Below are 72,089 nucleotides of genomic sequence, written 5' to 3'. Positions count from 1 at the left end.
TTCGAAATGTCTGATCAAGGTCTGTTTGTCTGTGGTTGTTATCTACACAAGTATTCCACTTATTGAACTATCAGTTGATGTCGATTTTGGTCGTTTCATTCATGACCGAGTTTTTTTTTGGCCACACGCTCTATAACAAATGATGCCGTTTTTCCAAAGGCTTTCAATCAAGTACTGACGGTTCTTTACAAAACCATTTCGGTGGCTATGTCAATGTAGTTGTAATTTTAATTACCCAAAAAACGAAAAAAGGGACATTCACGAGCATGTCTGACTGAGAGGTTTGCTATTTTGTGATCTACTTCAGTGGCTAGGATCGACAGCATTTAGTTGCTTGATTGGCAAATTGATGTTTGGGTTTTCGAACTTCTTCGAATAGACTTTTTTAATAGGTATAAAAATTTAAATTTCTATATTCGATTGCTTGAAAACAAGTGGTAAATAAATACGAAAGGGAAGTTATATTTGTAATCGTAATAACTATTACACTGAGAATATAATTTCGTATTTTTTTAGAAAAAATAATCGTAAAACTATATTCGAGGCTGATCAAAATAAATTCATACCACTTAAAAACATTCGTTGGCATTTTTTCTACCGCAAATGATGTTATTACGATTGACTCGATTTGGCTCGCAGAACGAAGATTGTGTATAGGTAAGTGAAAACATACTATAAAATTGCAATTATGACCTGCTTAACAAGCAGTCGTTGTGGTTCCATGGCTGATGGCGTCGCACAGTGGGGCAGATTGACCCGGTGCACGGACAAAACCTCATAACTTTTTGGATATGCTTCGTAGAGGTTTGTTGTCTTCGACCATATTGTTTGTCATAAAATTTCGCACCTTTTTGTAAATTCTAAGTAGTGGTATTTTTATTCCTATAGATGGCGTTGAAGTCTAACTTTTTAAATAATGACTTTAGAAATCTTGTGTCTTCAAAAAAGTTATTTGTCTTATAAAGTTACGTAAAGTTACAGAAGACACCAAAGTTGTAGAACTTACGGGAATTAAGTTATAAACATTTTAAATAGTCAAATACATTTTTTTCAGAATTATAGTCGAATTTGGTAGACGGACGACCTAAATAAATTATCACAATCTGTACCCAAAGAGTAAGTTAATATTATTATTCGGGTATAGGGTAAACAACCACCGGACAAACTGACGCGACTGATCAGAGCTACATTGGATCGAGTGATGTGTTTCGTACGCATCTCTGGGACACTCTCGAGTCCCTTCGAGACGGGACGAGGGTTGAGACAAGGTGACGGTCTATCCTGCATGCTGTTCAACATCGCTCTTGAGGGGGTGATCCGACGAGCGGGCATCGAAACGAGAGGCACGATTTTTACCAAGAGTAGCCAACTTCTAGGCTTTGCAGATGATATCATTGCCAGGAACTTTGCGACGGCGGAGGCAATCTACGCCAGACTGAAAGCTGAGTCTAGGAGAATTGGGCTAAAAATAAATGCGTCGAAGACCAGATACATGAAAGGAAGAGGCTCAAAGGAAACAAACGCGCGCCTCCCACGGACGGTAACCGTTGACGGCGACGAACTAGAAGTGGTAGAAGAGTTCGTGTATTTGGGATCGCTGGTGACCGCGGACAACAACACTAGTAAGGAGATCCAGCGGCGCATCCAAGCGGGAAATCGGGCCTACTTTGCCCTTCGTAAAACGCTACGATCAGGAAGCATACGCCGCCGCACGAAGCTAACAATGTACAAAACCATTATTAGACCTGTAGTTCTTTATGGACTTGAAGCCGTGACGCTGTTTACGGAGGACATTCGCGCCCTTGCCGTGTTTGAGCGGAAAGTGCTGCGGACGATTTTTGGCGGAGTACAAACTGAAAGCGGTGAGTGGCGGAGGCGTATGAATCACGAGCTACAGGCACTGCTTGGGGAGACTCCCATCGTACATCTAGCGAAAGTTAGCAGGCTACGGTGGGCCGGACACGTCGTAAGGATGCCGGACGACACTGCGACGAAAATAGTTCTCTTCAACAACCCCACCGGAACCAGGAACAGGGGGGGGGGGGCAACGTGCACGATGGCTCGACCAGGTCGAAAGCGATTTGCGACTTCTGAGACGACTAGGAAATTGGCGACGAGTGGCCCTAGACCGAGTTGAATGGAGACGAGTGCTTGAAACAGCACGAGCCACCCCGGCTCTATGCTGCTGAAGAAGAAGAAGAAGCAGCAGAAGAAGAAGAAGAAGAAGAAGAAGAAGAAGAAGAAGAAGAAGAAGAAGAAGAAGAAGAAGAAGAAGAAGAAGAAGAAGAAGAAGAAGAAGAAGAAGGGTAAACAACCATTAGTGGGCCTTTCTATGAATTATTTTGAACTGGTAACACTAAACACCCAACCGTTGGCGCTTACAATATTAGTTACTTTCGAATAAGCCAAAATAATATCAATTTAAGATGCTCTATCTTTAACATATTTTTCAAAACAGAGTGACCATTGTCTAAACGGAAATCTCTATATTTTACATATTTTTCAAAACAGTTTGGAATGTCGATTTTCCTTTTATGGAAAACGAACGGGTCCATTGTAGGAATGCTAGTGTATTTTGCATGAAGAGGGTGCAGGCGACATTTTTTGCATTGTCAGCCGTATAATGGACCCTCACTTGTTGAAAATATCGTCCTTAAGGCATTAATAATGAAATGCAGCTAAAATTTTATAAACCAAAATGTGTGGTATGTTTAGTATATTCTGTGTCATGTCATATATCCTCAGAAATAAGAAGTACAAGAAGTAAATACCGAAATTTTATCCGAGGGTTCATTACAGGTAGAGGGTTCACTGTATAGGTTAACTTACCTTACTATCTACTTTAGTACATTCACGTGTTTTTGATGGATTAACAATTTTAACCGATTTTGGAAACTATGAACATGAAAGATGAAAGTGTTTCATTTTTTTTTGCTCTGTTACCATTTCCTTTGAATTTTAAAGAATAAATTACGGATATATTTTATGTTATGCCTATCGATCATTTATGACATGTTTCAACATGTTCGACTCTAAATAAACAAAATGGAGGTTCGTTCAGTCGCGCTGAATGTCCAACCGAACATATTCTATTGCCAATTTAACTTGAATCAAAGCTAATTAGGCAAATCTATTAAGGGGAGAGGGGAGTGGTCGCTTTTACAATGCCCCAAATTATCCTTATCTACTCCAATGTATCTCATAGCGATAATAACGTCGTGTCTTACATACACAAGCATGACTATAAAATTTTAAACAATATGTTAGCTAGATACTTAAAGATTGAAAGATATTTATTTTTTCACTAGCTGACCCGACAAACTTCGTATTGCCACAAATTAAACTGTGTTGTACATAAATCGTGACTCTCGGATGACCTTTGTCACAATCTCGAGTTTTGCAAGTTTCTGGGGAGTTCATGGGTGTTTTAATATACAAATTTTCTTCACAGTAAAGTAGAATACAACTCCCCCCCATTGCTTAGCTTGATAAAGCGCGGATAGCATTTAAATATTCGCCATCATTACAAACCATTCCGCCGAATACCATTTTGCGGAACACCAATTCTCGGTTGACCATAACGCGGAATATACAGTTTCGCAGAATACCATTTCGCCAAAAACCTTACGCGGGATGTACCATTTCACGGAAAATCTTTTCGTAGAAAGTACCCAACTGAAGGAAAGTAATAGAGGTCAGCAGATCTAGGAAAATAAATAAACCTAGATAGAGGTGATCTCTACGGGGTAATAGAGTTCTTATCCCTCTACCACAGGGGTGAGGGGTCTCAACTATCATAAAAAAAATTCCTGGTTCCAAACCCCCCCCCCCATGCCAAATTTGGTTCCATTTGCTTAATTAGTTCTCTTGTTATGAGAATATTTGTATTTCATTTGTATAGGAGTCCCACCCCCACTATTAAAGGGGGAGGGGTCTCAATTCACCATAGAAAAAATTCATACCTCCAAAAACACCCGCATGCCAAATTTGGTTCCATTTGATTAATTAGTTCTCGAGTTATGAGGAAATTTGTATTTCATTTGTATGGGAGCCCCCCCTCCTAAAAAGGTAAGGGGTCTCAATTCATCATAGAAAAAATTCTTGTCTCCAAAAACACCAACATGTAAATTGTTTTTCCCTTTGCTTGATTAATTCTCGAGTTATGCACAAATTTGTGTTTCATTTGTATGGGAGCCCTCCCTTTTAGTGGGAGCAGGGGTCTCTAACCATCATAAGAACCTTCCCTGGCCCCAAAAACCTCAATATGCAAATTTTCACGCCGATCGGTTCAGTAGTTTTCGATTCTATAAAGAACATTCGGGCAGACAGACAGAAATCCATTTTATAGGTATAGATTTGTATGGGAACCCCCCCTCTTGGCGGGGGGAGGGATCTCTAACCATCCTAAGATCCTTCCCTGGCACCAAAAACCCCTACATGCAAATTTTCACGCCGATCGGTTCAATAGTTTTCGGTTCTATAAGGAACATAAAGCAGACAGAAATCCATTTTTTTAGGAATAGATTTGTATGGGAGCCCCCCCCCCCCTTAGTGGGGGAGGGGTCTCTAACCATCATAAGAACCTTCTCTGGGCCCAAAAACCCCTATATTCATGCCGATCGGTTCAGTAGTTTTAGTAGTAGACAGACAGACAGAAATCCATTTTTATAGGTATAGATTTTTCATATTTGTGTAAGTGTAACAGTGTAAGTGTTTCACCTTCTATAATTCCTATTGAAAAAACACCTTTTAAAACAATGTATGCTTATTTCTTGTAGATTACAATGTTATGTCTACTATACATCATGTCTACTATACGTAGAGTAATAAGTTTGGCATAATATCTCAAATAAAAATTTTATGGTTTTGTCCGACCTTTTTCGGGTTCTGCCCCATAGTGCGTTGTCGACTGTTCTTACGGTAGTATAACAAAAGATCGACGATCGAAGTTAAGGATTCTCGATCATTTAAGCTTTTTTTGGGAGAAGAAAGCGATATTGCTACTTTCCGATAAATGTCGGTATTATACTATTTTTATCCTGAACTTTAATAACATTCGTATAATGCTCCAAATATTTTTGTAAAATATAATGATTCTAACGAATACATTTTTGTTTACTCGTACAAGACATACAGGATTGATCTTACTGATGCTTCGTAGTGAAAAACAACAAAAGAATTCGTGGAACAAACGTTCGTTTTCCCCTTTTCGTGCTATTCTTATCATCTTTATGAAGAAAATAAAGCCAATAAATTCTATATTCTTAGCAGCGAGCAAGTACCATTGCTTGCACTTATCATGTCTTCAGTGAAGACTGTGTGAAGAATCTTCACTCACATTTACAAAGCTACGATTTTGCACTGCTAATCTACTTTTTGTTTTTGAAATACGTCTGTGTCGTTGCCGGAATTTTACCTTGGAGGCGTGATATAAAGCACAAAACCGATTATTTGAGAAAAGTATTTGAATGTTCAGTTACAGAACTCTTATTTTTTCATAGCGTTGCATGCTTTTTTACCTATTTGACTCAAACGCACTTACCGTCCGATCCGTGCCCTTTGAATTCACTATAAAGCGATTATTAAAGCATTTTATTGAAATTACGCACCTGACTTTATATCTTAAATTCGTCGTACCATTTTGAAATCCGTCCATCCAAATTTTTCATCGTCTGAATTAAAAATCACAATAATGTCTACGAAGCTAGCGCGCATGTATTTGTGTAGGACAGCATGACAAATGTTATTCTGCAAAATTTCTGAAGGTCATGCAAGTTTTCCTGGCTGCAGAATAACAACAATGCGTTGCGTGAGTTATTTTCATTTTATGAATGACGGAAATTGAAACGATTAGTCGACATTTTCTTCTTTGTCGCACGAAAAAACGTAGGAAATTTGGCTGCTAGGAATTCTTTAATGAAAAAAAAAGAGCATTTAAATAGATCTCAACTCAATTTGATTGCTCGCGTATGAGAGGCCACAAACTAAAATATTAGAGAATAACTAATTTTGCATTGTGTGTCATAAAAATCGATGATATTTTTAATAATTTGTGTAGCATACGACGGGAATAGGCTATTACGATGAAGCAGCAACATGCCATATGCATCATAAAATAAAAAGCAAAAATCTCAGTCGCTATATAAAATTATCTATTGGGTATTTTCTCTTGAAAATTTAGGTAGAAGTACTCAGCTAGCACCAACTCGTATATCAATATAGGAAAACTATCGTAAATCTCCTAACAAACTCGAAATCGTAACTAAAACTGAATAAAGTGGGATCAAGTTGATTTTTTGTCGTATATAATGATAATGACTGACATACATACGATTTTCAGCACAAAATCATAAAGTAGTACGGAGCGACTCGCGCTTAATCGGATATTATCATATATAAATACTTATATAGTCGTAACATTCAAAATTATTCGTAATCACGTATATCGCCTCCGAAATAGTACGGATACGCCAATTTTGCTCATGAAATACGATTTATCATGTATATCTGTACGTAATGCTGATTTTTACCTTTTTTATACATATGAAAATGCTAGCTGGGTAGCTTAAAGTGTATTGTTTACACGTATTTCTATCGCTGTCAGTTTTTCGAAAATGGGCAAAAATGGCGAAAATCCTCAACTCTCTCAGCGGGACATCGGAAAACAACTCGGAATCGTGCAGTCAACGGTGAGCGGTGTGATTAAACTTTACTACGAAACTCTGAGCTTCGCACGGAAAAAGAAATGCGGTCAGAATGGATGTACTATTGGTGATCAGGATCACAAGCGTGTCGTGAAAGCGTTTAAGCGCAATCCCAATGCTTCGGACAGGAATGCGGCCAAAAAGTTGAATCTGGCCAAGTCGTTCGTTCAGAGAGTCAAGACCCGGGAGGGACTGCATACGTACAAAGTGCAGAAGGCTCTAAATCATGACGAACGGCCAAATAGGGTAGAAAAGCACGGAACCGGAAACTGTACACCCAGATGATGACGAAGCCTCATTGTTTCATCATGGATGATGAGACTTACACACTTAAAAAACTCAGCAAAATTTGCCGAGATTTGGACAGCCGAGCGTTCGGTAAAAATTTCAGTTTTGCAAATCGACGTTTACGGATCTTTACTAACGTTTGGCATCATAAAAAATGTTACCGAAAATTTTGCTGACTTCGGCACTTTTTTTTAAGTGTGTACGTCAAGGCAGACTTCCGGCAGCTTCCGGGGCTACTGTACTTCACCGTCCAGCACAAGTTTGTTGTTCCGGAGGAAGTAAGGAAGCAAAAACATTCAAAGTTTGCTAAGAAATATATGATTTGGCAAGCGATCTGCACATGTGGCAAAACGGAGTTCGTCGTTTGTGACTACCGGGACTGTAAACGGGCAGACCTACCTCAAGGACTGTCTACAGAAACTTCTGTTGAAGCAACCCAAGGGCCCTAGGATCTTTTGGCCGGATTTAGTTTCATACCATGGATGGCTGTCCTGTAGTGATACGAAGCCAACGGGATCACTTTCGTACCCAAGGACATGAACCCCCGCAACGCTCCGAAACTATGGCTATCGAAAAATACTGGGCTTTTATGAAGCAGGCACTACGGAAGCATCCCAAGGAGGTCAAATCTGAGGAAGACATAAAGAAAACATGGATTTCCGTACAGAAGAAGCTTCATCCATATGTTACATATGCAGAACCCTATAAGTGGAGTTAAGCGTAAGGTGCGAGCATACGGTTATGGTATTAAAGTGGAGTGAAATAAACATGCCGAAAGCTGTTAAGGGTTAATTTTATTGTTTGAAAGTTTTGAAAAGGATCGGTCTACTAAGTAATTTTCTGCAGCGTTCCTTGTTCCTACACAGTTTTCCTCGATGCAATTTGATGTGGGATACTTTTTATCGAGCCGTCATTGACTAGCTTGATATATACATATATATTTTGTTAAAATGAGCAGTTTTCTAAAATTTCATAATTTCGATAGCGCGTTGATTTTATCCATAAAATTTAATGCGCACATGCTGCAAACCAATGTAAACTGCTAAAATTTATTAATTATTCTATGTGATATTTTATTATGGTTGCTGCAAACCAAATCGATTAGGATGATCTGACAGTAAAACTTTAACTTTTCTGCTCACGGATATTTTCAAGTTAATAAAGTTGGCGAACGGATTTAGCTTTTCACTAGAGCAAGCTGTAGGGTTTACAGCTTTGTAGCAAAAAGCTTCATTAAATTATGGCGCTAGCTGTCAAGCAGCAAAAAGCACAATCGGTTTTATTACTACTTTCAGCAGAGCGTGATAAGACTGCTTCAGACTATGACCTGATTCTTATAGGGGTTCTGAAGAGTGGGCCACTTGGTCGGAACGCAGTTTTATAGCGGTCATCAAAAACTTCTGGTAGAGCTCATAGTTTTATTGGCGGTTTTATGGAATTGGTCTTGAAAACCACTAGTGGATCGTAATCCCAAGTAACAATTTTAAAGTTACTTGGTTACTTGAATTTTATAAAGGTTTTATTGCAGTATTAATTATTACCTATGGCTTTATTGTGGTATTGCGCAATACCGAAAGGATACGAGTCCAAACGCACTTGTAACTAGCTAGTAAACCATAATAAAACTCGTAATAAAACAAATTTATTGTGTTTTTGCCTATATTACCACGTTAGAACTTGTTGGCTGCACCACCTCTATTATAAACTTACCTCTTATAAGTGTGGCGTATCAACACAAAATGGCGCACCAATCAAAATTGATCTTATCGCGGTTGATTGTCAAACCGCAATAAATCTGTTAGTTTTATCGAGCTGTGTAATCGGTAGCATCCTGGCCAAACAGTTTTTTTGCTGCAGTTCAACACCAAAATCATTTTTGTGCGAGTCCATATTGCCATATTCTAGTATTTTGTTTTAGCTCGCAAACAAAAATTCATCAAAGCAAAGTGTTTTGCAGAAAGAAAGTTATTATCAATCGGTTTTCCAGCCACAGAAAGACCCTGAAATGGTTTTGCTAGAAATTAAGATTGACAAACTGAATATATTTATTTTGTTCAAACAACCAGTTTTCGAAAATTGCAAAATTTTAGAGGCGCGTTGATTTTATCCACCTATCATAACAATATGCATGATAAAATTAAATGCGCACATGCTGCAAAGCAACGAAATCAACAAAAGTAACACTCTGACAATACAACATTACATACCTAAAATCCACGGAATTAGTTGTAATGTGAACTTCACATATACTTTTTTACATAAGGCCATTACAAATCATCTTAAAAATTTTTGTCAACCCCCCACTTGGAAATTGACTTGAAAAATCGGGGGGCAAAAAAATAATTTGTAGGATATGAGTTAATTTTTTTTATAAAATCAATTGTCTGTGGGCTCTACAGCTTGAAAAACTCGAAATATGAGTACGAGTTGAGTTAACACTTCTAGCACGAAATAGAAATGGAGGTTCAAACAGTGGAATTTCCGAAACTCGGCCAAAAAAATTTTCTTTCGTTTGTGTCTTTTTATTCGTAGATTTTTGCATGAAAAATAACAACGTATTTATTAAAAGCAAGAATAGATTTGGTTTTCACGTTTAAACTTTAAGTAAAAATGCCTAAAATCCATATTTTTTTGCTCGATTAAAATATTTTCTTTGTTTTATTTTCGCCCCCCCCCTTCAGTGACCCAACGCCGGAGGGACAAAAACTTTTTTAAATATTTGTAATGGCCTAATTTCCCAACAATAAAAACAATACAAATTAGTATTCTGGCTGCAAATCAGAAGTTATTAGATGGTGGAACAAAAATCATTCCCAGCGTCAGGCGGATTAAAATTAGATACATTTTCATAAAATATAGATTTAAAAAATAGTCCATTAACATCAATCGACAAGTTGGATCAACTGTTGCCGTAATTGCATTACCTACATGTTTGCCTCGAGTGCCAAACGAAGCATAACCTAAGGTACTACATTCCCACTGGGAACTTGACCTTCGGTTTGGACTTTTGCCAATAACAATTCTTCTCAGTCAGACTTCAAAAGGCTGGTATTAAGCGCCTCGACTAGCAATTATGCTTCGACCGTGAGTCGAAACTGTTTGTTTCGGTTGCAAAACAAACCGTAATTAGACGCTCTCGCATTATCAGATTAGCCGCTAAACGACCGTGCTAATAGGTCTATCCGGAAAACTCTTTGTGGTTGATGCAATTAAACTCGACCCTCCGGTTGCGGCCGGTTACTAATCTGATGCAATTAAGGTTATCTTCGGAATAATTAATAAACCACGTTAGAAATTGTACAGAGAAACGCTGAATGATCCGCAGGCAATTAGGGAAAACTTGAAACATTAAACGGCCGTTATGTGCTATTTTTTCTAAATTTACACCTGAGCGAATAGAAACGAAAACCAGCGCGCAATTCCCAAAGGAAATTTTCCACAATTCCATCGCTGAGCCGTGACACACACACAGTCAGTTACCGATACAATTCAATTTAGAACGATAAATTATCACACTTTCCACTTTGCTCAGCCATTTCCGATGACAAACGGCACCGCACATGGCGACAGTGAGGATGCTGTGAAGAATCTCCTGAGAAGCCAGTTTCGAAAGTGCCTGTCTCCTTCACAGTCGGGCACGCTGATCCAATTGTATCGGAAGGCCGGGCTGGGCTGAGGCTCCATTCGGCCAAGTTAGGCTGATAGGTTCCCGCACGGGGACGGAATTCAAATTGCTCACATCCGCTTTCTTTCGGGCCGGTTTGCTTCGAAACTAAGTGACACACGCTAACACGGTAACCGGCACCGGCACCGGTAGGTGTGCCAGCTTATGGACCTTACGGATTGTGGGCATACATATGTGGAGCTGGTGCTGGGCCAGTACCGGCTGCAGTAATCGAAATTGAATAATCCGATTTCGAAGCTCCGTTGTATTCGCTTTGTGATTCGGTTGAACGCTTGTAGACGCGATACAAAGCCCCAATAAAGTGGATAATCTGTTCATATGGCCACTCGGTAGGTTTGAGGATTATGGCATTCGGGTGGGATATTAAAATTAGAGCGACTCGTGCAGCAGGTGTTTGTTGATTGTTTGTTGTAACCTAGGAATTATGCATCAATAAATCTGGTAAACTAGACAGTATAATTGAACACTACGTTTTGTAATAGAGCCCTAAACAAAATTCTGGTAAAAGTTATTATTTTTAAAAAATTTAAAGATTTGATTCATCACAAAACCTTCCACTGTGTTGCTTGAATAATAACCATATCCAGATCGATCACTTCATAGCATGCGCCTGTTATGAGCTAATAATTCATCCGGTATCCAGAGTTCGCACAAGCATCATAAAATAATTCAATTGCGCAAAATATCATCGTTCACTTTCGGTAAATCTTTGTTTCACGAAGAAACAATGATAGTAGTAAACACACGTACATCCGTACATCGTTCGGAAGCGATTTACACCAGCTTCCGAGTAAAGTTCATAAATTTATGCACACAGCTTGGATGAGATTTATGCCATGCGATAGCATTATCCCACAGCAATTTCAGGCGCGAGATCCATCACTGAGCGTGAATAATGGGTGTGTGCGTGTGAAGACGTATTATACCTACCACCCAACGGTGACCGTGTTGTCGTCGTTTCTTTCCTGTTGCCTGTTGAGAGGAGCGGAATGTTGAATTAGGATAGCTACGATAAATGGCAGTAATCGCTCTTTGACTGCCAAGATGATATCCATGAAATATCCACCGCGCGCTTAAATCCAGCACGCAGTCGTTTTTCCCGAAGTTTCGAAATTAATTTCTAAAAATGTTTAATCCGATTGAGAAGTGCGGGGCGTTCTGAGAAGTATATCATCGCAATAACTGATGTCAATCAACTGTACGAAATATTTTTTTTTTTTTCAATATCCTTGATAGAGCTTTCGAAACATTATACATCAATCTTGATGTCCCAATAATATTGATTTCCCGATAATGTTGATGTCTCGACAATTTTGGTGTCCCGACAATCTTGATGTCCCGACAGTTTTGATGTCCCGATAGCGTTGATGTCAACACAATTTTGTTGTCCCGACAATCTTGATGTCCCAATAATTTTAATGTCCCGACAATCTTCATGTCCAGGCCAGACAAGCTTGATGTCCTGAAAATCTTTGCTTCGACATTAGGCATGGCCGGGTATGAAAATTTGAATACCCGAACCCGACCCGTACCCGACCCGAATCCGCAAGTTTATTTTTTTTTTGATTCCCGAACCTGACCGGGACCCATCGGGTACGGGTACGGGCCCGGGAACCCGACCATCTTTAGTGTTAAATGTGGTCAATAGAGATGTCCGACCCGACCCGTATTAGGTTTCAAAAACAAAAAAATCAAAGGGGTTGTGTACAAGACACGACCGCATATGTCGGTGACGCAGGACTACGTAATTCTCTTTGTAGTGATAGTAGCATGTATCCATGCATGCAATCATTCGATTTTTTTGGTGTACTTCCCAAGCAAGGACATCAAAATGGCCTAGGTTTACATCCCTATTGTGTATTTCGAACGAGTTTTTTTTCGTTCGAAAAAACAGCGGCACGAACAAAAGATTTCCATATGAAAAAACAACTCGAACAAAATATTTGCCAAGTCGATCGAAATATTTCAACTCGTTAGAAATACTGAATATGGGTGTTAATCTCTGTATTAAGAAATCTTGTTAAGACGAGGAAACTGCCACTTGTTTTGGCTTACTTCCCAAGCACAGATATTATATGGGGTATAAGCTTGGACCATCGTGAAGAATCTTCCAAACAATCACGAAGCGAGGATTTCCAGTTGGACAATGCTTCATTATTTTTAATTTTTCAATAGCACGTACTTTGCAATCAATAGATTTCATTATTGGTATGGGTGCGTAGAAGATTAACCGATCGATTGGCGCACACATATTTAAAATCGATCTGGAAACCGCTAAGTTATTAGCGCTCAAAATCATTCATTTTTCGTGACGCTCGCATTTTTCGATTTTTTGGAATGACCCCCTATACCAGCTACCTTCCTTAAAGACGTAGTCCTACGTCAAAATTAAGAACCCGTACCCGACCCGAACCCGAAAGTTATTTTTTTTAATACGGGTAAATTTTCCGCTACCCGACCATCTCTACTCGACATGCTACATGCTTCGACAAGCTTGTTGTTTCGGCAAGCTTGATGTCCCAACAATCTTAATGTTCCGACAAACTTGGTGTCCCGACAAGCTTGATGTCCCGACAATCTTGATGTCCCGACAATCTTAATGTTTCGACAATCTTGATGGCCCTACAATTTTGATGCTCTCTACAGTTTTGATGTCACGACAATCTTGATATTCCGACAATCTTGTTGTACCGAGAAGCTTGATGTCTCGACAATTTTGATGTCCAGACATCCTTGATGGGCCGTTAATCGAGATGAACACTCAAGTTGCTTTTTACGCCAAGGATACGTTCCGCGCAAATCAAAACCGTGTAAATTCCGAAATTCGCGTAAAAAAACAAAATTTCTTGGTGTCCCGATACTCTTGATTTCCGACAATCTTCATGTCCCGATGCGAAAAAATAGACTAATTTAGCACATCCCCGTAAATTCCGAAAACCGCCTAAAAAACCGCGTAAATTCGAAATTCGCGTAAAAAAACCGCTTAAATTCCGAAATTCGCGCAAAAATAGTCGCGTAAAAAACAAACCGCGTAAAGAGCGACTTCAGTGTACTAACAATCTCGATGTACCAACAATCGTGATGTCCCGAGAATCTTAATCTCCTGACAACCTTGATGTCTCGACAAGCTTATTCTCCCGACAATCTTTATATCCCGACACTTTTGATGTCCTGACAGTCTTAATATTCCGTCAATCTTGATGGCCCTACAATTTTGATGTCCCTACAATATCGATGTCCCGACAGTCTTGATGTCCCGACCAGCTTGATGTCCCGACAAGTTTGATGTCCCGACCAGCTTGATGTCCCGATACTCTTAATGTTCAGTCAATCTAGATATCCCTACAATTTTGATGTGCCGACAATATCGATGTACCGACAGTCTTGATGTCCCGACCAGCTTGACGTCCCGAACAGCTTGATGTCCCGACAGTATCGATGTCCCGATGTCTTGATGTCCCGACCAGCTTGATGTCCCGACAAGCTTGGTGTCCCGATAAGCATGATGTCCCGACAATCTTGATGTCCCAACCAGCATAGCTTAGATTTATCAGATCCAGCGCAGTTGCTCACCAAGTGGCCAAAGCCCATGCATTTGAAGCATCTCTCCGTTTCTTTACTCGTGCGAGGAATGGCTTTGAGTGGCTACACAGACCACCTTATTTTCACTTTGCCCAGCTTCAGAACCCTTTCAGCTGCCGTTCCCGAGAGTCATATCGTTGCCGTCTGCGTGCAGCCATACGTTTCCTTTAACCGGGTTGCCATCGGTACGCCCTGTAGGTCGTATTTTTCGAACAGCGCCTTCTTTAGCTCTTCTTCTGTTGTGACTTCGTTTAGGTTTCTACATTAGACCACCGACTCCTGAGACAAGTCTGTCACGTTCGCCTCTTCGCCGAGAGCTTTTTGAATAAGATCCTTAAGAGCTGTGCGCCTAGCCTTCAACATCTTCTCCCCTAGCTCCTTCAGGTCAGGGTCGGCTCTCACTTTCCGGAGGATGTCGGCATATATCATTTTACCCGTTGCAGCAACGATCAAGACATCGCCTCTTTTTTTTTGACGTAGGACTACATCTTACGGCAAGTTTTGAGATAGAATGTCATTCCAAAAAATCGAAAAATGCGAGCGTCACGAAAAATGATAGGTTTTGAGCGCTAATAGCTCAGCGGTTTTCCGATAGATTTTCAATATTCTTACACCAATCGATCGGAAAATCTTCTAAGGATTGACCCAAATGAAGAAAAATATGGATTCTTGATGTTGAACTATTGAAAAATTGAAATTAATGAACCTATGTTTTATCAGAATTCTCGCTTCGTGATTGGTTGTTGGAAATGACGTCATCAAAGCGCGTTTTCACGCTTCGGCTTATAATTCAGTCAATTTTCAATAGATTTTCAAGATATTTACACCATTTGATCGGAAAATCGATTTGGAAAATATTGAATATATAGAAAACTATTAATTTTCAATGCGCGTCATTCAAAAATTGAAAATAACTTGGAATAATTCCAATTATTATTGGAATAATTTCCAATTATTATTGAACAAGTCTTGGTACAATTCAGGATGCACCGAGAAAGTTGATGAAAAGTTCCATTAATTCTACTATAACAAAGTTACAAGAGAATTAAATGGAATCCTATCCTTTCTCGTTGATTGCTATTTGGCTTGAAAATTCCTTATTGAGATGTACCACCAACGGCAACACGAGCGGTGACACAGTCGTGCACATCTGCAGTTCCCGGTCGGTCGTATTTATCAGCTGCTGAGGAAAGGAAAGTATGCTGAGCGTGTGTTGGAGCTGGAGCACTCGTTTCGCTGCCGTGTTGAAATATCTGGCTGCTGAAGTTCTGGAATTGGCAGGCAATATGCTGCTCGCGACAACAAAATGACCAGAATCATCCCACGTCACTTGCAGCTGGCCACTTGGAGTTGGATTTCATCGTGACTCAGGACCATACACGAATGGCTTCGTCGATCGCATAGCTGCTGGGGGTTTCCGGTTGGTCCGTTGCAACAAACCGGTTATCGGTACTCCAATTTACCGAACAGAGAATTACGTTAAGTGCGTTAGTGCAAGTTTATTACAAGCTGGAGTTATGATAATCAAACAATCGGTTCTTTTAAGGGCCACACAACGATTGAAGAGTTTATTATATTTTCTTGTCCAGTTAATACCATAATTAACACAGTCAACGAGGAAAAAGTTGAATTTTTCGCCATTGCGGACGACCAACAAATGACGGAAATAAGTTCTCTGGTCACGGGCGACATTTTCTATGACTTCCAAAACGTCTGCAGGTTGTAAATGCTTTATCAGTGTTCTTTTGTAAGCCGCAGAAAAGTTGCGCAAAATTTTCAACTTTTTGAAAACTCGCGCGTACCGTCTACCGATTACCAGAGGAAAAGCACTATTCAACGTAGAAACATATCATAAAAATTTATTTACTGTTTAATTTAGTTACTGACTTGGTTTCGTTTTAATAAAATAGATTCAATCAATTCATAGATATAACTCCAAAATCGGTTGAGGATTGAATGGAAACAATGTTACTACTTTGATAAGGATTGATACGTATGTAGCTTGTATACATGAAGAATCGTATTATTACATACATGGATACATCCTACTATCGCTACAAAGAGACTTACATAGTCCTACGTCACCTATGCGGTCGTGTCTTGTGCACAACCTCTCTGATTTTTTCTCCCGACGCTTCTCACTTTCCTTTTTCTTTCACTTTTTTTCTCCATCTCTTTCTTTTTTCTCTCCTGGACGGTCTGCCAGTCGCTGTCCACCCTCTCCCGCGGGGCTGTCGAGTTCGTCAATGTCTTCCTATTCGTTATCTCCCTCCTGGTCGTTCTTAAGTTTTTTTTGACTAGTAGGGATTCCTTGTCCCCTGATGAGTCAAGATCTCGTTTCTCGTTGCGAAGATTATGAAATGCCGGCAGTGTAACCTGTACTCCGACCTCTACCTTCTCAGCTTGTTCTGACAGCGCTAATTCAGCAGTTGCGGCTCTGTTCATCAGCGCTAAGTACTCCCTATTGGCGGCACTCAGTACAGTTTGAATACCTATCACTTGCTGCTTAATCTCATTGTGGACGTTGCTTCTCACTTTAACGAACTCGTAGAGGTTAGTGACTCTATCCATAGCCAGTGCCAACCTTGTGTTTGTGAAATCATCTCCTAGAATTCCTCTACTAGACTTCGGTATAAGCATCGCGGTATGGTCGCGACCGTTTATGTGTACTTCTTACTGCTGTTACACTTACTTACTATTGTTGACGATTGTTGAGACCGCACGTTCCAATTTTACAGTTTTTCCGTTCGTTTTTTGCAAACACATTTGCATCGCTGTCAGTCGTGTCCATCGCCCCTTCGTCGTCATCTCTCCGATAGTTTCCGTTGTTTTCCATACTGTTGGGTCCCCCTTTCGGACTGCTATCTCACTCGTTGTACATGGTCGCCTGAATTTGATCATATGGTTGTCTATGTAAGCAGGGAGGTCATCCCAAGCAACCAAAAGTTTCGATAAAAGTAGATTTTTTAACTTAATCAGCTACCCAAATAATTATGAATAGAACTCTATTCAGCTTAATTTTTAAGCAACTAACCGTGCTTTCAAGTTTCAAGTAGGAATGCTAAGCAACTTTCAAACAGAACTAGAAAGTTCGCAAAAAGTTTGCTTAGGTCGCTGTATAGAACGCTGTTCAGCTCGAAAAGAAAACTTCAATAATCTCAATATTAAAAAGTAATTTTCCACTTTCCCATGTTTTTTCCTTAACTAAACCATTTGTTTTGGTTATTAATGATAAGCTTAGATCGAAAACCTAGATCAGAAGAATAATGATTGTTTATTAATATTAATTCATTTTCATAACTTGCCTCGAGTTTCGAACTCGAGTACTCCTCTTGGTAACCTAGACACATACCACTGCTTCATTGCTGAAGTATCCTGTCCCTGCTGATCTTCGCATTTACCTCTCTATTCAACAGTGTCTGGAAGTGCTCCTTCCACCTGGCTTCTACCGCCGTTTTGTTGGTAAGCAGATTGCCAGCGCTATCATTGCACATCACAGGCATGGCAAAATTCCTGCATCTCACCGTTTTATAGAAACTCCGTGTGTCGTAGCTGGCGTATCGCTCCTCTGCGCCGGCGATCACGTGCTCCTCGTTTCGCGTTTCTATAGACGATGGATTCTTTTTTTCGCAGCTCTAGTCTCACTGTCTCTGTTTTGACGCGTTGCCGCAGTGAGCATGCGACTCCTGGCCTGATTCTTTTCATCTGTCACTCTCTGGCATTCGGCATCAAACCAACTGTTACGCTGTCTTCCACGCGTCGTGCCTACCACCTCTCCCGCAGCTGTTTCGATGTCACCATGGATGTTCCTCCACAGCCCATTTATATCTTCTCCTTTTACCTACTGTTCTGCGATTCGTTGATCAAGCTTCTTGGAGTACTCCTCTGCTACGCCGTCAGCCGTTAACCGCTGGATGCTGAAACGCAGCGTCCTCTCAGTGCGAGTTTTCGCCGTGTTCGACAGCCTTGCACGAATCTTACTCACTACGAGATAGTAGTCAGAGTCGATATTTGGTCCCCGAAAAGACCGTACTTCGATAACATCCGAACAGTGTCGACTTAATCCTCAACACGCATATACGGTCATCTACGGGCCTCCACCGGATAACTCGTTGCTTTTGTTTCCCCAACACTACGAAACCGACTCCATGTTCTGCTTTTTTACCGCCACTGTAGTAGATGTGGTACTTGAAAGAAGTGCCTGCAATAGGGTCTACTACACGGAACTCCCTTTTTCTGGAATTTGGCCACCGAACTTCCCGAATAACAGCGATGTTCACTCCAAGTTGATGCAGCTCTCGACCAAGCAAGCCAGCCCGTGCTGGTTCATGGAGAGTTCGGACATTCCAGGTACCAAGTTTCCAATCATTATCCCTTAATCGTTTCCTTGTCCCTTGCCGTATCCTATACCGATTGTTCCGTCCTGAATTTTTTTCTTCGTTATGCGTGGTAATTGAGTTTTTCGGTATACTACCTCACCGGGGTCGTGATACCTACATCCCGCTGATGGGTCGGCCATCTTCGGTATAGCTTGCGGGATACAGCATTTCATATTCAGCCACCCGTTTCGAGACAGACGCTGTGTGAGCCGCCCCTCGTCTGGAGAACAGGCGCTCTAGTTCGCACCTCCTAGCTTAGCTGCTTCAGTAAGTACATGAAGCATTTTCGGGTAAGGCCATCGACCGTCATCATTTGACTTAGATCTGCGTGGAGGCGCTAGGTGGGAGCTTGAGAGAACCAGAGGTATGTTTGACGCTCCTTCCAGGTAACTCTCTCCATTTCATACCAACACCAGGAATCCAGGATTAACACCAGTAAGATCCTAATTATGGCATGCTGGTCACTGGAATGCACGATTGGATTTGACGCTAAGAAGCTGGCTTCTGAGTCATTCTACTCTCTGAGTAAGGAAGGGTGATACCTCCCTGAAATGGCGAGTGTGTTAATGACTTGGTTGCCCCCATCCCGGTAAAACTTTGGCAGGCCTTCGTTCAAAATTCGTTTCCAAAGTGGTGTTTTGGTAGTACTAGGATCAGTTGAAACATTCCTGATTGCACCGATCTGGCTCTGAGCATGGTTTCCCATAAAGGACCCTGTCAACCCTAGCATTACCATTAACACCGCCAAAACGAAGTACAGGGTTGCTGGTAGGGAATGTGGGAGCCCAAGTGGTGTTGGTGCCGAGGTGGAGTTAGATGGGGAACGATATGAAGTAGTGGAGGCATTTATGGTATTTATGGTACACTCGTGAAATGACGAGTTGCACCCGAGAATCGGGCTTTCTACGGATTACGTGGCCAGCTGAAGTCCCGTAGTTTGCAAATTCACACAAAACTGGCGCTCTACAGAACACTAATTCTCCCGGTGGCCCTTTCCGGACTCGAATCATGGACGCTACAGGAAGCTGATCGGCGAGTGCTTGGGGTTTTTGAGCGTAAAATTCTGCGATCCATACTTGGTGGCAAAATGGAAAATGGAGTGTGGCGCAGACGCATGAATCACGAGCTGTACCAAGTATACAAATATGCGGATATAGTGAAGGTAGTGCAATGTGGCAGGCTGCGGTGGGCTGGACACGTGGCCAGAATGCCCGATGAAAGAGTAGCCAAAACTATTTTCAGCGGAGAACCAGGAAGAGGCCGTAGATTCCGAGGTAGACCCCGCGTCCGGTGGGTGTGTGCCGTCAAAAACGATGCACATTCAGCTGGTGTTGGTGGGGATTGGAGAACGGTAGCCCAGGACCGACGGTACTGGAGGACCATAATTCGTTCGGCGCAGGATCGGTAATGGACCGTTGCCACTAAAGTAAAGTAACCCTAGTAGCTAACTTTTGTCATTTCTGGTTGCCGCAACCTATTTATGACTGAAATTAGTCATTAATCGGTTACCACAACTAGTTTATAACAGCTGTGCTACTAGGGAAGTAGGTGTTAATCCTAATGTGCTCACCGTACGTAATTGAGCACCTTCAGGACGGGGCAGGACACTTATAGCGGTGTCAGATCGCATTGACGACCTGATTTCGAAGTTCTGTGGCGTTTTTTAGGAGACTCGCCCCACCACACCTATCCAACTCTATCTATGTATCTATTTGTTTCTAGTTCCCTGCACATTGTGTTCCTGCTTGCTTAAACCAACTTTCTTCAGATGACCAATCTTTTGTTTGCTCTGCATCACTTATGTAAGCTGTGTCCTGTGTGAGTCATTGCACAAACCAGATCAATAAAATTTAAGTCTCTGATTGTGCTTTTCTCACTGACACAAACGGTACGGTACGCGAAAAAGAATAACAGCCAAAGTTTTAGTGTCGCACGTACTTCCAACGTCTTGTTATAGTGGTGCGCGTGCAAACGAATTTTCCACTGAAAAATATTTTATGTCGCTCGCCAAAAACGTAAGCAGTTTAAAAACCCAACCACATCCCGTAGAAATATTCCGATTGTACATACACATATCGTTAAAATATGATACGATCGCCGCTGGATTGAGCACATCATCCAAACATTAGCGTGTGTTTGAACGGATTTTCCTCACCCACTCACTGTTATTCGCCAGCAAAACAGATACTCCGAAATGAAGTCTCATTAGCTCATTCATGCCACCCACATCCAGGAGGAAATTTAATATTCCCCATGGTAGTAAACAACCGTTTGAAAACTTTTTTCTTTTATTGCAAGGGAAACGGCACCAACCCCCGGGGGGAAACAGAACAGTTCCGGCGTCGTCGTCGTCTCGTCGTTTCAGCAGTTGAACTCTTCTCCTACTCGCCGGTTTCGTGTTTTTATTGTTGTTAGCGGGCAAAAACCTGCTCCGCCGTATGTACGTGGCTATATTGCGAGCCGCGGAGGAACACTTCGAAATTGGGTTGTAAAAACCGCAATAAAATGCGAAAGGAAAGTAAGATAGTTTAACGGACTAAGTGCAAAAAGTAATCTTTTCGCAATTTACCACCCGTTCGGGCTCATTCGGAAGCTGACTGTCAGGTTCGGAAAATATTACTTACGGACCGGTCTAGGTGCAAGCGATCCTTTCATAGCCGTACATAGATTTCTTTATTTTTGCCCCTCTTTCTTCTTGGTGGGAGGGGGTCTGAGAAAAAGCATTATTCCTGGCACTCTGGCAGTGCTTGAAATAAGCCGCGAAGAAAGTTCTCACTGTTCCGGTTCAGTGTTGATTCAGCACGTGTTTTACAACTGTTAATTAATTAGTCTTTTAAGAGCTGCTGCAGATGGAAAACTGCGCCTAGAAATGTGTTTTAAATTGGTGGGCAGGCGGTCCTTATTCCCCACTGGTGTGCGCAGAAATAAATGAAATCACTGTTGCGCGTCGTAGTGGAAATTATTGCCGGAGAAGTGTTGTTCTTTAAATTGAATTTGTTGATGAGTTCGTTGTAAGTTGTGTTTTTTTTTGCTTTGACTAACTAACTTGAATAAGATCTGCCAGCTAGTTTTATCCGGCTATAGTAACGACATAGCAGACAGCTGCTATTGAAGAGAATATTTTATTTTAAAATATGCAGATTGTTTACAACTCATCCTGAAGTCGATATTCATGTATGACATGGTTAGCAAAGTAAAAATCCCCCGGCAGAGTCGATCGTTGATCCGACAAGCCTCAAGGCAAATTCCGGTACATGTTCCAAATCACAGATTTGCAATGCCAATTCTAACGTGTACTAAATTGCAAATGCCAATCATATTTTCCTCGGTCGGAAAAATAGTCCAAATCAATTTCTATCCTTGTTCACGTGCCATCGCCACCGCAGGCGGCACACGAGGCCGCCGAAAAAAAAAACGATATGGAAAGCCAGACCGAGTCTCGCTTCGCCGAGTCATACCATCAACCAAGCCTCGAAGCAAATCGTCCAGCACTCACTGGAAGCACCGGGAAAAGCTACGACTGCAATGCGGTTTCCACTTTGGCTGTCTGTTGACGAGTGGAGGGCCATTTGGACAAGAGCCATTCGACCGAACGGAGCGAGAGAACTCATCGCCATTCGGAAGATTTTTGTTATTTTTAGAGCAGATAATTGATATCGAAAGAAGTGTTCATGATTCCAGGTCTCATTGTCGCGATGGAATGCAAGTTTTTTTTTTGCTGGGAATTTTCCCGATGATGATGGCGTGAAATGTTTCTGTCCGAATATGTTTCATTTGTTCCACTTTTTTTTATGCTCGGTGCCTCACTTAACCGAGAATTTGATGGATATTATAACGCATATGGGGAATTGAATTCAGATTAAAGCCTAAAGTTGCTGAGCACTTGCAACTGAGAGGGAGGAACAAGAAAGTTGATTGGGTTTAGAAGTGTTATTTCTTTATTTAGTCACCATTGTACTGACCCATATCAACATTTTTGTACTAAATAATGTAGAAAAATTCGAACTGTTAAAGGTGTAAGTTGAACAAACATGTTGTTACCATCGCGGACAATCCCTCAAGTTTGTTGGCATGCATGAAAGATTATTTAGTTATTTGTATTGATATTTGCTTAAAGTATAATTGTCCATAAAATATCTGTGAAAATAACACATTATTATTTGTATTTAATGTTAACTAGTTTAGGGAAATTAATTAAAATTATCCAAAAAGACACTTCAAGCATCAGATTGAAAAATAGGTTTATAAAAAAAAAAAATAAGAGTAGAATGCTATAAACAGGCACAACCCTGCTACCACTTGAAATGCTACCAATGCTACTATCACCGCTGCTACCAGCAATAAAGAGAAACTAAAAAGGGGAAAAAGGCTAAGCTACCGGGGAAGGGAATTGCTAAAGGTCTCTTGAAATCGAACCGCAGGCTAGTGAACATCTAAACCAGCCGATGAGCTAAAAGTTTAAAAGTAAAAGCTTTCAATAGCTGATTGTTTAAAAAAAAGGAAGACCGTTGAAGTGCTTTAAATAGACCGAATCAGGTATGCTAACGCTCAGTTAATTTAAATAATTAGTAATCATCTTTCTCAAATCAACCCGGTAGCCAAAAGCTAATATTTCCCTCACTTTTCCCACATGGTCTGTAGGACCCATTAGTTAACCCCAAAAGGTGGGCGATCGATTGTAACGCCGGAAGAATCGCCACATGGAACGTACGTAGATACAGTGGCCGTCTGATCCTAAGCCACAGAAAGACGCATGAAGGAAAATTATTCCCCGCAGGCGCAAATGCAGAAGTTGGGGCTTTTGTAATCCGGGAAATACTGAAAGCATCACCTCGTGGGTCGGTTTTGTACCATTGAGTCACCGGAAGTTCACCCATTGCTGTGACTGTTGGACAGTCTATACCTGGAAATACGAACGGGGGCCAATCCCTTCCCCGCAAACACGAAAAACAGCGGAAATCGTCAAGGAGCGACAGAAACAGCGGCTCAGTAGCGTCACTGTCCGTAGCAGCATCACCAGCAGGAGCATCTCGAGTAGCAGCATAACCAGTAGCAGGAAGGCCGGCCGGCACCCGTCAATTATACGACCGAAGCACGTGTGAGTAGGTGAGGCAAATAAAAGTAGATTTAAGGAAGTGAAGATAGTTGTTCATTTAGTTAAACTTATTATCCGAAATCTTGATCGGCATTCATATGTGAGAGCCGACCCTGAGAGCAAGAACGCTACTCACGGCCGCGCTAGCCATTTCAAAAGAGGCAGGTGAAGCACACCCTCAGGATCGCCGACGGTGTTTGACCAGCGATCGAGGGCTTTGTTCTAGTTGGTCCTCTACCGACTAGTAATAATGTAAAAGCAATTTTCGGGACGTTAAATGTGCTTAGCAATCATTTTTGAATAGGTACAAACACAAGAGAAAGAGCGCGCTTTAGGATATTACTATAAATTGGCGAAAACAGCGTTTTTATGATAAAATCCAACATGGCGGCCAAAACCAAGATGGCCGCCAAAAAACTTTTTACTCCATTTGAGAGCCCTGTTCTTCTTCTTTACAGAACCGGGCCATTTGTTAGTTACTTCATGGCAAATTTATGAAATATCATATGATATAGATCTCTAGCTTTGTTCAAAACTCAACTTTTTTTTGAACCTGTTAGGTCCCTTGGCGTACGAGGCGTCCGCTATTTCGAGGTATCAAAAGTGTAATTCTTATTTTTTAACCATTTTCAACCAATTAAGCGCAAAAGACCCAATATTTGAAGTCCTCGTTTCAGCAGTGGCCCCGTTTCAGCGAGAATTACTCAGATAGTTACTATGTTCTGGTTCAGCAAAGTTGTTCACAAAGTGTGCAGGGTGCTCTACAAAGTGTACTCCATTCGACATACGGATTATAGGATTGTTGGGGCATCAAGTTTACCGGGACAAAAAACTTGTCGGGGAATTTAGCATGTCGAGTAGAGATGGTCGGGTAGCGGAAAATTTACCCGTATTGAAAAAAATAATAATTTGCGGGTTCGGGTCGGGTATGGGTTCTTAAATTTTGTTATTGAAACCGGGTACGGGTCGGGTTCGGCATCTCTATTGACCACATTTAACACTAAAGATGGTGGGGTACCCGGGCCCTTACCCGTACCCAATGGGTTCCGGTTGGGTTCGAGTATAAAAAAAATAAACTTACGGGTTCGGGTCGGGTACGGGTTTTGAATTTTTTTCTCAATCGGGTACGGGTCGGGTTCGGGTATTCAAATTTTCAAACCCAGCCATCCCTAATGTCGAGACAAAGATTTTCGGGACATCAAGCTTGTCTGGACTGGACATGAAGATTGTCGGGACATAAAAATTGTCGAAACATCAAGATTGTCGGGCAATAAAATTGTCTTGACCTTGTCTTGTCTTGATCAAAGCTATCGGGACCTCAAAAATGTTGGGACATCAAGATTATCGGAACATCAAAACTGTCGGGACATTAAGATTATCAGGACATCAACATTATCGGGACCTCAAGATTATTGGGACACCAAGATTGTCGGGACTTTAAGATTGTCGTGACGTCTAGATTTTTGGGTCATGAAGACTATCGCGACATCGAGATTGTTGGGACATCAAAACTGTCAAGACATCAAGATTATCAGAACATCAACATTATCGGGACCTCAAAATTATTGGGATATCAAGTTTGTCGGAACACCAAGATCGTGGGGACATCTAGATTGTTAGGATATCAAGATTGTCGAGACATCAAGATAGTCGAGACCTTAAGATGGTCGGGACATCAAGATTGTTGGGACATCTAGATTGTCAGGACCTTAAAATTGTCGTGACATCTAGATTGTTGAGTCATGAAGACTGTCGACACATCGAGATTTTTGGGACATCAAAACTGTCGAGACAACAAGTTTGTCGGGACATCAAAACAATTTCAACATCAAGTATATTGGGACATCAAGATTGTCGGGACCTTAAGATTGTCGTGACATCTAGATTGTTGGGTCATGAAGATTGTCGCGACCTCAAAACTGTTGGTACATCCCAGATAACACAAGATCGTAATTGAAAGTTCACATTAAATCGTTTTCATGTCAATTTTACATTGGAATTGTATAATGATTAGAGTATGTTAAAACAAAGTGAACAATAAGTTGTTTTGCAGTCGTGCGTGCCCTCATATACAACTCATGACTGTGAATTATAAAGCAGTATAGATTTGCAATCATTTAGTTATATCTCAATCATATATTCAGGAGTATTAAGTTGCGTGTTTTGAAAACCGCTGTATAAAATGCAAGATTGAATTAAAAATAATCGTCAAAGTTTTCACACGTAAATTGCCTCCACTTTGGTACATATATGCTCTTATCTGACGTGAAATATAACTTTTTCGTTCAGATATGATGTCGTATTTCACAGTTGCAATCGAGATATACAAACCAAATGGTTTACTGGGATCAAGATTGTCAAGACATCAAGATTATTGGAACATCAAGATCGTCGGAACACCAAGATCTAGATTGTTAGGATATCAAGATTGTCGGGACATCAAGATTGTAGGTACATTAAGATGGTCGGGACATCTAGAATGAAGACTGTCGCGACATCAAAATTGTCGGCACATCAAAATCGTGGGGACATCAGGATTATCGCCCGAGTAACAATTTGGGTTTTATTACACTCTTATGATAGCATTTAAGACCCAAATTGGTCTTGTAGACCACCATAAGAGTACAATAAAACTTACATTGTTGCTTGGGTGGTATCAAGATATTCGGGACATCAAGATAGTCGGGACCTTAAGATTGTCGGTACATCAAGATTGTCGGAAGATCGAGATTGCCGGGACATCAAGATTGTCATGACATCAAGATTGTCGGAACACCAAGATCGTGGGGGCATCAAGATTATCAGGACACCAAGATTATTGGGACATCAAGATTATCGGGACATCAACATTATCGGGACATCAAGATTATTGAGATATCAAGATTGTCGAGACATCAACATTATCGGGAAATCAATATTATTGAGACATCAAGATTGTCGGAACACTAAGATTGTGGGGACATCGAGATTATCGGTATCAAGATTATCGGGACATCAAGATTGTCGGGACCTTGAAATTGTCGGAACATCTAGATTGTTGGGACATCAAGACTGTCGCGACATAAAGATTGTTGGGACTTCAAAACTATCGGGATATCAGATTGTCGGAACACCAAGATCATGGAGACATTAAGATTATCGGGACATCAAGATTGTCGGGGCATTAAGATTGTTGGGACATCTAGATTGTTAGGACATCTATATTGTCGGCACATCAGGATTGTCGGGACCTTGAGATTGTCGGAACATCTAGATTGTTGGGACATCAAGACTATCGCGACATTAAGATTGTTGGGACATCAAAACTGTCGGGACATTAAGATTATCAGGACATCAATATTATTGGGACCTCAAGATTATTGGGACACCAAGTTTGTCGGGACTTTAAGATTATCGTGACGTCTAGATTATTGGGTCATGAAGACTGTCGCGATATCGAGATTGTTGGGGCATCAAAACTGTCAAGACATCAAGATTATCTGGACATCAACATTATCGGGACCTCAAAATTATTGGGACATCAAGTTTGTCGGAACACCAAGATCGTGGGGACATCTAGATTGTTAGGATATCAAGATTGTCGGGACATCAAGATAGTCGGGACCTTCAGATTGCCGGGACACATGGGCGTAGCGACGGGGGGAGGGGTGGGGGGGTTTGGGGGTTCAAACCCCCCCCCAGACGAAAATTTGTTCTATACTTTTTAGCTTGAAATTTTATAGCCAGCTGTTTAGAGCACAGGAATATTTACGGGCCATGTTGTACGATCCTCGCCGTCGTCAGCAGCAGCTTAAAGCCGGGTTAGTTCTTACTGTTTTAAGCTCTATTCAACTCGATCTTGGTTTACTCGTCGCTCATTTCCCAGGCGTCTTTGAAGTCGCAGTTTATTTTATTTAAAAAATAAAAAATGTCACTTTAGAACTGAACGAGCCATCTCGCACGTTCAGTCCCTCTGTTCTGGGTGCCGGTGGGGTTGTTGTGAAAAACTGTTTTCCTTACGACCTGTCCGGTATACCGTGGCTTACCGATTTTCGCCAAATGCACGTCTCCCCAAGCAGTATCTATTTATTTATTAACTTTGTTCAATGAGGCTTTCAACCAGTGGTTGGTTCGCCTCAAAGGCAGTATCTATTACCCTTGATTCATGCACCTCCGCTGCTCTTAGCTTTCAGCTTGTACTCCTCCAAATGTCGTCCGCAAAGGCGCGTATGCCCTGCATTAGTATTGTCAAATCTATAAAAACTATCGGTCTAGTAGGGGGTTCGTACGGCGGCTTTTTCCTTTTGATCGTAGCGTTTTGCGAAGGGCAAAGCATTTTCGATGTCCTGTTTGAATACGCCGCTTGTTTTATCTGAGATTGAGTGCGACGGAATCTATTACTGGATTCTCTGCGAGACAAATAGCTTTGTTAAATGTAAGAAGATTAGAACAATGTAACGTCCGTATAAATTAGAATACTGTTGTCCGAGATAGTTTAGTTGCGTAATATAGATGGTCAAGTACGATCATGCGGTGTTTTATTCTGCCGAAAATTTGTCCTGTTTCGCTGTCCATTGAAAGCTGATACTATTCGTCTTATGGCCCACAGGATAAGTTCAAAGATAGTGGGTATCGTACTTTTGTCTGCGGATTTGTGCTGTCCGTAATTGGTGAACAGCAACACCGCTGGATCTTCTTATTTGTGTTGTCTACGGCTATCAGCGATCCCACATATGCGAACTCATCTACCACTTTTGGTTCGTCGCCGTCAACGATTACCGTCCGCGTAAAAATCACGTTAGTTTCGTTTGAGCTTTTGACATTCATGTATTTCATCTTCGACGCGTTTATTTTTTGGCCGAATCCTCCTAGCCACTGCTTTCAGTTTAGCGCAAATGGTCTCTGCAGTGGCAAAGTTTCTGATTTTAATATCAAAGTCACCTGCGTAGCCAAGAAGTTTGCTGCTTTTTCTGAGAATCAAACCACAGGTTTCGAAATCTGCTCGTCGGATCACTTTAAGAGCGAAGTTTAAAATCTTGCAAGATAAGTTGTTAGTAGCACCTTCACTGCGTCTCGAAGAGACTCGATCCGATGGATTCTAACAGCCTCTTCCAGCCGAGATTCGAACATACGACGTATCTCAATGCCAACTGGGAGGCAAAATTTTAACATTTGGTTTCTATTATTTCAATATTATCTTTTTAGTCAAAAGAACACTCAATTTCAACCAAAATAGCTTTTAAGTGAAAATAATTCCCCATTTCCTGAATAGACTCCTTACGGTTAGGCTATGTCAGATTTTTTTTTGTAAACCCCCCCCCCCCCCAGGAAACATTTCTGGCTACGCCCATGCCGGGACATCAAGATTGTTGGGACATCTATATTGTCGGGACCTTAAAATTGTCGTGGCATCTAGATTGTTGAGTCATGAAGACTGTCGAGACATCGACATTTTTGGGACATCAAAACTGTCGGCACAACAAGTTTGTCGGGACATCAACATTATCGGGACGTCAAGATAATTGCAACATCCAGATTATTGGGACATCAAGATTGTCGGAACCTTAAGATTGTCGTGACATCTAGATTGTTGGGTCTTGAAGATTGTCGCGATATCGAGATTGTTGGGACATCAAAACTGTCGGGACATCAAGATTATTGGAACATCAAGATTGTCGGAACACCAAGATCTAGATTGTTAGGATATCAAGATTGTCTGGACACCAAGATTGTAGGTACGTTAAGATGGTCGGGACATCTAGACTGAAGACTGTCGCGACATCAAGATTGTCGGCACATCAAGATCGTGGGGACATCAAGGTTATCGGGACATCAAGATTATCGGGAAATCAACATTATCGGGACATCAAGATTATTGAGACATCAAGATTGTCGAGACATCAACATTATCGGGAAATCAATATTATTGGGACATCAAGATTTTCGGAATACTAAGATTGTGGGGACATCTAGATTATCGGTATTAAGATTTTCGGGACATCAAGATTGTCGGGACATCAAGATTATCGGGACATCAACATTATCGGGACATCAAGATTATAGGGACATCAAGATTATCGGAACATCAACATTATCGGGAAATCAATATTATTGGGACATCAAGATTGTCGGAACACTAAGATTGTGGGGACATCGAGATTAGCGGTATCAAGATTTTCGGGACATCAAGATTGTCGGGACCTTAAGATCGTTGGAACATCTAGATTGTTGGGACATCAAGACTGTCGCGACATAAAGATTGTTGGGACTTCAAAACTAGCGGGATATCAAGATTGTCGGAACACCAAGATCGTGGGGTCATCAAGATTGTCGGGGCATCAAGATTGTTGGGACATCTAGATTGTTAGGACATCTATATTGTCGGCACATCAGGATTATCGGGACCTTGAGATTGTCGTGACATCTAGATTGTTGCTTCATGAAGACTGTTGCGGCATCGAGATTGTTGGGACATCAAAACTGTCGGGACATCAAGCTTATCAGGACATCAAGATATCAAGATATCGGCATGTCAAGATTTTCGGAACATCAAAATTGTCGGAACATCGAGATTGTCGGAACACCAAGATCGAGGGGACATCGAGATTATCGGGACATCAACATTATCGGTACATCACGATTGTCGCGGCATAAAGATTATCGGAACATCAAGATTGTCCGGTCAACAAAGCAGTCGGGTTATCAAAACTGTCGGGGTATTAGGATTGTCGGGACATCTAGATTGTCTGAATCTAAAGAATGTCGGGACATCGTGATTATCGGAACATCAAGATTATCTGGACTTTAAAATTGTCAGGACATCAAGATTGTCGGAACATCAAGATTATCGGGATATCAAGATTATCAGGATATCGAGATTGTCGCAACACCTAGATCGTCGGGACATCGAGATTATCGGGACATCAAGTTTGGCAGGACATCATGATTATCGGGATATTAAGGTTGTCGGGAAATCAAGGTTATTGAAACACCCAAACTGTCTGGATTTTCGGGTCATCAAGTTTGTTGGGACATCAAGATTATCGGAACATAAGATTGACGGGACATGAAGATTGTCTGGGCGTCAAGATTGACGTGACATCAAAACTGTTGGCACCTCAAGTTTGTCGGGACACCTAGACTGTCGGAATATCTAGATTGTTGGGACATCAAGTTTGTCGGGACACCTAGACTGTCGGAATATCTAGATTGTTGGGACATCAAGTTTGTCGGGACACCTAGACTGTCGGAATATCTAGATTGTTGGGACATCAAGTTTGTCATCGGAGGCTCGAATGCCCAGATCGGCAGGGAAGCAGTGTATAGACCAGTGAGCGGGCCCTATTGCCTGCCACGAATAATAGCGGTCAGCGATGCATCAACTTTGCAGCTTCCCGAGGCTTTGTGATTAAAAGCACTTTCTTCCCCCTCAAAGATATCCATAAAGCCACCTGAAGTTCACCTGGTTAACGAACATCACCGACGTACGCTCCCTGCATGATAGGGATATCGACTCAGACCATTACCTAGTACAGTACACGTGCGCTCAAAATTCGGTAATTAGACAACCCGCGAGTTGACGAGAGCTACGCGTACCTGCTGGATGAAGCTCTACCTTTCTCTGTGGAGCTTGGTGCTTCGACCTTCGAAGAAGGACGGAGCGCGATACGCTCGGCCGTCAATAAGGCCGCAACCTCAAAGAACTCTCGAATGCTCGAAATGATTGGTTTGACGGGGAATGATAACTACAAGCGATGGAGAGAAAAAGGGCTTAGAAAAACTATCCCGCGAGAGAGAATTTGGTCAAGTATCGATGAGCGCGGAATAAGTTCACTATGGCCCCGAGGTGGAAAAGTGCCAGAAGGAGCACAGAGAACGTGAAAAGCTAGAACAACTATTCTGGACTGATGAGACGCGTAAGGTGTATGAGAAAGTGAACCAATCTCGTAAGGGATGCACACCGAGGCCTGATATCTGTGTACAGACGACAGGGAAAACCTGTTCACAAACGAGCGCCGACAGGAGGAAGCAGTTCTTCGATGAGCATGAGCAACGGTAATATAAGAGAAGGAGACGGAACGGAAGTCAATCTAGGAAGGCCTACAGACGATAATAGTGTACCGGACCGGCTGCCAATGTCAAAGAGATCCGGTGAGATATCGCTCAAAATCGGAAATATAACATAGGATTTGGTAATGAAATATTAAAAAACAAAAAGTTATAGCAATTTCCGTGATGAAAATTATGTAGCCCTTAGAGACCTCAGTGCTCCCCTTACGTGTGAACAAAAATACTAGTAATGATTTAAATCTTTAATATTAACCTTGAAAAAGACACCAACAGTATCGAAACGTCGGGAGAATTTGCATGCATTTTCATTTTAATAATTGAAAGTAGTTGTGAGTACTTTGTTACTAACCAAAAAACTTTTTGAATATCAACTGCTAATTAACATCGCTTTCGCGTAATCAATAGAAAACCATGAATCACGAAAATAAGTTGCAGATAAACAGGTTAGTGGCAATTTGGCAAAAATAACGACGTAGCTCTTCAGTTAAATCCAGCTGCGGTTCCTCTTCGCTTCAACCAATCCGTCAGTTTCAGCCACTAATGCGTAGTTAATTATTTACCCTTGAATTGAACTAATTACGACGTGTGGGTTTCCCAGGAGTGAAGCAAGTCGACGAATCCGGCCAACAAACCGCGCCACTGTGCGCGCTACCGCTGCAACACTCACCAGTACTCCGACTCCGACTCCGACACCGAACAACCGAACTCAATTACGCTAACGATGAATAATTTATTTATCCTAATGACACTTTCAATTGCTTTCACTTCTCTTTCTCTACCGGATTTTACCAACAGAATTCATAAAAATCATCCGATGGAGCCATTCATTTTCACCGCACGAAATAAAAGCGCCTACTCAACCGAAGGAACCAGCAGAGAGTTGCAAACATTTTATTCGATGGCAGGCAGATGTGTCAAGGAAAAGCCTTCGGACTTCCCGGACAGTTTTTAGGTCGTTAAATTTAACCATTTAAAATAAGCTGATCTCGAAAATCAACCGACAATCGGTTTGGCGTACTTTTCTGGGTGAAGATTGCCGTTTTATAGGCTCATCACCGCTTTTTCTAAAATATCAACCAACCGCTAAGCCAGCAGATCCGCTCCAGAGACCACACTCCGGCTTTGGTAAATGTTTCCTAGTGAAAGCCGGGCGGCCGGGACATCTTCCCCGGGTTGTAATGGCTAGAAGGGCAGGTATAGTGAATAATTATGGGCAACTTTTGCCGAGCCCAGCAGCAGCGGAGTGCGCAAAATAATGGCAAAAATTAATGCAGCCATAAATCTTGTACCGCACGAAACGCACGTCAAGTAGTAGAGCGGTAGTAGCACTAGCAGTAGCAGCAGCAGCAGCAGCCGGCCGGCGACGCGGATGGCGGGCGAATCTCCGGTAGCTCCGCGCGCGCTGTGCCGTGAAGAAAGCTATAAGCGGCGAAAAATGCGGCGGAAACCGGCTACGGATGCATTAGGAGAGCCGTAAATTTTGACCTTCTTCGGGTGGGCACCTATTAATTACCTTGTGGATGAGAAAGTTTACCTCCACGAAGGCGATTAGAATGTGATTCGTAATTAGAAAGATATTTAGGAAATGTAGAGATTTAGATTTGTTTATGTAGCAAAAAGAAAAAAGCAAGGAATTATTGAAAAATCTCAATAAATTAAAAAAAAATGAAACCTTTGATAGATACATACACAAACGAAAAGGCTTGGCAAACGTAAACCTTGAATTGATAACCATTCCTGAATTTTTAACGTTAATATAACTCTAAAAGATGCATCCCAAGTAATTCTAAAAAGGAATAAAGGAAAATTTGAACAAAATCGGAGTACTTTAAAATTTTGATACATTATTTTTCACGAAATTAGTGAGTAAATGGAAGTAAATTGTTGTTGATTTGAGAAAGTAGGGTTGCGGCATGCGTACACGCACACACAGGCACGTAAAATAGCGTTTCTGCTAATGCTACGATTGTCTCCGTCCCATTAAAACCTGGCAGGTCTCTGCGATACGTTCAAAACTGGGCATCTAAGGTGGTGGGGTAGTAGCATCAGGAGGCCTGCTTTCCTTGCATGTTGCGCCAGCTTGCCCTGCTGAGCAAGGGTCCATGTTCCGATTCGTGTACCTGTTTTCATGCTAAAGGTCGTTGTCAATAATCCAGATTGATTTCTTCTTTCATTTTCGTTAACTGTTTTGTTTTCAGGTATAGTAGGTTGTTAACCTAAAGTCCTTATCCCGCTGACGGGGCTGCCATCATAAGGTGGTCGGGAGCCACTGTGCCCTCTACTCTGTTAGCGTACGACAACCGAGGTTGCGTACCCCTGTCGATACCACGTGAAGATAGGGATAAGAGGTTATGGAAGGCACATGTTCACTCTTTGATGAATATTCCTGACTCGCGCCGATCTGGTTGCAGATGAAGGAGATAATCGATGTGATCCATGAGTTTTTCATGGACAACACTATCGTTCAAACGCAGATAAAGCAGCTAATTACAGGCTACAAATCCGCTATAATCACAGCTGAACACGTGGAGAAGCATCTGAGGGAGAGAGTTGAGACTGCTGAAACTGCATTGAGTGAAGTACCCGAGACGCCGAGAGGACGGCCATACCTCATGACACGCTCGAGTAGGGAAATCTGCTGAGCACCTTAGTAGATACGGTACTATCAGACACTTGAGAAGACAACTCAGGGAGTGGGGTTTGGTATCATGACACGCGGTTGTGTAGCTCAAGTGCAATCTGGGTAGCAGTCGCATTGACCGCTCCCCAGACGTCCGAGCTAGAACACATCCTTTGGACTAAGTTATTCGGAGTAGTGTCCTGTCCGCTCACTGCCTGCATGTTGCTTCTCGCGCTCACGAAACAAGGGCATATGAAGAAAGCATGTTCTACAGTTTCCTCAGCATCTACGCATTCGGGACACGCGGGGGACTCCGCATGCCCAAACTTGTGCAGATACTGTCTAAAACAACCATGCCCTGACAGAATTTGTGTCAGGTGGAAGTTGACTTCGCCGTGGCGCCTGTTGACCCACCCGGATAGTTCCGGGATAAGTCGATGTGTCCACCGGCCTTTTGTGGAATTAGACCATGCCCGCTGCCATGTGGTCATCGAGACCGATCTTGTGGTACTCCGTATGCCTCTAGTTCCACGTTGGTTGAAGCACTCTACGTCCTCGCTGATGATGATACCAATAGGCATCATACCCGCTAAGACGCAGATTGCGTCATGTGAAACTGTGCGATACGCACTCGCCACTCTTAAGCACATGAGACGATAGGTGCTTTCCAGCTTGGCTAGATAACTTTTGGTACCTAACGCCGATGACCACACCGGTCCGCCATACCTGAGTATGGACTGGACCACGTTAGCTAATAGACTTCGTTTGCTGCCATATACCGCAGAGCTATTAGACATCATACGAAACAATGCCGAAATACCTGTGGAAGCCTTCTTGCCTTCTGGCTCCCGAACTTGAGCTTGTCGTCGACCATGACTCCCAGGAGTTTTAAGGACCACGTTGACGAAACAGTGCAGTCCCAGACGCTAATATTTGCTTATTGCACCGACTTGCGGTTGTTCACCACGATAACCTCTGTTTTATGATGCGCTGGCTCCAGTTTCCTGGATCGCATCCAATCTTCAACAATGCTTATAGAGTGGGCAGCCGTCAGGTTGAGTTGACTGATAGATTCACCATAGACTTCCAAGGTGATATCGTCAAAGCCACAATCACAACCCCTACCGGGAACTTTAGCTTCAACACCTCGTCATACATGACGTTCCACAACACCGGGCCCAGTATGGAACCTTTCGGAACCCCTGCGGTGATTGGAACGCCCTTCTGACCCTCATCCGTCCTGTGAAATAATTTTCCAGAATCCCTTACAGCGACACCGGCACTTGGACGTTCTGAAGCGAATTGGCGCAATAGCGGATACCTGTCCTCTTGCGTTGCATTGTCACCTTGGCTTTCTTAGTGGCAGACAAGATGGCATCCACCGTGGATTTACCTTTTCGGAAGCCGAATTGGTTCCTTGACAGACTGTTTATACCCTCAATGTACTGTACGAGTCTGTTAAGGATAACCCTCTCCAGCACCTTTCCGGCAGTATCGAGCAGACCGATCGGCCTATATGATGAGGGGACACCCGGAGGTTTTCCCGGTTTCAACAATAGGACCAGGTTCTGTCGCTTCCATCTGTCCGGGAAGTGGCCATCTTTCAGGCATCTACTCATTACTAATCCAAATAATTCGGGAGCCTCTAAAATAGCCGCTTTAGACCCGGTGCCTTGCTCACCTTTAGGGATTTAGCGATCTTAATAAGTTCCTCGTTCGTAACCGTCACTTCCTCCCCGACCTCTAAACTGCCGTCGCCCACATTACTTTGGATGTTCGGCTGGGAGGCCGACCATCCTACGCTATGGTCTGAGATACTGGAACGTCGGTCGTGGGACGACTCAGCAACCTGGGGCCAGGGCCTTGGCTCGTGGCGCGGAAAGAGGCCCTCGATGATCCGCTCCAGCATCTCTGGCGATTGCTCTGAGTGATGATGGCGCCTCACGCCCTTGGTCTTTGCCATTACGACCCTGTACTTGGTACTTGTGTTGCCGACGTTGACCAGATCTACGTTGAGCTTTGCCAGAGCCTCAAGCAGAATCCGGCCCCTATGGTTCGTGTGACGAGTTCCCCACTCTACCACCCAAGTGGTTAAGTCGCCCGCCACAACCACGGGCCTTAGACCAGTCAGCACAACTGATACTCGGTCTACCATCCGCGTAAACTGCTCGATAGACCAACTCGGCGGAGCATAACAGCTGCAGTAGAACACTACACCCACTTTGGCAACCGCAAATCCCTCGTCTTCGGTTGATACAACCTCCTGAACTGGGAACCTGCTTGTCGTCCATATAACCGCCGTCCCGGACCTATCCGCGAAATGGGTTCGACATTAAGGCAATGTCCATTGCTGACTCAGAAACTGCTTGGTGTAACAGCTGCTGAGTCGTGCTGCAGTGGTTCAGGTTGACTTGTGTTACTTGCACTATGAACGTGGCTTGGCCGCCGGCACACCAGCCGGGCACCTTGAACCTCCCGTTACGTGCTTTGCGTTCTGTTTACCGGTACAGATCAGGCACTTGGGAGGCTCCACGCAGTCCCTCGCTTTATGGCCACATATCCTGCACAATTGGCTCCTATCTGATCCCTTGCAGTTCCAGGCATTATGTCCGTGCTCGAAGCACCGGAAGTAAGCTTCCGACTGCTTGAGCACGCTTACTGGGCATACCGACCACCCCACTTTTAGCCTAACAGCTTTCAGGGCTTCGTTTCCGTCCGCCAGCGAAAGTCGTATGGTGGCTACCTGGGTCCCGACCGGACCCTTGCGTAGGCGAACCGCCTCGGTTGCCACCACCACTCCACTTTGCTCTTTGAGGGCTTGTACGACCTCGCGCACTTCGGTGATATCATCCAGGTTCTTAAACTGGAGAGTCACTTCTGGTGTGAGAGCACGTGCCTGCACTCCGTCCCCGAGCACTCCTTCCGCTATGGACTTGTATGCGGAACTTTTCTTGGTGGCGTCCTTCTTTAACTCGAGGATCATATCGCCCGTGCGTGAGCGGCGGATGCTCCACACATCCGCGCCCAGATCCCTGAGTAGGGCGTCTCCTCTCATGGCCTTCAAAACCTCCGAGTATTTCGATCCGTTGGTTTTGAGGATAAGAGCGTCACCCTTCTTTGCTTGCTTCCTTGCCGGTTTAGGTGGAGCTGTTTTTTTAGTGGAGATTCCTCTGCCTTTCCTCTTGGCTTTAACCTTGGTCCATTGGCCACCCGTCTTGGCTTCCCGCTGGTTCATCGGTTAGCTCTGCCAACCCGCTAACCTGAGGGCTTTTTCCGATCAGGCGTTTATTCGATCCACCAGGGGTGCTATCCCCCGGGGACTGTCTCAGACGCTTGGCTGACGCCTTATCACTGCTGGTGGCGCTTTCTGTGGCCTCCTGGGCCGCGTTGCGACACTCCGTCAACGAGCAGGCATCCGTCTGTACCGTACTGTCTGTCTGTACCGTCTGTACTGGATGCCTCCTCTCGCGAACGGGTTTTCCACCTTATCTGCACTTGTTGTATTTTTGATTTTGTTTTCCATAAGAATCCCCCGAGTTGTGAGGAAAGAAAAGTCCACCACATCAGAGCCCCTCATGATACGGTAAAGACGGATTACTGCCCCCCGCCATTCATCCAAGCTATGATCTATTATAGCCACGGTACTGCTAGGCAGCCATGTTTATGCAGTCATTTCTAACTATTTGCATAAATGAGACAGCATGACACCGCTATACGTTCTGTTCGTTTCACTCTGCAAAGTCGGTATGCTGGCAGATGGGTATTATTTTCAAATCTTAGCCAGATTTTTGCTAATAATACCCACGCCGGCAGTAGATGATGGCTACTGTCAAACACATAGATTAAGGGTTGCCAGTCCCTTGATTATAGTTGGTTCGACCCATGCACCTTCCAGCATTGGACAAAAGGTAGGAGTCAAAACGACTACTTGTCAAGCGTAGCTACCTCCCCCCCCACCTCCTTCACCTTTCCGCTCCTTCCCTCCTTCACCAAAAAATTTTCATTTCTTTCCCTACCGTCCCTTCATCAATCGTAGAACCACCGTTTCAAACTATATTAAAGGTTTAAATGATTTCCGGAACCTCGAGAATGAGCTAACTAGGCTACAATAGACCGAAACAAAAAAAAAGTATAACTTCATTAAAACACTGAAGTGATACGACATGATATCAAAGACTCCTATTCTGGTTAGGTGGATTAAATCCAGCTATTTTTTTTATTTCGCTTCGATTCCGCTCGATGGTAGCAGGAATTCAAACATGAACTCTCCCGCGACCCGTTCGTGCAGTCCGCATTTGGAATGCATAAATTGATAATTGAGTATCAATTCGTTTTTTGTTTTATTTCACCACGGGTATTCGGTCGGAAACGTCGAATTTGCATACTTGCCTGTATCAACATCGGGAGAGTAGAAGACCGCAGTTTAGTAGAGCTGGTACTGGTACCTATGAATTTAAAATCAAAAGGAGAAGCAGATGGAACGGAGGAGCTAATATTGTACGAAGTGGTTGTTGATTTTGCACTGCATGGCAAACAGGATTTTATTTTTTTCGTGGTCCAGCTTTGTACAGTGTTATGTTTCATTGAACGCAGGAAACAAATGGTTTTGAAATCAGCTTTGACATCTTTGTCTTCAGTAATGGTAAAACATTGAAAAGGATAGAATATTACAAAATCGTTTGATGTAAAAAGAATGTAACTTGATTTTGTGGACACGACCTTTTCACCAATTGCAAAACATGTCATGCTATGATTAATCCACATTTGCCATTATGTCATTTTTTCGTGAAGTCTTCACTTTTGTATACTAAACTATGAGCACCATTAACTATGTAAAAGAATCGGTTAACAAAAGTGCAAACTAGTTTTCTCATTCACCAAACTAACTTTTTTCCTGTTTAGCCTTTTCAAGCACCGCCATTCAGTTGGCGAAATCGGATGCGGATGTAAATTTTAAATTGCATGTGGAGGAAATAGCTTTTCCGGTTTCTACTCGGTGAAAGAAACTTTCCACTTTCAAGATAGATACACTTTATAGATACATGTTATGAAATATATTTACAAAGTAAGTGTTTAAAAAACATCCTTCGAAATTTTCGGACAAAATTGAAATATATTACAAAATCGAAACAAAATTATTTATCCTAGCAAAAAGTTTGCTAACGGGGATCTCAAATGATGCAGTATATCTTCAAACGGCTCAGTAGGTTTTTAAAAAATATATCACAAATCACTGGCTTAGATTAAATTTATTGCCAGCAGAATCAAGCTTTCATTTTCGAAAACATTCAAAATTGTTCTCCTTCCAATAGTAATAGGCACTTACTAGAACAAACGAAAAACAAACTTTTCGATCGCTTCGAAAACTTTTCTGCCGCCGACGAAAATGAGTTGGTAAATCAACCGACTCACCCTACTTCAGGACTCAATAATTTAGCAATCATCTTCAGCAATCCGGCATCCGGCATTCGGCAATTGTCACGCAGCAAGGCAAATGGCAATGGCTCGCGTGGGTCGCTCTTCCGACCTTCTCAATGGCTCAAAGCCGCCTGAATAATGAGCGGCCGGCGTTTGTTGGGTGGCGGTCAAGGACAAAAGATTTAATTAAAATTAAATACAATAATCTCGACAAAAGCACTCGCTGTTTGGTGTGTCATTGTTGAACAGCAAGACAATGAATGGGTCCAGCCCATTTGAAGGATTTGATTCTTTTGACCATTTTTTCGGCATGTCAGCTATTCAGTACCGTTCGAGTCAAAACAATGGCGTTTGCTTTCATTGTTGCTTTGGTGTTGGGCCGATTGACACATTTTAGAAATTTACTGTTGAGCGGAATATATGTTTTGGCCCGGTGTTCGCAGTTACCGTGTCACTATACTATGCCAAACATAAACTAAATTACACACTAAAATAAACATACCTATGGATAAGTTAAAAAAAACTTATGCAGAAGTAAAAACAATTCAAAATATTCTCAAAATACTTCTCAGTCATCCGCGTCTCTCGTTATACTATCATTCAAAACTACCTACTCTTTATTTTCTTAAACGAATTCAATCAAAACATTTTGTTATTCTAAATCAGTTAGACCAGTGTTAGATTAGCGTGTAGCTACTTAAACATATTAGGCATAACGTTGCAGTTGTTGGAATGATTTTATTCACCGTACTTGAACGCTCTCGTGACTTCCGTGGCTGGCAAAACTTTCACAATTGTTTTATTGTTAAATGAATTACAGTTTCTAGCAACCATCTAACGTATTCTATTATCATTCAAATGGATGGTCGGGAGCCGTTGAGGATGTGTGTAACGTTTTGATTTCAACACCAACATAGGAGAGTTCTTTAAAGTGAGGCCAACCGTGCGTCGGTGTGCATTTCTGGGTAAATATTCCTTATTACAATGATATGATAATCATTATCACACGATATTAGAAGTTTAATTCATGTTATATACTGGTAATTGAATATTTTTTAATGCATTCATGTTTAGTTATGTTAACATTTCATGGGATGGTGTTGAACTCTAATCCACTAAAAATTTAACAGACTGTCGGCCCAGCCAAGGGGGACGCTGTGTCTTCCCGAAAAAAAATTTACATTAAATTAAATTTTATTTACATTTTTGTTTCTTATTTTATGCTATAAAATTGACCATATTTCATCATACATTTACCGATTTTTTTTGAGTATATTTTGTTTTTTCACCCAAAAAAATTACCATAAAAAGACGATAGCTTTTACTGTAAATGAAAAATTTTTGTTCGCGAAAAACTAGATTTTTTTTATTGTGAAGATGCTTAACAACCCGTCATTATTATGGTAGGAGCTCTGAAAGCCATGAAAGATATGGTAAACAACAATAAGTTTGATGGTTTGGTTATCTTTTCTGACGATAAATTTAATTGTTTTTACTGTATTTTGTATCCTACTTTTACCATAATTTTTATCTTCGTGTTATGGTTATTTTTTCCGGGTTCACATTGCCTTCAGATGCACAAACGTATACCGATCTAAAGAGGGCGGCCATCATGGGTTCCATCTGCTCAAAGTCCCTCTCGGAGGGTTTCTTATCGAGCCTAGCACTGCTCCGTCGAGTTCGCCACTCCACTTCATCTATCGAGACGTGCACCGATCTAAGGATGGCGACCTACATGACTTCCATCCTTTCAAGACCATCCTCCTAGGGCTTCCGACCAACCCCAGTATTGCTGAATCGTACTTGCTTCTCCGCTCTTACTGTGTCTGTCTAGGTGTCTTGGTTAGCTTTGTTTGTTCGCTGATCGTCTCTTCACTTTCGTTGCAGCTGCACCAAAATCACGTTACTGATGGCATTCCAACTGCTCTCCTCCCGACACATTTCATTTACTACGGTCAAGGGAGGCATCTCGCTTCGCTCCGCTGCAAATCTCCACTGTTTCTTCTACCTTTCCGCATTCTGGTTAGACAGGTGTCGCAGCGTATCCGAATCGGTCCCAGTATTGCCTGAAACAATTGTGCCCCGACGGCCTCGACCGAAACGCGCCGCTGGTTTTCTGCACGTGCATCACCAGCTAGTGATCCGAGTCGGCCAGGTCGGCCTGAAAGAGAAATACAAACGACTACCCCCCGGAGGGTTCAACGATAGGCTTAACACTTATCAACTTTGGCGCCATGACTGAGTACATTTTCCAGCACAAATTCCAACACAAGCACATCATCAAATCCACACCACCACCACACCACCAGGCCACCAAATTAGAAAGAAGTTCAGATCGAAAGCATCACACGTTTCGTCGGCTGTTGTTGTTGGTCTGACATTGGTACAAAATTTTTCGAGGCCGAACGTTAGCTCAGCGAACAACTCGATGGCGAATGGACAGAAATGTTCATTAACGCAGATCAGATGTTCAGCACGTGCTTTTTTTTTTAACGAGTAGGGAAATCTGCTATCAGACACCTGAGAAGACAGCTTAGGGAGTGGGGTTTGGTATCCCGTGAAGATCGTGAAGATCCAGACCCACTAAAACCCTACTCGAGTCTCCAGCCTCAATCCCCCCTGGAACCACCTTATCGGTATTACTTCAGGGAGGGGCTATTGCGCTTAACGCACGCTCTTAGATAACTGCTGGACTATGGTAGTTAGGCTGTTTATTCGCCGTTGATCGGCTTTCCAGCGGTTTTGTAGCTCAAGTACGATCTGGGTAGCAGCCGCATTGACCGCACCCCAGACGTCCGAGCTAGAACACATCCTTTGGACTAAGTTATCCGGAGTAGTGTCCTGTCCGCTAACTGCCATCATGTTGCTTCTCACGCCCTCGAAACGAGGGCATATGAAGATAGCATGTTCTGCAGTTTCCTCAACGTCCGCGCATTCGGGACACTCGGGACACTCCGCATGCCCAAATTTGTGCAGATACTGTCTAAAACAACCATGCCCTGACAGAATCTGTGTCAGGTGGAAGTTGACTTCGCCATGACGCCTGTTGACCCATCCGGATAGTTCCGGGATAAGTCTATGTGTCCACCGGCCTTTTGTGGAATCAGACCATGCCCGCTACCATGTGATCATCGAGGCCGATCTTGTGGTACTCCGTATGCCTCTAGTTCCACGTTGGTTGAAGCACTCTACGTCCTCGCTGATGATGATACCAATAGGCATCATACCCGCTAAGACGCAGATTGCGTCATGTGAAACTGTGCGGTACGCACTCGCCACTCTTAAGCACATGAGACGATAGGTGCTTTCCAGCTTGGCTAGATAGCTTTTGGTACCTAACGCCGATGACCACACCGGCCCGCCATACCTGAGTATGGACTGGACCACGTTGGTTAATGGCCTTCGCTTGCTGCCATATACCGCAGAGCTATTAGACATCATACGAGACAATGCCGAAATAGCTGTGGAAGCCTTCTTGCAGGCATAGTCGACGTGGCTCCCTCAGCACGTGCTTATGCACGCCCAAGTAACAATTTGGGTTTTATTACACTCTTATGATGGCATTCAAGACCACCATAAGAGTACAATAAAACTAACATTGTTGCTGGGGCGTGCATATGGGGTACCCCATATTGTCGGAATATGGGAAAAGGCGATACCAGTCGATGAAACTTCGATGAAATCATGGAAATCTCGTACTGTAACAGCCGGACGTTGTTGAAGGAGAACATCTCTCTCCGAATCACTTCCTATTAAGAAGTTTCAATGCTGTATATCAGCTTCCAACAGCATTCACTAATCAGAGTTGGCGACCAAGAGCTCTGAAGTCAAATTTTTCGTTAACTCGACAAACGTGGAAGCGAGGGATATGAGAATATCTCTAGCATTCTTTGAATCTCTCCTGATATTAATAAACTAGAGTGATAGAATTGGAAACTGCTCATAAAGACTAAATAGAAAGGCGGAGCATAACAAAAATCCTTTAAATTTGATATCCTATCAAAAATTATTTTAGCCCTCCGTTGCTCGCGCTGTTGTATTTTGTACAACGCCCTGTGAACCGTTTACTTTATCCCAGTGTATCTCGGGATTCCAGTAGTAAAGAAAATTACTGTTTTCAGCAAAGTTGATCCGCAGACCATGATCTTTCAAACGGAGGAAAAAGTTTCATAAGTTTTTCACCAAGTGGCATTAGTATTCGAGTGAATTCGGTTAGGTTTTACCCTGCCTATAAATCGAAGTTGGCGCGAGTAACGAAAGATTAAAAAGCTTATTGTGTCAACCCACTGTACAGTCGATGTACACTCTTAAATGATTCTACCTGTAAATAGGTCGGATTTAGTTAAAGCTAGGTTGAAACTACTCAAAATGCCCTTAAAGTGCACAAACTCAAACTTTGGGTAAAAATTTCAACCAATTTTACTTGCTACTTGCTACCGATAATTGAATTATTCTCTATAAATAACGCAATTTTAAGTTCCTACTACCAATTTTTTGGTTGAAAAACTACTCAAAATCTGAGTTTGTACACTTTAAGGGCATTTTGAGTAGTTTCAACCTAACTTTAACTAAATCCGACCAATTTACAGGCAGAATCATTTAAGAGTGTAGGTAAATGCCGGTTTCGCCCTTTTGCACATTCGATCGCGACTATCACTTTGACAGCGCAGCACCTCTGAGACGTGAACAAGGAAGGAACAAAGTTTGACAGAAGGAAAAAGCGAAAAGTCGTTTTGAGTTGAAATCGGAAAGCTGAGATTTGGTAGAAATTAAACGTCAAGAGTGGCATAGAAGTAGTAAAATTAAAGAGTTTAGTTAACGGGAGGTGTTTGAAAGTTTATTAGCAACAAAAGGTGGGAAGACTAACAAATTATATAAATATTTGCAATGAACAATTTAAAATTATCGAAATATATGACAGCACAATAGTTGGACAGTTAGAACAGAGAAGGAAAAGCTAACCTATAAAGACGATTACCCTAAAAATGTAAGTCAAAAATGACATGAAAACTAAAACCTTTAACTTTAAAGCCAGGCTTTGAAACTGCACCTGTACGTGCTGCTAAAAGATAGACGTCTTACTGTTTCCTCTCGAATGTTCGGCCAACAAAGCTAGTTTTATAATTCGTTAATTTCAATTGTTTTGTAGATTTTGGGCATTCAATATCAAGGCATTGCAAATTATTTTTAAAGTTTTAGTCAGCTCCACCCTTTGAAAGTTTTAAAAGTGGGGGGAAGCAAAAAAATTTGTGAACGTCAAATTTTTGAATAAAATCAATTGTCTACGGGCTCTATAACCTAAAGAGAAAGCTCCTAGCACGAAACAAAAGTGGAATTTCATGCAATGTAATGACCAAACAGCGGTAAAAAAAATCTTTAATATTTGTCTCTTTAAAACATCTCTAATAAAAATTAAAAGAAATATTTTTCTCCCGAAAAAAAAATTTACAGCAAGTTTTGTAGCAGAAACTATGCGTCTACTGTTTTTGACATTGAAATTGTGGTAAATTTATTGTAAAAGTGTGTCAAATTTCATTTTTTTAAATTTTTCTCTTTCCATTTTATGGAAAGGAATTTGCTAAATTTTTGTTCGCGAAAAAATAGATTATTTTATGGTTAAGATACGTAACCCGTCATTTTTATGCTAAAATCTCTCAAATCATAAAAGTTATGGTGGGCAACAATAAGTTTTATGGTTCGGTAATCTTTTCTGACAATAATTTTTATTGTTTTTACCGTATTATGTATCCTACTATTACCATAACGCTTATCTTCATGTTATGGTTTTTTTTTCGAGTCTCTATTGGTAGATTTTTCACATCTAATATTTAAGAACCGTGTCTGTTACCGAAATTAAAGTCTCTGACAGGATGCCATAATTTCGTTGTTAGAATCACAGCTCGCTATCAACACGTTTTGTACAAAACCGAAACTAATACACCCGTAAAAAAATTTACAATCAATTTTGTAGTAGAAACAATGCATCTAAAATAGTTTTTATTGTAGACATTGAAAATTATCGTAAATTTATTATAAAACTGTCTCAAATTGAAATTATATTCATAGTTTTGTTTCTTACTTTATGCAATCGAATTGGCCCTATTTCATCACAGATTTACTGCTTTTCTTAATTATAGTTTGTTTTTTTTAGCTTAAAAAATTATCATAAACATTTTTAATTGTTTCAAAATCCAAAAATGTCCCGCGGAACCAGGTACCGGATGTTCCAGAACCGGTGGTAAAGTGGCCATTTGGCTTTTAAATGACCTTATTTTACTTCCATTAGTCTTATTTAATCAAGCCGATGTGATTTGATGTGTCGCAAGATGAGTTATCCTAAAATACAAAAATGGGTCCAAAAACCGGGTACCGGATGTTCCGGGACCAAAGCTGATGTGGCCATTTGCCTTCAAAATGTCTTTATTATACTTTCAATAGTCTAATGATATCAATCTGATGTAATTTGACGTGTGGCAAGATAAATCATCTTAAAATTCAAAATTGTCCTCAAAAACCAGGTACCGGATGCTCCGGAACCAATGGGAAAATGGCCGTTTGAGTCCAAAATGTCCCCATTGTACTTCCATTAATCTTATTTTATCAAGCCAATGTGATTTGATGTGCCGCAAAATGAATTATCTCAAAATATAAAGATGTCCCCCGGGACCTGGTAGTGGGTGTTCCGGAACCGACGCAGAAGTGGCCATTAGTCTACAAATATCCCCTAACATACCTTGGGTGCCAGGTTTTGGCCACAGCTTTCAAATGAGGTAAAGAAAACGAAATTCGGATTGAAAATGGGTGAATGAGGGCAATTTCAAAACTTGGATCGTTTTCGACCCCAATGCATAATATGTAACTTTTTTCTAATGCATTAGGAAGGTTAATCTAACTCGTGTTACTTACAGGACAACGACACTATGCGGGCGCTCGCGACTTACGCCGTTTGTCTGTCAGCGTGTTAACCGCCCACGAAAACTATCGTAAATATCTCCTAACAAACTCGAAATCGTAACTAAAGCTGGATAAAGTGGGAACAAGTTGATTTTCTGTCGTATATAATGATAATGACTGACATACATACGATTTTCAGCACAAAATCGTAGAGTAGTACGGAGCGACTCGCGCTTAATCGGATATTATTGTATACAAATACTTATATAGTCGTAACGCTCAAAATTATTCGTAATCACGTATATGGCCTCCAAAATAGTACGGATATTTTTTTTTTTGAAACGATGATTCTACAATTGATGAAGGGACGGTAAGGGAAAGTAATGAAGAAGGATTTTTTCCGGAATGAAGGGAAGAGTGGAAAGGAAGGGGGGGAGGGTAATAGGTAGCTATGCTTAACAAGTTATCGTTGTGACTCCTATCTTTTGTCCAATGCTGGAAGGTGCATGGGTCGAACCAAGCTGTAATCAGAGATTATAACCGGATTTGAACCCACAACACCTGCCAGGGCGTGTCGCTCACTGGTACCCGTGTACCTTTGAACCACAGAGGCGCTGGACAAAAGAAGTCTGCACAACCCCCCTTATTAACCATAGCGACATGGGTTGATCTATTTTTAGAAACAAATTGTGCAGGGGTGCAACTGAAGTTTGCTTGAAACGTTCTATCTCTATGTCTCAATGGTTGCAGGCGTTGTACTTATGAACCCCCATCCACGTATTTTCAAAACCACCCTTGCATTCAATAAAGAATTGAATCTGAATATTTCGCTCTTTTATTTTAAACATTCACATAAACAATGGCATTTACAGATTCTTATAAACATACATATGCCAAAGATGCAGTTTACTTTAGTCTTTGATCTAATGATCTGATACAGTCCTACGTCACCCTTTCCTATAACCCTTAGGGCTGTATATCTTGTAGTTTTTTTTTTTTTTTGTATTTTAATCTAATTTTAAGTGGCAACGATACTTGATGTTTAACTTAAGCACTCTCTATAAGCATACGAATACTTATAGCAGCGAAAAGCAGCCTGCACGCTTCTGATAAAAATTGCTAATTTGTGGTTATGTTAGTGGTTTGTTTTCCCCCAGATTAAAAAACTATACAACAGCACAGTAGGAAAACTACCAACAACAACGAAAAATCGCGTGTGCGCAAGGGGTTTCCAGTATGGCGTATAAAGGCGTAGTAGTCAGAGATTACTTTTGTTATCATTTACGTCTTAAATGGCATAACCAACAGTAATCAGTACAATAATCAATGATAATCTTAATTAATGAGCATGTTTACCCAAAATTAATGCAAAACTTTTTCAAAGAAGCGTTGTAATCATAGCTGTTGGAAACTCCTGGCATATAACTGTCTGAAATCTGTATATTGCTGTTATAAAATGTTGTACAGGCGAAGCTGATCTCACTTCTTTGACGTTTTTGCGGTGGTTTGTTTCAAAGATATAGATGAATTACAATCACAGCCAAACAAATGAAACACTGGCGTTAATTCCATCGTCTGTGCAATAGTCACTCATTTTTTAAGACATCGCGGCACTTGTTGCTTCGATTGTTGAGTATAAAACCGTACAAATGTGAAAAGTCCACAGTATAAAACCCTACAAATATAAGTTACTCCGCAACATGGATAAGAGATGGTGTTAGTGTGCAAATGGAATATGTAGAACGATATTTTTTAAAGGATTTTCTTCTGTGTGTCATGTCAGTTCGTCACTGGTAGAGATATTGCTTTTATTTACTTAAATAAAACCTTATACCTACAAGCACCTGAACTATTGATTTGGGTTTCAGGCTATGATTTTTTATGTACAACATTTTAGAGCTATATTATTGTAATAGTAAAAACTGACTATTACGGTTATTACTTTGAATTGGAAACAAAAAACCAGTGCAAGGGACTGCTACAAGTTGCTGCTACGCTCTGAACAACCAAATTTAACATAAATACAGTTAATATTTATTTTGAAACGATGATTCTACAATTGATGAAGGGACGGTAAGGGAAAGTAATGAAGAAGGATTTTTTCGGGAATGAAGGGGAAGGGTGGAAAGGAAGGGGGGGGGGGGGTAATAGGTAGCTATGGTTAACAAGTTGTCGTTGTGACTCCTATCTTTTGTCCAATGCTGGAAGGTGCATGGGTCGAACCAAGCTGTAATCAGAGATTATAACCGGATTTGAACCCACAATACCTGCCAGGGCGTGTCGCTCACTGGTACCCGTGTACCTTTGAACCACAGAGGCGCTGGACAAAAGAAGTCTGCACAACCCCCCTTATTAACCATAGCGCGACATGGGTTATTCTATTTTTAGACACACAATGTGCCTCTTCCTACACCTACTGTAGAAACCACCGACCGAGAAGTTTTAGTCTAACGTCTTTTTACTTTCAGGACGACGACACTATGCAGGCCCTTACGACTTGCAAGGTACTGCGTGTGACGCTGTTCGTCCGAAAGCGTGTTAGTCCGCGTTTCTCAGCGCGGTTCTTCGGAGAAAGGCTCCGTTCCTATGAAAATTGACCAAACTCGTGACTTTTAGTCATGACCTTGAAATGCGGTCAGGCATATATTAATATTTATTTTGAAACGATGATTCTACAATTGATGAAGGGACGGTAAGGGAAAGTAATGAAGAAGGATTTTTTCGGGAATGAAGGGGAAGGGTGGAAAGGAAGGGGGGGGGGGGGTAATAGGTAGCTATGGTTAACAAGTTGTCGTTGTGACTCCTATCTTTTGTCCAATGCTGGAAGGTGCATGGGTCGAACCAAGCTGTAATCAGAGATTATAACCGGATTTGAACCCACAACACCTGCCAGGGCGTGTCGCTCACTGGTACCCGTGTACCTTTGAACCACAGAGGCGCTGGACAAAAGAAGTCTGCACAACCCCCCTTATTAACCATAGCGCGACATGGGTTGTTCTATTTTTAGACACACAATGTGCTCTCTGATTACAGCTTGGTTCGACCCCTGCACCTTCCAGCATTGGACAAAAGATAGGAGTCACAATATATGCCTGACCGCATTTCAAGGTCATGACTAAAAGTCACGAGTTTGGTCATAAATACAGTTGCCATTATCAATGCATCCGATACGTGTTTGTATTACATACGATCCAACCCCCTTCAGCCCTCCTGTACTTTTACTCGCGTTTGATCTGCAACTCACCTTTCTTCCTAGCACCTAGCGTGCTTTGGGGAGCTCATCACCACCCATAGCCATGGAGGGTGCCGAAAGTCGAAAACTGAATCAAAACTATCGCTCACTACCTACTACACGTATAATTAATTATTCAAAACTGAATTAGCAAGTTTTTGGGGCGTTCGGTTGCTAACAAAGCACGAAAGCCGAAACAATACTGCATTCATCGGTCGAAGCGGTTCGGTCTATTTGGAGAGGTAAAAGTTTTTCGGTGTAGTGTGATTTTACGGACGCAACTAGCATCAGCAGTAAGGGTGAGGGCGATGCCATTGAGGGTCTAGGGAAATTGGTTGGAAGAAAACAAGTACTAACTGCAGCGAATGGAAGAAATTGATTATGCTCTCTGGGAAATCTTTCGTTTCCTTTTCACTTTAGTACCTTTTTCGAAAGAAAATGGGACTCCCGGTTGAGTTACTTTGGCAGGGTTGAACATACTCGGTTCCCGTGATGGGGTTGGGAACGACGAATGCCAAATTCGGCTAGCTTCTGGCCAGGTATTTTGTGCATTATTTATGCAGGATAGACAAAAGTTCTGTGCACGTAGTAACTTTTCTGTAAAAAAATGTCAGACACTTTCCTAAATGTTTGGTCAGTGAACTGTTTCCCATGTTTGCCTCCATTAATAATAGAGTGAGGCGACCGTCAGCCCCGGAGACGCAGTGGCAGTCTCCGAGCACATGAAGTCAACCAGTTGACATCGCATCGCAAAAAATAGACTACTCTAGAATGAAACGTGAAGGATCTATTTATTTCTACTTTTCACTACGTCAACTGCACACGATGTACCAGAGCCAGAGACGCAGGGTCCCGTCGGGAAATTGCAAGTGCAGCTGAAATTTATGAAAATGGAATGAAAAAGCGGCACCGGAGAAATGACAGTAAACCTACTGGATTGCTGAGTGGTAGTCGTGTGCTAGTTTTACTTTTTTCCGCCTTTGCTGTACGATAACGAAGGTAGGAAAATCTGTCGATAAACGGTAGGTTAATCCAAAGCCCTTCGGGCTGAATTTTATGTAACGTTGGTTTGAATTTGAAAAATTTGAATGGTTGTGTAAGTTACTCTTGAATGCGGTTGCCTGTTTTTCAGAGACAGCCCAACCAATATGAAGGTTTCAAATTCAATGTTTTACATAAGATTTTTAAGATAAAAAAACTAACAGAAAACCAGAAAAACAAAAACCGAAAAAAGACAAAGAGTTAAAATATCATCAATTAGCTAACGTCCTCTGCACATCAATAGTTCTTTTTGGCATTCTATTTATCAGTTACTAGCTGACCCGACAAACTTCGTATTGCCACAAATTAACTTGTGTTGTACATAAATCATGAATCTCGGATGATCTTTGTCACTATCTCGAGTTTTGCAAGCCCCCCAGTGGGCGGCGCTTCCGACGGCGGATCACCGGCAACACTCGCGACCGGCTCGTCCTGAATGATCTAGTGTTACTATAGATAGTTTTTGTGGTCTTGTTATTGATTAATGTTTTATGGAAGAGTCTCGAATTTCTCGAGTTGGATTAGTTTTTGAGTTTCGCAAAAATTTCTGTTTTATTTGTATGAGAGTCCATATCCCCCTACCACAGGGGTGAGAGGTCTCTAACTATCATAAAATAAATTCAAGACTCAAAAATCTCCTACATGCTAAATTTGGTTCCATTTGCTTGATTAGTACTCAAATTATAAGGAACTTTATATTTCATTTGTATGGGAGCCCACCCTCTTAAAAGGGAAAGGGGTCGTAATTCACCTTAGAAAAAATTTCTGCCATCTAAAACTCCCACATGCCAAATTTGGTTCCATTTGATTGATTAGTTCTCGAGATAAGAGGAAATTTGCATTTCATTTGTATGGAAGCCCACCCTCTTAAAGGGGAGATGGGCCATAACTCGCTTTCTAAAGAAGATAGGGGTCTCAATTCACCATAGAAAAAAATCTTGCGTCCAAACCCACTTACATGTCAAATTTGGTTCCATTTACTTGATCAGTTCTCGAGTTATGAGGAAATTTGTTTTTCATTTGTATAGGAGCCCCCCCCCCCCTCTTAAAGTGGGGAAATCCATAGAAAATATACCATAGAAAATATTCTTGCCTACAAAAACACCCACATGATAAATTTGGTTCCATTTGCTTGATTAGTTCTAGAGTTATGAAGAAATTTGTATTTCGTTTGTATGAGAGCCCCCCTCTTAAGAAGGTAAGGGGTCCTAATTCATCATAGAAAAAATGGTTGCCTCCAAAAACACCCACATGCCAAATATGGTTCCATTTGCTTGATTAGTTCTCGAATTATGAGGAAATTTGCATTTCATTTGTATAGGAGCCCCCCCTTCTAAAGTGGGTAGGGGTCCCAGTTCATTATAGAAAAAAATTTTGTCGCCAAAAACACCCACGTGCCAAATTTGGTTCCATTTGATTGATTAGTTCTCGAGTTATGAGGAAATTTGTTTTTCGTTTGTATAGGAGCCCCCCCTTGGTTGGTAAACGGCTAGATAATGCGGAATATAGACCCCATAGTGGTCGTTAGCCTCTTATCCAGCAACTCCGATCCCGACCTCCTCGTGGTACCAGCCGGAATACGAGCAACCTTAGCGGAGATCGGGTAACCAACCCCGGTGAAAACTAAGGTCGTATACTAACCGGGAAGGAGGTATAGTGCGTCTCGGCACTATGAGATGGCAGCCCCATCGCGAGACTCGGTAGTGTTGCCCCAGTACGGCTACACACCTAAACTAAACTTAACTAACAACATTCAAGCATATTCGGAGCGGAATATTCGGCATCGACCTAGGCGACGAAATAAGGACGACGAATGGAGACTCGGGACTTGGAACTGCAGATCGCTAAATTTCGCAGGTTGCGAGCGGGTGCTGATTGAACAGCTGGAACCCCGCAAACTCGGCATCGTAGCTCTGCAGGAAATCTGTCGCAAAGGAGAGAAGGTATGGAAGATCCGTGGCGTAAAGGCCCAGTTTTACCAGAGCGGTGGCGCTACCAACGAACTGGGAACGGGCTTTGTAGTGCTGGGCGGAATGCAGGATCGCGTGATAGATTGGAAGGCGATCAACGAGAGAATGTGTGTATTGAGGAAAAAGGGCCGTTTCTTCAATTATAGCATCATTAACGTGCACTGCCCGCACGAAGGTAGACCCGACGATGAGAAAGAAGCGTTCTACGCGAGGCTGGAGGCTACGTACGACAGCTGCTCGTCACGGGACATCAAGATCGTCATCGGGGATATGAACGCCCAGGTCGGTAGGGAAGAAATGTATAGACCGGTGGTAGGACCCCATAGCCTGCACACCGACACAAACGATAACGGCCAACGATGTATAAACTTCGCAGCTTCCCGAGGCCTGGTGATCCGAAGTACCTTTTTCCCGCGCAAGGATATCCACAAAGCCACCTGGAGATCACCTGACCAACGTACAATGAACCAAATTGACCACGTTCTCATAGAGGGCCGGTTCTTCTCTAACATCACGAACGTACGCTCCCGTCGGGGTGTGGATATCGATTCTGACCATTACCTAGTAGCAGTACATGTGCGCTCAAAGCTGTCCACCGTATACCGGACACGTCAAAGCCGCCCTCCTCGGTTGAACATCAGGCAGCTAGATAACCCACAAGCTGCCGAAAACTACGAGCGAGTACTGAATGAGGCACTGCCCTCTTCCGAGGAGTTAGGTGCTTCAAACCTCGAAGACGGTTGGGGCAGAATACGCTCGGCCATCGGAGAGGCCGCTACCGCGGCACTAGGTATTGAACCTCGGAGTACACAAAATGATTGGTTTGATGGGGAATGCCAGGAGGAATGTGGAGGAGAAAAAAAATGCTTGGAAAAATTATCTAAGTATTGCCACTAGAGAGAACCTGGCCAAGTACCGACGAGCTAGGAACCAGTTGACCACGATCCTGAGGAGAAAAAAGCGCCAAAAGGAGGACAGAGATCGTGAAGAATTAGAACAACTATTCCGAGCTAATGACACGCGCAAGTTTTATGAGAAGGTGAACCAAACTCGGAAGGGCTACACACCGAAACCTGACATGTGTAGGGACGAGGGAGGGAATCTAATTACAAACGAGCGCGAGGTGGTCGACAGGTGGAAGCAGTTCTTCGATGAACACCTCAATGGCGAAGTCGCAGAAGGAGGCGGAACGGAAATTAACCTAGGAGCGCCCATGGAAGATAGTGATGTCCTAGCACCTGATCTCCAAGAAGTCAAACGAGAAATCAGGTTGCTGAAGACCAATAAAGCCGCTGGGAAGGACCGCCTACCGGCAGAGCTTTATAAACATGGTGGAGAAACGCTAGCAGAGGCTCTACACTGGATTATTTCGAGGATTTGGAAGGAGGAAAAGCTACCGGAGGAATGTATGGAAGGAGTGGTTTGTCCCATCTACAAAAAGGGTGATCGGCTAGACTGCTGCAACTATCGTGGTATTACGCTGGTAAACGCCGCCTACAAGGTACTCTCCCAGATCCTGTTACGCCGGCTGTCACCGATAGCACAAGGTTTCGTAGGGAATTATCAGGCGGGTTTCATGGGGGCTCGCGCAACTACGGACCAAATGTTTACTATCCGACAGATCTTGCAGAAATGTCGGGAGTACAACGTGCCCACGCATCACATCTTTATCGATTTCAAAGCAGCATACGATACAGTCGATCGAGACAAGCTATGGCAGATAATGCACGAATACGGTTTTCCGGACAAACTGACGCGACTGATCAGAGCTACATTGGGTCGGGTGATGTGTTTCGACACTCTCGAGTCTCTTCGAGACGCGGCGAAGGTTTAGACAAGGTGACGGTTTATCCTGCATGCTGTTCAACATCGCTCTTGAGGGGGTGATCCGACGAGCGGGCATTGAAACGAGAGGCACGATTTTTACCAAGAGTAGCCAACTTCTAGGCTTTGCAGATGACTTCGATATCATAGCCAGGAACTTTGCGACGGCGGAGGCAATCTACGCCAGACTGAAAGCGGAGTCTAGGAGAATTGGGCTAAAAATAAATGCGTCGAAGACCAAATACATGAAAGGAAGAGGCTCAAAGGAAACAAATGCGCGCCTCCCATGGACGGTAACCGTTGACGGCGACGAACTAGAAGTGGTAGAAGAGTTCGTGTATTTGGGATCGCTGGTGACCGCGGACAACAACACTAGTAAGGAGATCCAGCGGCGCATCCAAGCGGGAAATCGGGCCTACTTTGCCCTTCGTAGAACGCTACGATCAGGAAGCATACGCCGCCGCACGAAGCTAACAATGTACAAAACCATTATTAGACCGGTAGTTCTTTATGGACTTGAAGCCGTGACGCTGCTTACGGTGGACATACGCGCCCTTGCCGTGTTTGAGCGGAAAGTGCTGCGGACGATTTTTGGCGGAGTACAAACTGAAAGCGGTGAGTGGCGGAGGCGTATGAATCACGAGCTACAGGTACTGCTTGGGGAGACTCCCATCGTACATCTAGCGAAAGTTAGCAGGCTACGGTGGGCCGGACACGTCGTAAGGATGCCGGACGACAGTGCGACGAAAACGGTCCTCTTCAACAACCCCACCGGCACCAGGAACAGGGGGGCCCAACGTGCACGATGGCTCGACCAGGTCGAAAGCGATTTGCGACTTCTGAGACGACTAGGAAATTGGCGACGAGTGGCCCAAGACCGAGTTGAATGGAGACGAGTGCTTGAAACAGCACGAGCCACCCCGGCTCTATACTGCTGAAGAAGGAGAAGAAGAAGAAGGAGTCCCCCCTCTTAAAGTTGGGAGGGGTTCTAATTCACTATAGAAAATATTCTTCCCCTCGAAAACTTTCACATGCCAAATTTGGTTTCATTTGCTTGATTAGCTCTCGAGTTATGAGGAAATTTGTATTTCATTTGTATAGGAGCCCCCCCCCTCCTAAAGTGAGGAGGGGTCCCAGTTCATCATAGAAAAAATTTTTTTCTCCAAAAACACCCACATGCCAAATTTGGTTCCATTTGCTTAATTACTTCTCGAGTTATGAGGAAAATTGTGTTTCTTTGGTACAGGAGCCCCCCCTCTTAAAGTGGGGAGTGGTCCCAATTTACTATAGAAAATATTCTTGCCCTCGAAAACCTTCACATGCCAAATTTGGTTCCATTTGCTTGATTAGTTCTCGAGTTATGAGGAAATTTGTATGGAAGCCCCCCCCTTTTAAAGAGGAGAGGAGTTATAATTCCCCTAATAAAGAGGGGAGGGGTCTCAATTTACCATAGAATAAATTTTTGTCACCGAAAACACCCACATGCCAAATTTTGTTCTATTTGCTTGATTAGTTGTCGAGTTATGCAGAAATTTGTGTTTCATTTGTATGGGAGCCCCCCCTCTTAGTGGGGGGAGGGGTTTCTAACCATCACTAAAACCTTTCCTGGCCCCAAAAAACCTCTACATGCATATTTTCATGCCGATTGGTTCAGTAGTTTTCGATTCTATAAGGAACATACGGACAGACAGACAGACAGACAGAAATCCTTCTTTATAGGTATAGATTAGCTAACGTCCTCTGCACATCAATAGTTTTTTTTGACATTCTATTTAGGCCATTATAAATATTTAAAACAGTTTTTGTCCCTTCAGTGTTGGGCCACTGAAGGGGGGGGGGGCAAATAAAATATGGATTTTAGGCATTTTTACTTAAAGTTTAAACGTGAAAACCAAATCTATTCTTGCTTTTAATAAATACGTTGTTATGTTTCATGCAAAAATCTACGAACTAAAAGACAAAAACGAGATAAAATTTTTTTGGCCGAGTTCCGGAGATTCCACTGTTTGAACTTCCATTTCTATTTCGTGCTAGAAGCGTTAACTCAACTCGTACACTCATTTTTCGAGGTTTTCAGGCTGTAGAGCCCACAGACAATAGATTTTATAAAAAAAATTTAACTCATGTCCTACAAATTATTTATTTGCCCCCGATTTTTTTCAAACCAATTTCCATGGAGGGAGGGGGGGGGGGGTTTACAAAAACTTTCACACTTGACAGCAATACAATTGAAAGTATGTAAACAATTGCACAACTTTAACTAATTGTAAAGCAACAAAATAAACGCCCAAAACCTATATTCGGATCAGACAGTCGCTAATTTTTCCTCACTAATTTTTACGTATGGTTGTCAAATTATGGGAAGGACTAATATGTGCCAGCTGAAAGTGATAATTATAATAATTCGCAAAAGCTCATTCCGATAAGGCCGTTTTTATCATTAACGAGGCCAAAAGTCTTCCAAGCCATGAAACGTTTATTGCCTCTCCTGGCCTGCTGGGAGTTCAATAAACACGGCCCATTATTTATTCGTTCAATTAGGCATAACAATTGAGCCTGAATAATGCATTCAACTGCAGCAGCACCTTGGGGTTTCCAGCTGACCTGTCGAATCGGTTTTAATTGGCATATTCAAAATTCTGCACTCAGCAGCTTCCGTAACCGCTTTCCAACTTCTGCATTCCAATTAGACGCCCGGCCTGGCAAAGCTTGATCGGTAGCACCTAGACATTGCCGTTTGCTTCTTACTTTCTCGGCTCAATCGCCTATGCTAGTTGCAACTTCGGGTGTCGGAGACGGAAAATTAATGAACCATTGTTCCGGCAGATTTTCCGTCCCATTATCAACTGACGATGGTAGCGTTCAGTGCACTGCAGTCAGTCGGCTCGGAGCCGGCTGTACCGGAGCGTTCGAGAGTCCATTTAGCATACTAGCAGTTCCAGGACTGCCTTATTGTTCCCTACTCGGGCTGCTGATGTGACTGGTTTACATTTCAAATTAATTTAATTAATGCCGGAACTGCAACGAAGTAGCTTTGCCGGGATCTGAGCTAGATTCTCAGTGCTCTGTGGAAGCAAACTCAAAACCGTAATTTGAATTGACAACCAGCAGATAGCTTACCACTAGCTGTTTTCTCGTTGCAAGTACAACGAAAATGATAGTTTGATAGTTTATATTACTACAACAGTGTCGCTATTTTGCCAGCATTTAGTGAGAAGTTTTTGACACAGGGATCCGTGTCAATGCCCGAACCTTCCAAAATCAGTTTTCCGGGTTTCACTCATCCAGGTAGTTTTGTTGACTCATTTTCGTTTGAAAGAATGGAAAGTGTTTCATTTGGAGAAAAAAGTGGTTGAAGCAGAGCGTTTGGAACGTTTGATTGCATCCTTCAGTGTTGAAAATAGTCGTACCATTCTTATCTAAATCGATCTATTTGCTGGAACGCCGCCATCCGGACCATGTGCTACCGGCCTGGCACATGTGTCACGGAAAATTGAAAACCTAATAATAACATTCAATGGGGCGTTAACGATAATGACGATGGTTATGAGCGACGATAGCATCAATTGTTCAGTCCCAGTCGATTGCATTTCGCAATGCTTGAGAATCATTTCGAGGACGAAACTTCCAGTGCGTTGTCAAAATTATTTGAGATACTTTACTTTTTAGTATTTTGGCAATTTTTGGAATACAAATCCTTCAATCAATTCCAATAGCTCTGTTCGATTAAAGTTGAGCTAAGTAAAGTTTTGAGCGATTTGTGGTTTTGCAAACAACGAACAGACTTGTTAGTACAAGCTTGACGCTTTATTGAAAAGCGACATTCCGTCTGGAATATTTTCACATTCTTGCAAAGCAGAAAATTAAAAATAAACAAATTTCCCATCAAAACAAATTCCCTGAATCTAACGCAATCATACGAGCAGTGGAATCCTTTCACAGCGACTGAAGTGGCTCGCAGAGCCACCAAACACAACCGTTGCATTAATTAATCATCTAGTTCCGCCCGTTGGTGGTTGGTTAGGGTTGTGACCTAAAAACAGTTGAAAACCCTCCTATGGCTGGCCTGTACTCGGTTGAAATTCACATAGAAAGCATCCTTGACAACCGACGAGCATCGGTTTCTGAATCGATTCTTACAGGCACAATGCACATCATTAAACTATCGGTGCGATGTGTTATGGCGATCCGTCGAGTCGAGTATTTCACTTCACATCCTAGTTAGTTTCACTCGGCAGCAGCGCCAGCGGTTCCCGTGGAGCACATAATGAGCCTTTGTCGGGCAAAAGCAAATCGAACCTGGATTCGATCGGACGGAAATCGTATGTGATAACAACATACGATTGGCGCCCCGCAATCATTGAACCACCATTCCGGCAGGCCTTAATCAGCACCTATAGAGCTACGGTGGGCGATTCAACGGCGGCTGCTGGTAGTAAATTGCTGTGATTGTGCCCTGTACCGAGCGTGACTCAATAGAGCCCTTATGATTCCAGTATGATTTTGACCGGAACATTTTCATCGCACTTTGAAACTTGCAGTTTAGGTACGTTAGGGTCGATCACTTTAGAAGGTGACAAGCATTTTAATTGAGACCATCAACATATTTTGAAGATTAAAGACAAACAAACCATTATACAATCCAAACCCAAAGACAGATAACACTATAAGTTAAATGTTACTAAAACTTTAAGCTCTGAAGAAGATCTAAACCTAAGATCGAAACGTTGGCGTCAAAGAAAACAAATCGTCTTCTCCATCTAAAGACTGAACAGCTAGTCCTCCAATTATATCATTTTTCCTTAGCAAAGCAAAGCAAAGCCTAACTTAGGATAACGGAATGTAGCACCTAGGCTTTGCTTTGCTTTGCTAAGGAAAAATGTTATAATTGGAGGACCAGCTGTTCAGTCTTTAGATGGAGTAGACGATTTGTTTTCTTTTACGCCAACATTTCGGTGCTAGGATTCCTAACACATGACCTTCTGTTTTTTATACGACAAACTTCGCAGCCAGCTGTTAGAATACAGGACAATTGCAGAGCCAACTGCTGCGATCCTATTGATCCTTTTCTGATTCATTTTTTAAGTTTTCTATTCTCCTTATTAATTTAAAGATTTTTCCATTTCCTTTTTGCTATTGATTTTTCTACTTCTTTGGATTTTCTATTTCCTATTTACTCTTTCCTATTTCCTATTTCCTATTTCCTATTTCCTATTTCCTATTTCCTATTTCCTATTTTCTATTTCCTATTTCCTATTTTCTATTTTCTATTTTCTATTTCCTATTTCCTATTTCCCACTTCCTATTTCCTATTTCCTATTTCCTATTTCCTATTTCATATTTCCTATTTCCTATTTCCTATTTCCTATTTCCTATTTCCTATTTCCTATTTCCTATTTCCTATTTCCTATTTCCTATTTCCTATTTCCTATTTCCTATTTCCTATTTCCTATTTCCTATTTCCTATTTCCTATTTCCTATTTCCTATTTCCTATTTCCTATTTCCTATTTCCTATTTCCTATTTCCTATTTCCTATTTCCTATTTCCTATTTCCTATTTCCTATTTCCTATTTCCTATTTCCTATTTCCTATTTCCTATTTCCTATTTCCTATTTCCTATTTCCTATTTCCTATTTCCTATTTCCTATTTCCTATTTCCTATTTCCTATTTCCTATTTCCTATTTCCTATTTCCTATTTCCTATTTCCTATTTCCTATTTCCTATTTCCTATTTCCTATTTCCTATTTCCTATTTCCTATTTCCATATTTCGTTGATTTCATATTATTTACCGTTTCGTCGTTTTACTTTTTTGATTCATCCTATTTCATTTTAACTTTCTGCTGCCTTGCGTACGCTTGTTCAAGTCTGCATTTTTTATTATACTGCTTAAATTTTACTATCTTCTTTCACCACTTTTGTTATTACCTTTCCATTTTCGCTCTTTGTTTAATTCTCCATATATTTTCCCTCTCTGTATTCCTCTTTATTCATCTTTAGTTGGAATAACATTATTCAACCTTTCTGATAATTTTTTTTCGATTGTCGCTGCTTTTGCTTCCCCTTTCTGTTTGGAAATTCAGTTTGGTTCAGTTTGCTATGGTTTTCCTGTCTTTTCATTCCTATTCTTTGTTCCGTTTTTCTACTTTTGTTGTTGCATTTCATTGTTTTCTGTATATCTACTTTGCCATATTTCTATTGTTCAATTTTTTCGATTTTCCGTATATCTATTCTACAGCTAATTTTTTTGGATTTCTGTTCTTCTATTTTTGTGTATTTTGCTTTTGTTTTTCTTTTCCGTTTGCATATCTGTATTTCTCTTTTAGTTTTATCTGTTCTCCTGTTTATAAGTTGTTCTGTTTCTTATTTTCTTGATTTTCTGTTCGACCTATTTTCGGTTTTTTCTTATGCTGTTTTTTCTTCTGTCTTTTCGTTTTCTGCTTTGCTGTTTCTCTATTAATCTGCGTTGCTGCAATTCCGTCGCTTCGTTTTTGAATTTCTTGTTTTTCACATTTGCCTTTTGTCTTTTTAAATCTGTTTTTCTGTTTCCAGATTTTTTGTTTGTCTGTTTATATTTGATTTTCTGCATTTTTGCTGCTTTTGTGTTTGTTCTACTCTCTTGTTTTTCTGTTTTCCCGTTTTCCTGATTTTCAGTCTTTTTGGTTTTCAATTTTTCTGTTATTGCCTTTTTCTGTCTGTTTATTTAAAACTATTTTTCTGTTTAGCTTTTGTTTTGTTTTTCTGTTTTTTCTGTTCTATTTTTTCCTGGTTTTCTATTCTCCTGGTTTTGTGTTTTTCCGTTTGTTTTTGTTCTTCTGTTTTTCTGATTGTTTTTTTTTTTGTATTTTTGTTTTCCTCTTTATCTGTTTTTCTGACAGACAGAAATTTTGTTTTTCTGATTTATCTGTCTTTCTGTTTTTGTGCTTTTCTGCTTTTTATTTTCTTATTTTTCTGTTTTTTGGTTTTTTTCTGTTTTTCTTTCATTTTTCTGTTTTCCTGTTTTACTATTTTTCTGTTTTCTGCTTTGCTGCATTTCTGTTAATTTGCTTTTCATTTTCCTGTGTTTCTCATTTGCGTTTTTGAATCTATTTCTCTGTTTCCTCGTTTTTATTTTTGATCTTATTTTTTTGTGTTTATTTTGTCTTTTTGTTTTTCTACTTTTCTGTTTTGTGCTGTGCTGGTTTGCTGTTCCCCTGTTAATCTGCTTTGCTGCATTTCTATTAGGCCATTGCAAATCATATTTAAAGTTTTTGTCACACCCCCCCCCCCCCTTGGAAATTGGCTTGAAAAATCGGGGGGCAATAAAATAATTTCTAGGATATGAGTCAAATTTCTTTTTATAAAATCAGTTGTCTGTGGGCTCTACAGCCTGAAAAACTCGAAAAATGAGTGTACGAGTTGAATTAACGCTTCTAGCACGAAACAGAAACGGAAATTCGAACAATGGAATTTCCGAAAATCGTTCAAAAAAATTTTCCTTCGTTTTTGTCTTTTTTCGTATATTTTTGCATAGAAACTAATAACGTATATATTATAAGCAAGAATAGATTCGGTTTTCACGTTTAAACCTTAAATAAAAATTCTTTAAATCCATGTTTGTTTTGCTTGATTAAAAAATTCACTTTGTTTTTTTCGCCCCCCCCCCTTCAGTGGCCGAACACCGGAAGGACAAAAACTTTATAAAATATTTGTAATGGCCTTACTTCATTTTTAAATTTCCTGTTTTTTTCATTTGCCTTTTTTCTTTAAGAATCTTCATTTTTGCTTCGTGGTTGTAGATTTTTGATCTCTTTTGTTTTGTTATTATTTTTTGATTTTCTGTCTTTCTATTTTTCTTTTCCTGTTTGCCTGTTTTTCTTTTTTCCTGTTTTTTCTGTTTTTCTAATTTTATATTTTCTTGTGTTTCTGTTCCGTTTTTCATATTTCCTGTGTTTTTCTGTCCTTCTGTTTTTCTGTTTTTCTGTTTTCTGTCTTTCTGTTTTTCTGTTTTTCTGTTTTTCTGTTTTTCTATTTTTCTGTTTTCCTGGTTTTAATTTTTATGTTTTTCTGTTCGTTTGTTTCCTGTTATTCGGATTTTTTATTTTTCTGTTTTCCTGTTTTTCTCATTTTCAGTCTTTCTATTTTTCTGTCTTTCTATTTTTTTGTCTCTGTTTTTCTTTTTTCCTGTGTTTTTCGTTTTCCCGTTATTGCTTTTAATCTTTTTGTTTTTCTGTTATTCTGTTTTCTTGTTTTCCTGTTTTTCTGTTCTTTTGTTTTCCTGTTTTTCTGATAATTTGTTTCTCTGTTTTCCTGTTTTTCTCATTTTCTGTCTTTCAGTTTGTCTGTTTTTCTGATTCTCTGTTTTTCTGTTCTTCTTTTTTCTGCTTTTCAGTTTTTCTTTTGTTGTGTTTTCTGTTCTTTTGATTTCCTGTTGTTTTATTTTCTTGTTTTCCCAATTTTCAAGTATTCTGTTCTTCTGTTTAACTGTTCTTTGCTTTGCTGGTTTGCTGTTTCTCTATTTATCTGCTTCGCTGCATTTCTGTTGCTTTAATTTTCAATGTCCTGTTTTTCTCATGGTTTTTCTCTGGAATCTGTTTTTCTGTGTTCTGGTGTTTTTTAAACATTTTTTAACTTGCTTTTTTTGTTCTTTTGTTCTACTGATTTTCTGTCTTTCAAAATTTTTGTTGTTCTGTTTTTTTTTTGTTTTGCTGTTTTCCTTTTTATGTGTTTTTATGTTTTTGTGACAAACAGATATTCTGTATTCCTGATTTAACTGCCATTCTGTTTTTGTATTCTTCTACAGTTTTGTTTTTCTAATTTTCTGTCATCCTGTTTTTCTGTTTTCTGTTTTGCTGCTTTGCTCTTTCTCTGTTTATCTGTTTTGCAGCATTTCTGTTTATCTGTTTTTTAATTTCCTGTTTCTCTCGTTTGCCTTTTGCCTTTCAAAATCTGCTTTTTGTTTCCTGTTTTATTTTTTTATCTGGATTTTTGCTTTTCTGTTTTTCAGTCTGCTGTTTTTTGTGTTTTTCTGTCTTCTGTTTTTGTGTTTTTCCATTATTTTATTTTTCTGTTTTTTACTATTTTATTGCCTTTTTTCTTTAAGAATCTTCATTTTTGCTTCGTGGTTGTAGATTTTTGATCTCTTTTGTTTTGTTATTATTTTTTGATTTTCTGTCTTTCTATTTTTCTTTTCCTGTTTGCCTGTTTTTCTTTTATTTGTATGTTTTTCTGTTTTTTTGTTCTTCTGATTGCTGGTCCTCTGCTTTCCTGTTTTTCCGTTTTCCTGTTTTTATGTTTTCTTTTGTTTTCTGATTTTCTATCGTTCTGTTTTTCTGTCCTTCTGTCTATTTTTTTTGTATTTTTGTCTTTCAGTCTTTCTGTTTTTCTGTCTTAATGCCTTGCTACCTTTCTGTCTTGCTGTCTGGCTGTCCTTTTGTCTTGCTGTTTTCTGTTTTCTTTTTTCTGTTTTCTGTTTTCTGTTTTCCGTTTTCTGTTTTCTGTTTTCTGTTTTCTGTTTTCTGTTTTCTGTTTTCTGTTTTCTGTTTTCTGTTTTCTGTTTTCTGTTTTCTGTTTTCTGTTTTCTGTTTTCTGTTTTCTGTTTTCTGTTTTCTGTTTTCTGTTTTCTGTTTTCTGTTTTCTGTTTTCTGTTTTCTGTTTTCTGTATCTTGTTTACTATTTCTCATTTCCATACTTCTTTGATTTCATATTTTCATTCCTTCGTTTTCCTTTTTTCATTTTTATATATCATTTTATCTTTTTTCTGTCTTCTGTATTTTCGTTTAAGTCTGCATTTTTCATCATATACAATGTTTTGGTTTTATCAATTTCCTTCACCGCTTACGTTATTAACTTGCCAATTCTCTCTCGTTTACTTCCCCTTGCAATTTGCCATCAAACCGTTCTCTATATTCATCTTGTGGTGGTGGTCGCTGTTTTTTCTTCCATTTTTCTTGTTTTGATTTCTCCGTTTTTTTGTTTTTATTTTCTGTTCTGTTTTTCTAGTTTCGTTGCTAAATTTCTCTGCTTTACTGTCTATCCATTTTGTCACATTTCTTTTGTTAAATTTTTCTGATTTTCCTTGTTTTTATTCTTTCGTTTTTGAATTTCTGTTTCTTCTGTAGATTTCTTTTGTTTTTCTATCCCACCTTCATGTCTGTATTTCGGTTTTTGTTTTCTCTGTTCTCCTGTTCAAATGTTTCTCTGCTGCCTTTTTTTTTGATTTTCTGTATATATGCCTTTTCTTCTTTTCTGTTCTTCTGATTTCTGCTTTGCCGGTTTGCTGTTTCTCTACTGTATGTCTATCACTTCGTTTTTTAATATCCTGTTTTTTTTATTTACCTTTTCTCCTTTTTAAATCTGTTATTTTATTTCTTACTTCTATTTTTTACCTCGGTTTTTAACTGCTTATCTTTATTTATTTTGTTTTCCTGTTCTTGTGTTTTACTTTTTGAAGTAGGACTACTTCTATGATTTCTATATTGGGGTGTACTTTAGAAAAACGAAAAGGGAATATGTAACGAAAAGTGGTTATGGTTTGCACGCTTATAACTCAGTCATCCGTCAACAGTTTCTAGAGATATTGGTATCAATCGATTGGAAATTTTTCAAAAAATCCATTACAACACAGTAGATTACATGTTTCCCTAACAGACGTTTAGTAATTGAGAAAATATGAGTCGAATATTTAATATTTCATTATTTGCATTTTTTTACCGTCCCATGTCAGTGCTTCCCTAGCACGGATGACAGAAATATATACGAGATGAGCTATGGGTTAAACTTCCTTTCCTTACCTTTTTCGGTCACCGGCTTTCGTTGGCGAAACATCAGCCAGCAGCAGCTAGCTTGCGACGCATCTGACAGCTAGGTTTCGAGACACATCGGTGGCAAATTGGCAATTTTAAAGGTTGTATTTGAAACATTGTATGCTTTGCCTCGGTGTGCGTGATCACCGGCTTTCGCCGGCTTTCGTTGGAGACACATCGGCAGGCAGCTAGCTTGCGACTCATAACATCATAAACATAAAAGTCTATCTTGATTACAGATCCTACCAGTAGCATTTGTCCCATAAACAGTATTCCCACTATTAATCCACACACCAATAACCTATCTGATGGACGAAAATAGACATTGGACACCACGAGTCAGAAATATGAGAATTCGAGAATAACAAACAGACCTTTGCAGGTCCACTATTTAAATTAGCTGAAGAGTTGAAATTATGAATTTCTCACATGTAAGAACACAATCCTTTACCTTTCGTTACTCGCGTCAACTCCGATTTATAGACATGCAAAAACGTAACAGAATTCTCTCGAATACTAATGCCACTTGGTGAAAAACTTATGTAACTTTTTCCACCATTTGTCTGCGGATCAACCTTACTGAAAACAGTAATTTTATTTTCTTTGATTTTAAGTCACCGCAAAATCACTATCTTCAGGTTTAGTTGAAAAATTTTCGGTGAAATAATGAAACTGATGAATATATCGCGTAACGTTTCAGCCTACTATTCTTCAGCTATCGTCTGACGCATTCTTCTAGTATTTACGCCACATTCATATCAGTTATTCAGCCTTCATCAGTGGGCTGGTTTTCCTTTCGTCCAACTGGCTTGTTGTTGTTACTCTGATGAAGGCTGAATAACTGATATGAATGTGGCGTAAATACTAGAAGAATGCGTCAGACGATAGCTGAAGAATAGTAGGCTGAAACGTTACGCGATATATTCATCAGTTTCATTATTTCACCGAAAATTTTTCAACTAAACCTGAAGATAGTAATTTTATTTATTGATATATTCCCGAGATATACCGAGATAACGTCAACGGTTCACAGGTGTTGTACAAAATACAACAGCGCAAGTAAACCTTCCGTTACTGCGCAACTGGGGAATCTATTATATGAAATTCGTACAAAAATCACCGGTTTTGGCATTGGGAGACGAATTGCTCTACATTCGTAGTCCTACTTCAAGCCTGCGCCCGTGCCACTAGGCATGGACCCTTATACTTTTTTTTGTTTTTTTCTAGTGTTTTTCTGTTTTTTAGTTTTTCTATTTTTCTAGTTTTCTGTTTTTTTGTTTTTTTACTTTTCTGACTACGGACGGTCTACCAGAGCTAAGTTTTTCTGTTTTTCTCTTTTTGTTTTTCTGTTTTGGTTCAGTTTAGTTTTTCTGTTTTTCTGCTTTTCTTATTGTTGCAATTTTACCCTTTATTTTAGTTTTTCGTCTCTCTTTGCAGCTCGTTTCCATTCTTTTCTTTCCCCTTTCTCTGCTTTTTGTTAGTGTCGCCTAGTGTAGCCGTTTTTATATATTTTTCCAAAATAATTTCTCGCTTGAATATGGTTTATCAGTTTTTCCGTTTTTCTTTTGTTTTCTGTTTCCTTTTCTACTAGTTCCAGTTTTAGTTCTACTTCTAGTTGTAATTATAGTTGTAGTTGTGACTATTAATATTTGGCCGGACAGTCTTCAGAGACAGACTTCTAGTTCTAATCCTCGTTTTGATTTATATTTTTAGTGTTAGTGTTAGTGTTAGTGTTAGTGTTAGTGTTAGTGTTAGTGTTAGTGTTAGTGTTAGTGTTAGTGTTAGTGTTAGTGTTAGTGTTAGTGTTAGTGTTAGTGTTAGTGTTAGTGTTAGTGTTAGTGTTAGTGTTAGTGTTAGTGACCAAACTCGTGTTTTTAGTCTTTGACCTTGAAATGCGGCCAGGCATTAATAAAAAGGTCAGGCATTAAATAAAAAGGAAGGGGGGGTAATAGGGAACTACGCTTAACAAGTTGTCGTTGTGACTCCTACCTTTTGTCCAATGCTGGAAGGTGCATGGGTCGAACCAAGCTATAATCAGAGATTATACCCGGGTTTGAACCCACAACACCCGCCAGGGCGTGTGGCTCGCTATTACCCATGTACCTTTGAACCATAAAGGCGCTGGACAAAAGGAGACTGCGCAACCCGCCTTATTAATGTAGCGACGTATCTAGTTTTTTCGGATTATTTTTAGACACACAAATTGTGCCGCTTCCTCCGTCCACTGTAGAAACCACCGACCGAGAAGTATTAATCTAACTTGTTTTTACTTTCAGGACGACGACACTTTGCAGGCCCTTACGACTTGCAAGGTACTGCGTGCGACGTTGTTCATCCTTAAGCATGTTAGTCCGCGATTCTCAGCGCGGGCTTTTCGTAAAAAGGCTCCGTTCCTATGAAATTGACCAAACTCGTGTTTTTTGTCTTTGACCTTGAATAACCGCATTTCAAGGCATTAATATTAATATTTTTTGAAACGATGTGTATAATTTTTTGAAACGTTAGTGTTAGTGTTAGTGCTAGTACTAGTGTTAGTGTTACTGTTAGTGTTGGTGTCAGTGTCAGTGTTAGTGCTAGTGTTTCTGTTTGTGTTAGTATTAGTTGTAGTTTCAGTTCTAGTTTTAGTTTTAATTCTAGTTTCAGTTTTGGCTATGGTTTTGATTTTAGTTTTACCACAGTCAAACAGACATAACACTCACTGTTCTGTTCTTCGTAAGCTGTAAACGTCGTTTAAATTTTGATTTTGATTGGGAATATCTCTGCATTCGTTACAGTAGCACTTTTTAACAAAAGGAGGTCATTTGCAAAACTGATACTCTTGTTGTAAGGTAATATTTCATAATGTCGATCACAGATGGTGCTAGTGTGCACGCAAAATGAGCGTGACGATATTTTGGTAAAATTTTCTTCAAAGATTTTTGTCGGTTTATGTGTGGTTTTGTTTCAGTTTCATTTTGGTTTCATGATATTTATTAAGTTACAGTCGTTTAACGTCGATTCATTTTTTTGTTATTCACAAATGCTTTAATATATTCGCGTTACGAGAAAGTTTAATTCTTAAATCTAGCTAAGTGATAAGTATTTTTTTGAGTTTAAACGAAACGAAAGGTCAGTCGCTAATAGTTTACCACTTCTACAAATTAAACTAATTTCCATTCAAACCAAATTACAACAAGATAAGTACTTTGTGTTCCAAAACTACCCAGCACCCACCTTTAGTCATGCTTTACATCAAGAGCAATCATCAAGATCTAAACGAGTTCAACTGAACTCGCTATCATCCGAAAAGCCATCATTTAAGGCAATTTGGCGCGACGCTTTTGTTCCATTTTTCACCCTCCATCAGCTACAATTAAGAGCTGAGCACTTCCCGCTTAAGTTGGCACTGCTGCTCTCATTACGGGAACACGAGTAGAAGAGGACTGCTTCAGTGGAAAGCGGTACTTGGTTGTAGGGCAGAACCGGGCCGCATTCGGGAGGAGAAAATCGAGATTGTTAAGCCTTACGTACTGCCGACGCGACGTGTCATATAGAGCTGTAACACTCGCACACTCACGGTCGTCACGGGACGTGCGACAAACGTGAGTTTAAATTGCAGTTGATGTCACCGCCCGGGCATCCTTGAAGAGCGGAGCGTTCTATTATATGTGCATAATACTGCTAAATAAGTAGCTAGAAGGTGTAGGTGGGGATGTATATTACCCCGTTAAGTAAGGTTTTCGTACGAATGTTGGTGAATAAGAAACTGCCGCAGACGGTTCCGTGCGACGAAAGAAGCACGGTTCAGGCACTGTGTCCCTGGGTGTCCCTACATTTCAAAGCAGTTAATATCGTGAATTGATTCAATGATAGCAGGTGGTTTACAAATAATCACTCGCCTTCTGCGTAACGCATTTCAAAGGAAGCGCATGGTTATTTATGTTGTATCGCTGTGGATACTGAACTCGTTTTCAGAGTTGCACCAACGCGGGGGGGAAAGGAGTGTCACCAGCAATCTGAAATGGGAAAATCTCAATTATCGACAAAACGACTAACCAAAAATGGTTTCAGTCGGCGAAACTGAAGAAATAATTGCCATAATTTGATAATCACTTAATTAAACTTCCGATTCGACGCTGCACTGCCATGTCAGAACTAGTTTTAGTAAACTACCGTCACGCTGCGAACAGAGCTGGGAAATGCACTACAACAGAGGTCGATGCCTGTCTGCCGGATCGCCAAGCTACAGGCAAGCTGAAATCTGATCTAACAGACGGAAATTAAAGATTTTACTTCACCCGTCGCTGCTAAAATTGTTCGCAGTTTGACATGACTTTATACCGCGCGTGTAGACTTTATAGCAGTGAAGCAAAAGTTCAAAATTAAGAAGTAATCAAAAGCACTTGACAAGAGTAAACCGGGGTGCCTTTGGATCTCTGTGTGTTATGTACATTAGGATTGCCATTCTTGGTGGCCCGGTACGGGTGCTTGAAACTCATATAGGATGTTTATGCCCTAATACCGTGAATATTTGAAAAACATTTCTTTTATTGCAAGCCAACACTTGATGCTTCTTGGTATCCTTTCTTAGAAGTTACCTACAAGGTTCGTGCGTTCGACACAGCAGCACAGTCAAAAATATATTTTTAGTAATGCATGTCTTTGTCACCGTTGAAAATGCGTTATTTATTCGAATCTCATTAACATGATTTTCGTACAATGAATGGAAAGTAAAAAAGAGTCACCTGATTTACTTTTATATTAAGAATTTAATCCCCAGTAAGACTGATTGTTAACACAGCCTCGGAACAACTTTCCAACGCTGCATATATTTATACTCCTACGCTTTTAGCCAGCCTTGGAATGCGAAGGTGGCAACTACCATACTTCGAGGCATTATTCACGGAAAGAAAGAATTCACCGTTGGGCGAAACGTGTGCTGTCGTCTACACCGCTACCGGTCGGTGTGTGTGCCTCCGTACAGGATATGAGATGTTGATTGAAGGTGAAGAGCGCTTGATGTCGTGATTGTCGGTAAATTTCCGGCCGTCGCACAATGGCTGAAGCGCTGAAACATGATTGCAATCTACCACGCCAGCAAGGAAACCACAGAACGAACGGTTCGGCGAAACAATCCGCGACATGATACCGTTTTGCCGCTTTGGCCAACTTTCCACGGCCGAAAAATATCCACCCAACTCCGCACTGTACTGTGGCAGGCACATGCAGCACCGCGATAGGAAGATGAAGTTTTTCGACTGCTTTTCCGGACTGGTGCTTCCCGGGGCCCTCTGTCGCCTATCTTTTGGCACCGGGATATGCAACCTTAAGGTAATGCATCTTTGTTGCGCGGTTTCGCTTCCTGAGGGGAATCCGAAAAGTTGGTTTCGTACTAACTAGGTTGTGAATTATTAATTGTGTACACAGCGAACTTACTCTGCCATATAGCAAAACTTTCGGCTTTCTTCTTGGGAAGCAATTTGCAAGTCGAGGCTGAAAAAAAGCTAGTCCCCCAGGAAGCTTATTTGTACTGCTTTTTGTTGTTTCTATTGTACTGCGCCTGTGGCGAAAAGTTAAATAAAATGAAATCATGGCTTTAAACTATTCGCTTTGATATGTTTATGAGCGAAAGACAAATATGAAGGTATGATTCAGAGATTTAGCGAATGTTCCATGCAACATGCAGAACAAATTACTGTGAAGAATAATTAAGGAATACAGGATACCTAACGATTTCTAATCAATAGCATACTTTGCCCTGACAAATTTCGATTGCTTCTAATTAGAAAACCGCCGGAAGGCGCGTCAGTGATCTTGTGAAATAACTCATCTTACGCTTTGCTTTTTGAACACTTTACTTCCTCTAGTTATTGATAACACTGAACATAATTGAGTATTAGTAACACACAATGTGCAACTCAACACAAATTAAGCAAAAAGTAAATGCCTCAAACGATTCCGAAGGTTTACTTTCATTTCTATCTTTCAATTCGACCTTCCCCAACCTACCGCAGCACCTACCAGAGCAAAGGCTCAAAGTTTAACCTGCATATTTTGATTTCTCCCTCCTCCTCCTCCTCCTGCCCCACAACTCAACCTTAACCCTGCCCGACCAGGCGACCCGACTCCGATTCCGATCACCTGTTTTGTGGGTTCTCACTGTGTCTTCTGGAATCCGGCAGTGCGCATGTGCTGTACCTTTCGTCGACATTCGACGAATCCGAATCCCCGTCGCATCAGCTGGAACCACACCGCACCGGATGACACAGGGAACAGGAGGAACTCACACGTGTCAGGGTGAGATACCGCAGTTGATAGGTACCGCGAGCGCATTTACCTTCGCCGAACCGGCCGAGATGGATTCAGTGCTGTGCTTCTGCCCAAACGGTATATTTCTACAATGATTGCGGTCTACGACTGTTTTGAACGAACGGCGAAAAGTCAACGTCGGGACGCGCGTGCTGGCCGCGTCCGCTGACTATCGCTGCACCACTCTCGGCCTCAGCCAACCGTCGCAATTTGGTTGGATCGTCGGGTGGGTGGGA

Source organism: Sabethes cyaneus, chromosome 1 (assembly GCF_943734655.1).
Source record: "Sabethes cyaneus chromosome 1, idSabCyanKW18_F2, whole genome shotgun sequence".
In the NCBI taxonomy this organism is placed as follows: domain Eukaryota; kingdom Metazoa; phylum Arthropoda; class Insecta; order Diptera; family Culicidae; genus Sabethes; species Sabethes cyaneus.
The sequence above is the reverse complement of the archived record's forward strand: the minus strand, read 5'-3'. Positions refer to the sequence as shown.